Source organism: Helicoverpa zea, chromosome 5 (assembly GCF_022581195.2).
Source record: "Helicoverpa zea isolate HzStark_Cry1AcR chromosome 5, ilHelZeax1.1, whole genome shotgun sequence".
Classification (NCBI taxonomy): Eukaryota; Metazoa; Arthropoda; class Insecta; order Lepidoptera; family Noctuidae; genus Helicoverpa; species Helicoverpa zea.
Window position 1 is genome coordinate 13,621,619 of NC_061456.1, and position 72,089 is coordinate 13,693,707.

Below are 72,089 nucleotides of genomic sequence, written 5' to 3' on the forward strand. Positions count from 1 at the left end.
GTACTAGTAACTTGCGTTCAAAAGTTTCAGCACAATATAAAAAATATTACGTGAAGATGTACTTACGAAATGTATTAAGAAGTTAACGGTTGAAACACTGCTGCTACTGAAATAGACATCACATGTTTTCATTGAACGATCAAAATGAATAGGAAGACCCAGCAAAACAAGGCAGATATTCAATCTAAAACAATAAGAACATCCCATCTGCATATGTAAATATTCTTTGCGTATAGTTGGCGCAGGTCGGCTATGATTCGGCAGGCTTCATGCGATTACCACGACACCTGGCGGCGTTCCCATGGAATATATAATTTGGCCAGTGATGCAGCACGGATTGCCCGGGCCCGTTTAATTGTATTCGCCGAAACACCCGGATTTATTATTGACATACTTATAGATATATGTGTCGTTGGAAAATAATGGAATTCCGATTTTAAAGTGGAGGTTTGATTTGCATTGTTTTGGGCGGTTTTTCGAAGGACTCCAGGTGTTGTGTTTCGAGGTTGAAAATATTTAAATTGTTTGATGTTGATTTTTGGGCATAACTGTCTAGTCTGTAACGATAGCAACTTTTCTATAGCTCAATCAGATATAGATTAGTGCTAACAATGTAGAAAAATTGAGCTCATCTTCTCAAACTGGGAAGGACTCATTTTTAAAAGACCTGCTCTGAACACGCAGTTTCTTCCTATAAAGCAAAACAAAACTTAAAAATAATTTCAGTCACAATTTTTTTTCTGCAAGAATGAAAATAGGTTCGCATTGCCCCAAAAAGTATACTGTCATAACATAACTAAAGACATACATTACTCCATTACTTGGCCGTTTCATTTCACGCATGGACTTGCACTAAAGACAGCAGTGCTGGCTGCTGCAGCCACTTCACTGCGAGGTCACTGGTTTAGTGCACTCCATTATTCACGCCACTTGCAGCCGATAAAAAATCGCGAAAGAAAGGGGGTTAAAATATAAAAAAATGCGTTTTCTGTTGTTTTTTTGGAAAAGGCTATAGTTTAATTTGAAGTCTTTAGGTTTACGTTATTAATTTGTTCTTATAATAGTACTTCTAGTAACTGACATCATGATTGCAAATATATATTTAAATATATGATGCAGGCCTTGTATGCATGCTGTTGGAATCGAGTTATAGCTATTTATTTATTTATTGGCATATCAACAGCATTACAAACAATATACAGTTAAAAGCATCGAAATCGAATTGAAACGCTACCTAGTCGAGAATCAAACAATAAAAATATACAATAATTGCTTTTACACAAAAAATATTAGAAAAGCAAAAATATTATAATCATCCTTCAGTCCTTATCCCAATTTTATTTGATGTCGGAGCAGCATGGTTTTTCCGAAGTAAAAATATCCTAGCTTTCCAAATAAAATAAGGGCCCGCATACATGTCACCTCTATGTACTACTAACCATAGGTGTACACAGTATTTATATGTAGATATATGTACATACATACACAGTACATGATAGTGTGTACGGGTGGTTATTTTGGTTCATTTCACGCATCGCGACGCACACAAATCGACGCGAACAATGCAGCGTGTATATGTTTACCGACCTTAAATATCTAGCTATTTACCGACGCAATTAGGTACAAACTGATCGTTTTCATAATGATATTATGGAAAATATGATTTAAGTATTATTTCTTAGACAGAAATTGTTTCGTTTCATAATAGTACTCAGGCTTTTTTTCATAAAGTTTTATTAACGCCTACAACTTGATAAAAATATTGGCTCAAAATTGAAAATGCTGTGATTTAATTGAAGTATCTATTACATATTTAAATGCAAATAATAATAGATCAGTTCTTATAACTGCCATAAGTATATTTCAAGAAAACTGTTCAACTCAAAAGATTTATCCACAAAGAGAGCACATAAAGTAACAAAGATAAAACATTTATATAAAACTTCTTACAGGTAAAATACTTATACATCTTAGCGGGGAAACAGGTGAAGTTTCAGCGCCCAAGTAAAATAAGTAACTTAAGTTGTGTTTAAGTAAGCACACGGCACCCAGTCGGATCACTCGCTCTAAGTAGAATTTACGACGTACTTACATATCTGTAACTTTAAGTTATGTTGAAGAGAAAATGTTCCTGAAAGATTTTTAGAAACTGAAAAATATACAGTTTTTTTATGAATAAGTTTGGTATTATTAACACATCAACATCATTACAATAATTGATAAAATATGTTGACATTTATATACCATAAAGTATGGAAATGACTCGCATCGCTTAAATGCATAACGATACAGTTTATTTGTGCAACGATGCAACATCAATGATTGATTACATTCCGACATTATAACGTGATAATCACCATGAAAATATTCCAATAATTCAATTCAACGCAAATAAAAGTATGAATAAATAAATGCTTAAATAAAAAGCGCTTGCTTCGCGTAATTTGTAAATATATCAGTCTATCATCATGATAAATGATACTAATCGACCATTTAGAATAATGACGGTGTATGAATGAAAGGCTAAGCATGCGACTGTGGGAACATCACCACTACCGCCAATGAAAAAGCTGTTAAAACTTCAAACAATGATAATGTGCCTCATGTATTATTTATGGCACTCCGCATTAATGAACCAAGGTCATTTGAATTCATTTCCTTCGGTAATACAGACGTACGCTTTCACACTCACATTGTTACGTCATACTACTAACGTGTTTCATTTAGGCAAATTATTTTATTTACGTATTTACCGTTATTTAGCGAGCGAGTTTTGAGCGAACCATATCAGTTCCGCTACTCGGTACTAGATGGCGCTGGCAGTAGCAAAGTTGGAGTGAGGAAGTTTGGTGGTCGTTTTTACGCGAAACACGTAAAGCGGTTCGTAGACGTTTTAATAAAAGTTTGTTTCGTGTTTATTTTAGGCCGGCGCTTGTCTGGCGGCCAGACTTACAACAGTTTTAAATTTAAATAATTATAATGCATTCGTTTATTGTGAATGAATCGGCACGGGAGTGTTCGCGAGACGGCTTTATGTTTATTTGGGTGTCGTCGCATATTACGATCGATTATTTTGTCGTAAACTTGTAAATGTTCTGTAAACTGCTCTGAGTTTTCTTTTTAGGTTTAATTCACGCCCCGTAAAATGTTCAAGATCATAATACTTATTTCAATAAGTTCTGAAGTAAGACTTTAACGTGTATATTTGCACTAAGTTACTTTATTTTGCACATTTAGAGATTGAGTAACATCGTTTTACTCAACCTTCTTTTATTTCACTTTCATAGTTTTTTTAGCTTTGGCAAATACTACCTATCTATATATTTGACTCCATAATTCATTCTGATTTTAAATCGCTCGCAATTTATATACTAATGTGCTTTTCAAAATTATAGCCATTAGTGCATATTTAAAAAACATGAATTTCATAAAAAATATTTTCTTGATCAGTTTAATAGTTTCGGAGATATACTCCTACTTTCCAATGTTTTTCCTGAAGCATGATAGCAACTCATGTAGATAGCTTAATTTGGATTAGAAAATATTGTTAATTATTAAGTTATTATTTAATTAGTTAGATCTGTGTTTTCCACATCATGAATTACGGAACTTCAAATACCAGCAAAATAACCTACGTGATTACAAATGGCTCAATTAATATTATAACAGGCTCCATCACCACTCATTAAAATGTTTTGAGTTTGATTCCGTAAAATACCCATTAATTAAATGGATATTTTAACTGGAAAATCCTATGATTAACGTTACACTTAATAATTAAAAAGCAATAAACAAGCTATCCTCCTTATTCATAAAAAAATTGTGTGTTTATTTATTATACTTTTAATTCTTTGGCTGAAGATATAAAGATTAATTTCGGTGTAAAGACAGACACTTACTTTGTATTTTACTTTATCCGAGTAAGAAAAGTTTATTCCTTACAAGAGTGGAGAAAATCGCGGGAAAATAAATCTGAGTTTGCAACTTGCCTATCCATAGGGCAAAATCGTTATCAAATAATATTCATATTGAGTGAATATATAGAGAATTATCCACGAAACTTAATTTAAATGAGAACCTAAATATTACCCTTTACAAAACTGTCAACAAAATGTAGAAACTTAATTTTCTGTCACAAACAGAAACCAACAGTTAGTCGTTTAAAAATAATAATATTTACAACCCTTAGAAAGACAGTGGATTCATATCTTGCATGACAAACGCTATCAGGTACCTACATTCATGTTTCTCGCATTTCCCGTAACGCACACATGCGCACACTCATACACAACACACAAACTCATACACACACACAGAGAAAACTACACGTGTGTGCAATTTTCCATCTCTATACTGTCTGGATTGTCACAGTGTGCGTATGTTCTTTCTCTTTCTCTCGTATAGGTTTGTCTTTGTCACTTGCTATAGTTATGTCGCGTGGTGTTCGTCGGTCCATTATTGTATGTTTAGCGTTTGCTTTTTGTAAATATTTATTGCTCGTATCTGATTTACGTAGTTCTAAATGATTGGTGATAGATACAGCTTTATTTATTGTTATAAATAATTTTGTTTTTATTTTTATGTAAATGTAACTATTACTAATATTTTCGTAGCTAATAAGTTTGTAGTAAGTAGTGCTTAGCTACTGTAAAGTTGCTTACAACTATTTTGGGTCCTTATTTTATCTCAGTAAAGTAAGTTTAAAGCTTTAAAATCAGAGTTATCAATAACAAATTAAACAATTAAATCCACCATTAAATACATTGATAAGCAGCAATTATGGCAACTTCCAGTAGTCAATAGTTGAAACATAAATAACGATCAATCGACCAATAAATATCTTTGTATGATCAGTTAATTGAACATTTATCAATATCACCAATCACTGTTAACTTGTATTCAGTAAAACAATATTAAAATAAGTACTGATAAATTGATTTTCAAGTAATTATCAATTGAACTGTTTTCAGGCTGTTTTATTTTGCCAATATTATTTATGTTCTATGATTGAATAATAATTAAATTGTGTTCTAATTATATGTGTTTTTCCAATAGGATTATCTTAATGTCTTATAGTGTAAGTTATAGCATTTTTTTCTCAACAATTTGCATATTTACAGCCTTAATTTCATAATTAACAGAGACAACAATGAGTCACAAACAATTATGTACAATGATAACCTCATTAGTGTAAACAAGTAAACAGTAGCCCATTCACCAAGATTACTCAACGTAGCAGAATGAGACATAAAACAGTTTAAGGGAATCCATATTAAGCGACACCTTTAAGAAAAAACTAGAAACCATGTTCCCGTGTTGGGTACCAAACGACTTATCTTCAATGACCAATCATACAGAATAGATTCACTTCCATACACTTAGTAGTGCTAAGTCTGGCCTAGGGAGGGGGGAGGGGGGGCAGTGGGCGGCGCCGCGCATGCGTCTCGTTGCCAAGACGACGGCACGTAACAGCTTGCATGTGTGCGTGAGTATACGTACACACTCGTCCTACGTAGCGATAGATCGTATTTAATAATAGCTAAACAAGTAGAATTTCTATATTTGATTTTGTTAGTTCAGTTTTGTAGATCTGTCTTTTGAGGCTGGAGTTTTGCTGGAGTTCCTACGGTAGTTTATGTTCAGTTTATATCTGTATCTAGGTTGTTGTTTCAGCTTATATTTTGGAAGGTTATTGTCCTCTTTTTCCGATCGCTGAATTAATCTTTCTGCCTTATTTCAGATATTTAAGTCGTTTAGTATTAGATGTTGATATCATTCTATTGTTTGTAATAAGTATGCCTATTCCTTTAAGTTATACAGTTTCCAATTAAACCAATACTTACGCCAAAAACATTCTTACATTTGGTAAACATCCTGTGACGTCACGAGCTTTTCATTTTATCGCGAACGCATCATACCCGTACTCCTGTACCGCATTCCACGCACACACCGGCGCGCGGCTGTGTGCGTGCGACGTGACACACGCACACAGGTGCAGCTCGCTTACGCCCCACACTACGTACTATATCTACAACTATGTTTGTACTTCCAACACTCTTTACTTCTACTCGAAAACTCCTTCGAGACCTGAAAAGGAATTTTACAAGGGCGCCTTTTTCTTTTGAAGGCGAACCTTTGGCTGTAAAACGGGGGCTCTTAACCGTTATAAAGGGATGTATTGATAGTTAGCGGTTCCTTTGTAGTTGGCATCTCGCGGGACGCTCCCGTAAACATAAAAAACATATAGTTGGTACATCGTAAGTGCGTACTTTATTTTAAGTGTCTGCTTTGGGCGCGAAGTTTTTGCTTGAATATTTTACGTGTGATAGTCATTAGGCGGAATGTTAGGTATAACGACAGCCTTGACCCAGTCTGCGTCTTTATATTCCGGAAAATCAGGTTGTTATTCAGAATGGAACCACTTCTCAATATTAAGTAGGTGCTATGAATACTTGTTTACTTAACATACGGTGTCTTAGATTATCTGGGTATGCAGATTTTAGAGTGCGAAGGCTATCGGGTCCATAATCTTTATGCTGCGGAAATTGCCAGAATAGTAAAAACTGATAAACTGATCGAATGGCTATGTTAAATGTCTTTAGCATGATTATTAGTTAAAATTCATGATAGACATTTAACATTTAGATTACCTTACAGTTACATAAACATAGCTTTGATTAATTTGATGATAAGGACAGTCTTCTCATCAAATGTGGGAAGAAACAGTATTTTTATTCACATTGTAATATGATACGCAAACCGTTTCATTAACCTGTAATAGCTGTGTTAAGTGATAAGATCCCAATAAAGCGTAATATATTCAATTATTCATATTTAAGAACACCTAAATTGCACATAAAAGAATCCATATGAGTTGAATGATTATGACGTTTCAGTTTTAGCTGTCAACAGAACAAACAATTATGTAAAGAAGGCCAATGCTCACTGTAAGGTTGGTAACCTCTTGAAGGCACGGCAGCTAACATAACAATCGATCTTACTTCCGATACTTACTATTCAGCGAAATAATCGATCCAGGAATCCATTAGAAGCTTCCAAAGTTCATGGCCATCGCCCTTCATGACTCTTACCCATACACTAAGTGACTTAGCCGTTTCAGACGGCCCAGCGTTGCAGACGCGTTGCGCTCAAAAAAATCGATTTAGTTTCCGAAGATTCCTGCAAAAAATCGATTCAGGAACCAAATAAGAGGCACTGAAGGTCACGGCCCCATCGATCCGGCGTAGAAAGTGAGACTGGCTGCCACTACTAACACCGTCCCGTTGGCTATGCAGGCTGAATTAATCGCGCATATATTTGAATACATTTGGAGCGGCGCAGTTCGGGCGCGGTGTCGTCGGCCCCTTAAGTTTTAGCGATTTTGTTTCGGCACTGTACTTGTTGGTGTGGGTAAGTGGAGTTCAGCTGTTGACTGCTCCATCAGCTTTGAGTTGCTAAGTTGGGATGCGGAGGATTGGGGACTGAGGTTTGCAATGGTTGCCCTGCGGTGCATCCTGTTGAATTGGAAATCGAAGTGACTGAAGGTTATGGATAACTTGTGATTTTGTATTGGCAAGCATCGTTGGGTATAAATACTATGACATGAATATGAATTAAGTTTAACACTATACTTTTCCTGAAAATTTAATTTCTTCTTTTTACCCACGTTGGAGTACACAATAAATCAACTACATTATATTTACAGGATTTTATCGTCTACAATATTACTTGCATTCCTTTTTCTTCGATACATAACCCAACATACTTAGAAATAATATGAAGTTTCACAGCTGTTATGTAAAGTATTTCGAGCAGTCTTTGAATATTTAAATCCTGACCTTACCTTTTCGGAATAAGCAGCGTAGGTGCTTACGGACCTTCATAGAAAGATTCTAAGATAAGACTATAGCAGAAAAATGTACTACATATCTACTTATAAAAGCTATAAGTAAATATACACCGTCTTACCACAAAAACTTTTAAACGTCAGTTTATGCCTTGTCTAAAAAAATGACAAATTATGACGTTGACATATGGTTCATTTTGCAGCCATAATTTTATTAGACAAGTGTAAAACAGGGTTTAAAGTTTTTGTAGTAAGGCCCACAATGTTTAACATTTATCTACCATTAACGACGTTTTGTGTTATTTATTACACTGAAGTGATATTAGGATTCATGAAAACATAAACTTTAACATCATTAATTAAACCATTATACATCTGCCAACTGCATATTGTTTGTATATACCAATAGTATATAGTTTATTTTAGTGCGACTCTGCTTTAAATCTTAATCTCAACTGTCATTTTAACCTGAATCTTTAGTAACCGTTACAGGAATTGAGAAAACTATAATAAAGTTTTTGAGTAATCCTGTGATGCACTAGCCAGTTTGCGAAAATCACATAAGACGTAGGTACGTATAGTATGTTCATCATCATCTCAGCCATAGGACGTCCACTGCTGAACATAGGCCTCCCCCTTAGATCTCCACAGATACCGGTTGGAAGCTTCCATAATACATAGTTACTTACTAACTATACAGCTAATTTTGCTTTTCCCAGAAACTGAATCTTATGCACTAAGAACAATGCAAGATATTGAATAAATCTAGTATTCTGACCACATATTCAAATTCTTATGAAACTCTTTCAAACTATTCCTCGTGTCAATAGTTTTAGAAAAAAACAAAAGTGGTCTCAAGGTTACATTTTAGTCACGTTAAACCTCGCCAATTAGATTAGTAAGACTAACTGTATTAGTTATACTGCTGACAGCCGTCCCACTATGTTATAGTTTTGAATTAGCTTGGACTTCACAATTAGTTCGCTTGGCTAAAATATTAGGCCCGTTTTGTGATCTTTCGGGAGTTCAATGAACTTGTTTTTCTTGGATTTTCTTGTGTGTAAAGTTTGTAACATAAACAATTATGATTGTTTGATTCCTTTTGACTAGACATGGGCGCCGCGCCGGCGTCGCCACGCCGCGACACGCCCGCGCGCCGCCGCCGCCGCCGACATTAGCTGCGCGGCGTGAGTTAGGTTAAGACGTGCCATTTTGTTCGCAATTATTTAGGCAATACTCTTCTTCCTCCGAGCCTTTTTCCCAACCATGTTGGGGTCGGTTTCTAGTCTAACCGGATTCAGCTGAGTACCAGTGCTTTACAAGGAGCGACTGCCTATCTGAACGAAATTGACACTTCAGTTTCTTTAAATATCAGTAGTTTTCATCAATTTTGAGTAAACTATCCAAAAAACATAGTGCTGTTGGTCATGGAATCGAAGATGATCCATTAGATCAAGAATGTTGGCAATATCTTGCTTCTGCTATTGGGGATCGACCCATTTCCAAAATGCGGACCTTCCATCATTTTGGAATGAGAAGAAGACAGAATTTCCATGGCTGTCTACATTTGCAAGGGCTCTGCTGTGTATACCCGCTACAAGTACTCCGAGTCATCATCATCTTCCTGCCCTGTTCCCAAGTCATTTGGAGTCGGTGCAACATGTCTTTTTCTTCCATTCCTCTCTGTCAGACATACTTACATCCACTCCCTTCTGCTTCACGTCCTCTTTCAGTCATCAATCAATCCATCTTTTCCTCGGTCTACTTAGCACACTCTTTGTGACATGCGTTTCACACCGTCTCATCGCATGCCCATACCACGACAAACTCTTCAAGGCTTCCTCTGATATACTCATTCCTGACTTTGTCCATTCTGTTAACCCCACACCTCCGTCTCAACATTCTCATCTTTGCTACATGCACTCTATTCTCATCCTTCTTTTTCAATGCCCAACACTCTGATCCATACAGGACGACAGGTCTTATTACGGATTTGTAAATTTTGCCCTTCAGTTTGAGGGGCATCCGGTGGGTCACAAATAGTGCTAGTTACCTGTCGCCACTGCATCCATCCAGAATTGATTTGATGCGTAACATCCCTGTCCACCTCATCGTCACTTTGGACGAGTGAACCAAGGTACCGGAAGTCGGAGCAGACTGGTAGGGGCATGCAGGCTAGGGTTATGGTCATGGGTCTTGATATACCGCCAAAATCGCAATGTAGGTACTCGGTTTTGCTCTTGCTGCTCCAATCTGCTCTGGACCTCTGGCCCACTCTCCCCCACCAGAACAATCATTGGCGAAAAGCATACACCAGGAAACCTCCTCCTGTATGTCCGCTGTAAGGGCGTCCATTAACAACAGGAAGAGGTAAGGACTGAGCGCCGACCCCTGATGTAAGCCAACCCCTACACTGAAACTGGCGGTAGTGCCGGCTGTAGACCGGACTTGTGTACTGCATCTGCCGTACATCGCTCGAATCAACTGCACATGAAGTATGTGCAGTTGATTCGAGCCTGGCATACCTTTCTCCTTAAGGGCCCACCACAAAACCTCACGAGGTACCCAGTCATATGCCTTTTCAAGGTCAACGAACACCTTATGTAAGCTATATGTCGACAGGGTGAAGCCCTGTTGCTACCGGCTACTGCGTTTGATCTGGCAGTGGTCAACACATGGTTCCAGAAGAACTCGGAGCACAGGATCACCTATAAAAGCGGTCCACGTGCCACACAAATTTATTACTTTTTGGTTAGACGCAGTAATTTGAAGAACATAAAAGATTGTAAGGTTATACCGGGTGAAAGTGTAGTCTCGCAACACAGACCCCTTGTTATGGAAGTGGCGTTTACAATAAAGTCAATAAAGGGCAAAGAAAAGTTACCTCCAAACATAAAATGGCACAGGTTGGAAAGGGCCGATTTGGCGGAGCAATTTAGAAATGCGGTGGTAGATTAGATGATTGAAATGGGAGATATGAATGAAAGGAGTATGAGTGTTGGAGGGAAATGGCAATGACTATAAGGATGACAGCAAGAATAATTTTATTAGAATCGAAAGGAATTGCAAATCTATTAACATGTATATCATCCACGCCGCCGGCGTCACGCCGCCGCTGTGTAAAATTCATCAGCGCGCCGCCGCCGCAAAATTCTGGGGCGGCGCCCATGTCTACTTTTGACTCAGATTCATTCTATAGGATTATTCATAAAGTTAGACTGTTTCATCATCATCTTCCTGCCCTTATCCCAATTTTATTTGTGGGCTACGCAGGTTGTTTTCACCTTTCATAGACTTCAGTTAGAATATTCGTATTTTAGCAACTAAAAAGCTGCCATGGTAACTAATTAGTTTTCATGACACATGAAAATGTTGGATGGAGTAACAAGCAATAAAAATAATTTCATGTGTTAACAATTTTGTTTTATTATACAAGATTTTTATCATAGCTTTTTATAAATGTTACCAAGTTATTTGACAAGTCTTAAATGAAAATTCGAGTGATTCGGTAACTTTGGGAGTTTTAGTGTAGTTTAGGTAAAAAAAAAAACATTTATTTTAAGAGAATACGCCTTACTTTACCTTTGACAAATCCAAATTTAAAAGTTTTCCTCCTAAGCCTATCTTCTTCTATTTCCTTACACCGACCTGGAAATCAAAAAAAGATATCGTTTTAATAAAAGCAGCGTTCAGCTGAGCGTGTCCAGCGCGGTTATTGTTAGTCCCGCGGCGTCACTCGCATACGAAATGCCGATGGAAAGTCGAGCGATTGTCACAAGAGGCCTATTACTATGCCGGGCCTGTCGACACTACCAGATGTCCTGTACACACCCGTCTCACATTAGTGAGTGTACATTCTTAGATACACTAGAGGAAAGAAAGGAAAAAATGTTAAAGAGATAGTGGACTTTTATATAATTAATAGCTTAAATGGACAAAAGAGTTGTTTGTTTTCTCATTTCGTAAATTTTAAGGCTAACTCAATTGATTTAGATGGAATTTTGAAGAAATTAATTTTATCTGAAACACAAGACTTGAAACTTCACGTGGTTGCAAAACATACTCGGAACATAGTATACCTATATATACTTTATTATATCTTATAAAGAATATTGTTACATTTAAATACCTTCGCCATGAAAAAGAAATTGACTATAGGTATTAAGGTAAAATGTATCTAGTGAAATTGCACAAAAGCAGTGATTTTCAAAAAGGTCATTAAACATTTTGGACTTAATTTTTAGCAAGTGACAAAACATTTATTTTTTTCGAATTTAGTGAAATTAAATCAAAACCGACACTTCTTCCTTTACTACATGCATCACTCACCGTAGTATGTACGCACAGCGTTACGGGCGGCTATTTTCACAGCCTACTTACGTGCCGAACTGCCGAACTGTTCCGACGGCTATCGATGTTATCTCCTGATATTGCCTTTTTAGCCACCGTTAGCCTCCCACCATTAACCGGTTGCCATCACAAATGCAAGCTTGGGACAATTTTCACCACCTCCTCACAGATAGGAGATAATTTGAGCGTGATCTTGGATCTAGATTTTGCGTAAGTTTCGATTTTCCGTGGAAATCCTGAAAAGAAAAGTTAGTTTGTACAAAAAAGGTCACTGACTCGATTTAAGTCTTTATTTTTTACGTTTTTATATAGCTTTTCTAACAATGGAAGCCAACTCCTTGTGTTTCGAAAATACGCTACAAAGATGTCTCTTTACTCCTTAGATACCTACACAGCTATTTCACGCGGGGCACCTCCGACCTCCAGCCAAAACAATTTTCACCATCCGAACTTTAATTCTTATATTTCAGGAGCCGTGTTGTGTCTGAGGTGAGAACAATACGAGGGGGGGAGTGGTATCACCCCCTCTTCCTCCTCCCCTGTCCCTCGGAGCCGGGACGTCGACCTTGCTATTGCAATGCGCAACACGCGCAGTACTTTTGTCGCTGCCTGAATAAGGTCACGGTATGCCGTCTCCAGGATATATAGGTTAGGTGGAACATATGACTGCCGTTCAAGGATATCCCACCTATTAACTTGGAATAGTAACTCGAGGGATTAATGTTAAGGCTTTACCTCTATTGCAAAATCAAGCAGATCAGTCGAGGAATTTCATAATTTATTTACCAAGATTTGTATCACAAAAATAATAAATAACCTGCCTACGTATTTATTGTCAAGTTTAATCCAGTATTTTGTAAACTCAGTATCGACAAGATCTCGAAAGATATTTTGTGGGTTAATAGATATTCGGCTGTCAATTGGAAGTGATAAATCTTTTATCTTTAATTGCAGTATTTAGTGTGTAGGTGTCAGCAAATAATTCTCTGCGATTCTTGTATAATTTTATTGATATAGCGTATCTGAAATGGTGATTTGTGAACATGAAGTTGGAGATTGAAATGATTTCTGCTTTATGGTGGTAACTAGAGAAATCATGAAACTTTAAAGCCAAACCCACATCTCATTTGGCTTACGTTAACCCCTCGAACATCCAATAAAATGAACCCTGAAAGCCAAAAGCAATTTTCACGAAAAAAAATATTTTCTTTCAGCGAAGTTTCACGGCCATGTAAAAAGCAGCTTTCACCAAACATCTGTGCGTAGTGAGACAAACGCGAGACGCGACCCGAGCCTGTATGAAAGCGTATCTTATGCATTTTACATGAGCTGGGCCAGCCATCGGGCCCCTTACCTTCGCCTTAACACAGAGGCGAGTCACGCACACACGCGCAGCCGCGGCCATTGTCAGCGACACAAAAACACGCACACCAGCCAGGACTCGTTCTAATTAGTTGTTTGTAAACACATGTCACCAGCACTGCGCGTGTGTGGGTGTAGATGCGTGCGAGGCATCGTCCATGAATTATGTAATGCAACTTTGTTGTCGGTGAAAAGGTGACACTAGGATTCGAAGTTCTTTTGGAAAGAATTGACTTTTATAACTGAAAATGGCTACCAAAGATTTTAGAAGTTAGAATTTTTATTATGACACAGCTCGTTTTGACCTTAGAATTTGATACTTCGTCTTTGTAAAGTAAGCAGTACCTTCTAGGGGTACATAAGGAGTACATATGTATGTGCTGGCATTGTCCGAGCGTCACTTAGCAGGGACAAACGATCTGGAGGAGTGCCAGCGACGGGAAATTAAGATTGGTGTCTCCGAACAGAGATATTTCAATGTATAACGTTTGGATGAATGTATCTGTTTGTGGAATTAGACGTTGAAGTGCTTTGATAGTATCAGGAGCCATCAATGATTAGACGATAAAACATTATATGAAAGAGTCACAAATCTCTTTTATATAAATGAAAGTTGTGGTTTAATATTTATAACTCAAACACAGCTGAACCGATTTCGAAAATTGGCGAAGAGGTAGCTTAGAACCGAGAGACAACCATGTTAAGGTAGCTAACTCTGATATTGCACCTGCTTTCAGAAATCATTATGTTCAATTATGTTATTATGTTTTCTGTTTCTTATAAATTGACTAGCTAAGAGCTAAATCATAACAAATATTCAAATACCAATACATGTTACTTATTTAACTCTCCTTACACGTTACCTGCGTCCAAAAATAACTTATATACTGAAATAAATACCTTAAGCAGCTACCTTACACAATACTTGTTATCCTCTCATTGGTATGTATTACCTTTACCCTAGTTTGATTAGAAAACGATTCTCAAATCTTTCAGTAATTAGGTGTTACATAATTAAAAGGTAACTTTACCACGAACATATTTGGGATGGTTTTCGTCAAAACAGCCCGCTTATGTTCCGCATACATTAACTTCCCTAACGGGTATTGTTTTAAGTCCGTAATGAAGTCTTGGAGTGGGCACGGCGTCAAGGACCGTTTGCATATTTTAAACATTTTTGTTTGGGTGCTGGGTGCGAGTTGCGGATATATTTTGACACGCTTAGTGTAGATAAGTATGGTTTTTGAAGGTATAATTGATTCAGGGCTCGGAATTTTTTGAGGGTTTTTCGCAATTTGGATGGGTGTCTTTGCGATCCTTACCAAAATTATAAATGTGAATATAACACTGTTTGTCTGTCTGCCTGTCTAGATTTGATGTTAAAAATGCTGAATCAATTTAAACGAAATTTGGTTCGTAGAAATTGAATTGTAATAAAGTTCTTTAGGAACAATGAACAATAGTTTCACTGCTAATTATGCCAGGACAGTTACAACCTATAGTAAGTTAATTTAAAGAACAATAATAAACTTTTATTTTTAACCACACAAGCGATTTTCCTATTTTTGCATACAGCAACTGCAGCTTTGACCGCCACAAAACAGACAACCCCTATTTATTTCATACATGAATCTCCCATTTAATAATCTAGTCATACTAGTTCCTCGGGGTAGCTGGATGTGCGAGGGGGTGGGGTGTGCGGCTGTCTGCCGGCGGGGGAGAGAGGGGGGGGGTCGGAGTGGGGGTAGGAGGTTCGGTTAATGAACCCGCAGGGATGCAACTCGGCGGACATTTCGCAATAATATTAGTTCAGCGCTGAAATGAAAGCCTCGCGGTGTTTGTATGCCCAAAGATTTTGAATGCGCTGATGCAGTTGTAATTAAAGTTGGGGTCTTTAGTGGTAACATCATACTGTGGAATGATGGCTTTTTGGTTCGTTTGTATGATTGTCTTCATTACACCACGCAACACAAAAAATAATGTAAAAACTTTCAATGTAAAAAAGTTGCACTTGGCTAACTGAAACAACTCTACATACCTATAGGTAAAGAATTTTGAATGTGCTTTGTAACATATGAATTTTATGTAGAAATCGGTTATGTTGGTTCGGTTAACGTTGTCCGACTGGCTTTCAGTTTATTTAAAACGTAATCCAAATCTAAAATAGCACTGCCTAAGTAAATTCTGTGAAGTTATTCCAAACTAGCAATAGGTGAAAAGCAATAATAATGATTATTATTAGAATTCCCTAGAACCAATTGGAACATTTTCCGTTCGGAATTAAAGAAAATCCAATTAACATAAAACGGAGTCAATAAAATCTCTCCTAAATTCCAATATGGCCTATAAATGTGTCTAAGTCGCATAGGAAAAATTGCAGCACAAGCGTAACGCGGCTCACGAATTGTGGAACCTGAAATTCAGTTCTAAAATAGTTTAGATACATTTGGTTTTAACAACCCTTGAAATTAATAACATTATTTTTTATTGATGTGGCTATTTATACTTGTTTTAAATAGTAAGCAATGAAGAATGTAAATATTTAAATTTACCAATCGTTTCAATACTTTTAAGGATTTTAATAACAGTGACTAAGGTATTTTGAACATTATAAAACCGCAGTATTTACATGAAAAGTTATGATTCAATAGTCTTTAATACCTACCTTTTTATTTTTCAACAAAATATTTGTATGTCCTCATCATGTTTTTTGCTGATAATTATAATCAGTGTTTGTTTAGATACATCGTAGGGTTGCCCAATTCGCGATCCCAGTCACCGGCGGGCGCCACGGAGCGCGGTCTGAATCTTAATGCCCATTAATCAGACATTGTGTGTAGCAACCCCGTCAGTCCCAATGTGCGCTAATCGGTACACCGGGTTTGATTCCCGGCTGAGGTAACGAACACTTGTTAGGTTTTGCAGCACTCTTTGCAACAGCAATTAGTAGCTGGGTGAAGTGTGTCTGGGAACTTCTTGGTTACCTGATTTGTAGATTACAAGAAATTCGTGGCAGAAGTTCGTTTACCTGTTGCAATCAGCAGGAGTAGTCTTGATAAGAGTTGCATCTTTTGCATAGCATTTACCAATTGCCAACATTTTGTTCTGCAATGAGCTTTAAGATTAAAGCTCAGAAATCAAAACACTTTCGAGCCCTATTTCCCGCGTGACAAGCAAGCAGCCCGAGTCACCGATTAACAAACGAGGCTAGTTGTCTCCTCTTAAAAACGCTTAAAAATCCCAATAATACCGATTATTCTATTCTCCCAACTATCGGTTAAGATGAGCATACAATGCTGGCTCGGTGACGTTTCAATGGGCGGCCATACTGGAAATTTGTTCAATACTCGACGCCGGTGCATCGACGCGCGCGCAGTTTTGTCAATACTGTCCGCGATTGTACCGTTTAATCAGTTCTGCATTCAACTGTACCGCCTTTGACGAGTAATTGCTTCCACCGATTGAAATGTTATTCCTGAGTATTGCCGAGATTTTTATATGTTTTAATGTGTTACTTGGAATGCAGGCGCTTTTGGGACAAGCGAAAGTAAACGTTGAATGAAACTTTTAATTACGTTACTGCTTAAAAAAACAACCGGTACAAAAAATATCGAACAATTTACTCACGTCCATCGCATCAAAGAAAGTTAAATGAAAATACGTAAAGAGGATACCTACCGTTGAAAACAAACGCTTAAATATACAAGTTGAACAAAAACACTGGAAACACTTCAATCAACAAGGCCCGCAAAAACACAGAACCAGCCAGCAATTAAAATTGAAAATAATATCGAGAACTCGACGGACAATAACGAAGCTAGCCATTAAAATAAGAGGCGGAATAATAAATGAAGCTGTGCTCAAATTAAAAAAAAAGAAGAAAATTCCCGCCACGACGAATGCATAGAATATGGCGTAGGTACGGACCAATCAAAATTCTTCGTCAATTAAGTGGAGATCGTAGCAAAAGGAAAATTGAAGGAAAAACTGAGGGTGGCTTTAGTAGTGCTGCGATGTCATCGATTTATGTCGATAGACTTACTTGCTTGAGTTTTAATCTGTGAAGTTTAGTCTCAGTGATCCGTGATTCGAATGTAATATTTGAACGTGAGGTTGACTTCAGTGAAAAAAGTTAAGTCTACTCACATTTTGTTTCATCTAAGTTGTAAGTTACTACAACTGAAAGTTGAAACTTGCAGAATACGAACATAAGCAAAAGTAATTTATTCACATCGTAGCCACATAAAAATCCCTTATCAAGTAAGTAGGTATGTACTTGAGTTTTCATTAGTCGACATCGGTTGCAAACTTCATAGCACCATCGATATTTTCCCCGCCCTACTCAAGAGATATGAAAGCAATGGAAATAAAGTTTGTTCGCTCCGCATTGTACCGGGCTCGTCGTAAATGGATTTTATCACTATATAAATATCCCCTATCTTTACGTTACGACGCTAAGCTATGTCCCGTCACCGTGGATTTTCCTATAAGTATGTTGATACTACGTGATTTTTACTATAACTTTGTTTTTATGTCGCGTTTGCTCGGGTAATGTGTGGAAAAAGGGTGACATGTATGAGTATTTAATGTACCTATGTGTTTACTTGTAGTATTCTTCCTTATGTGTTGTTACCCATTTATACCTACATTGTATTTAAACTTCTTTCACCTAAGATTATAACAGTAAATATAACAAAACTTAATGATGATTTAACTATTCTATACAGTAATTCTCGTCCCTACTTATACAGACAACAAAATATCTGAAGTTCAAACTATACACAAGACCTTTTTACATGTGTGCGAACTCCAGCCGCTGCCAAAACATAAACAAGAGACTACCGAAGTTTGTTCAACCGAATCCCGCCACCAGGCAACCATCGAACATTATATTCCATTACCCCCAGCGGTCAATAGAAAACCTACACCGGATCTATAAAGGCAAAACCGTTCATATTGCCAGGTCCGGTCACTTTACGACGAGCTCCGAGCCTGAATTATGCGAAAATGGCCCACGGCTCATTTGGTCTAAACGCTGCATCTTTGATGTAAGGGTCTCCCTGCCAAATTGTGTTAATAATACCCCACCAGCATGTCGAAATATTTTTGCCGAAGATTTTTTTCGAAAATTCGTCTCGAATGACCAAATTGAGATAACGGACAGCATGTTTGGTGATGCCACTTATAAAGCTAAGAAATTGGTTAACGTTACGAATAAGCTATTTATGGGCCATGCACCTGCGTATCCTAGTCTTTTATTCCGTCTCTAATTATAAGACATATTTTCAGGAAGTAGAAATGTGCATAGGACGTCGCCAGCATGAGAATGTGAAGAGAAAAAGCCCGAACGAAAAAATAAAACCCAGTTTGTCACGTAACGGACAAATGACAAGAACGATGCCTACATGCAAAGCAGGCATAACATAGCGAGCCCTAAAATATTAGTTCAGCTATATATAGAATAGCTCTCGTAATCAAATATTAAAGTGGAATATCTCGGCCTCAGAAACCATAATTCTGAAGGATAAGCCTGAAATGCCCGTCTAAGATCCTCCCTCAAAATCAAACTAGAGCTTCAATCTGAGCACTCAAGTCATTAAAGTGTCGACGCGTCCTACGGTCCGTAAGTGATAAAAGCCATCCGTGTTTATGATATATTTGAAGGCTTGAGGAGCGCTGCGTTACGGCTTCCACCCCTTTCATGGGCGCAATCCTCTTAGCGGGTCCCGCATAAAAATAAAGCGCACTCCACCTGCCGGCCTCCGTGACCTAACTGCCTTACGTATTTAGGCTGCAGCGGTGCAGCTCTAACAACCTCGTACTAAAACAGAATATCGATTACTTTCGCTACTATAATGTAATCCCCCGCCCACTTTTCGTTTTTTTAGCTCAGGATAATAATATAGTGGTCTCTGTCTAGCGCGCGGGTATCCAGGGCGTCGCGGCGGTCCCCAGGGCCGGGGCGGCGTCCGTCCCCCGCGCGCCCCCACCCCCGCCGTATGTAAATGAACGTCTCATCGGTTATGTGTGCGAAGCCTATAACAACACGCCACCAGCAACACACCGATAACTCGATGTTTGAGGTTTACTGCCCTGACAGCTTTTGTCCTATTTTAAATACGAATTTCAGATTGGATGCGTCCCGACGTCCTTCATAGATCTGCTGGGCCTTTCTTTGATACCTACCCGCTGATGTTGATGTTGTAAACAGCAGTGCCGATGCACGCTTGCACAGTCCTGGTGGAGGAGCAGACATGCAAATGTTCACTAACTGATGACAAAGATAACAAAGCGGGGGCAGTTTGAGCATAAACAATTTTCAAATACGTTCAGTCTGACAGGTCATTTGGTGTTTACGGCAGTTTATGTTTTACGTGCGAGTGTTTAGAGTTTGTTTCAGTGTGCGTGCCGCGGGTACGTGCGGCATTACGTCGTGCCGGTGACGTCACGTGTACGTCGAAAATGACACTTTTACGAGCAATAATTTACATTATTTCGGTGTTAAGCTTCGCGTGCCCGCCGATTGATTTTATGTCGGTCGCATCTCACATTTGCGTTCAGTTAAATCGAATCACTGGCTACACGACCGAGTTATTTTGTAATGGTGGTATCGCGTGAGCTTTTTTGACGTTTTTGTTTGTTATATTTTGTTTTGTTGATTTTTTCAGCGGTGCGGAGGTTAGATTCAGAGGCTCTATCTTAAATCTTGGCGTAATTATCATCGTGTGGGTTGCATTGCATCTTTATGTTAACAAATCCAGCCTTTTTTTAATCGCAACCAAAGCTTCGAACCCAACTTGTTCCGAATCAAAGGACCATTGTTTCAGCGACTTGCAGAACACAATGGTAAAGCCAACATGTTCAAATGACAAGGTATTTCCAATCATATAAATCCCTGAGTGCGGAGCGTGGTGATAAGGGCGGGACACACGCGCGCACCCAATTAAGATCTTCATTAGGCGCCTTCCCCGAAGCTGCGCCCGCGCCGGTGCGGTGTAGCACGCGGTTTTGTTGCCACAATAAAATAAATAGATTAGCGAAGCTTAGCGTTTGAACCAACGTGATTTCTTATGACTGATGTCTCTTCGGAACTGTAGCGTGTGTTCTATTTTTTGGTCCCAAAGTAACCAAAGTTATAATTTTAAATATAATTCGTAGGTTCGTGTGAAACTAAGCCAAGAACTTTTTATTTCGTTTGAACCTTGAAAGTTCACAAGTTTTGCTAAAATTCTTTGTTTGTCAGTTCTCTGAACATAATCATTATTGAGACTAACGTTACAAACTGACAACAATTTCAAGTAAGAAAGTTAGATAATATTCTTACCAACACCTAAAAGTGTATTTCAATCGAATATTTTTACTGGAACATCGCTGAAAGTTTATTTCACTTTGCTATAGAACGAGAACGTCCTGTATATAGCAGACAGTAGCTACAGGGCGTGTGTTAAACTTACTGGATTCCTACAGATATGAGCTCTGTACCTGCCGCCTGTGTAAATCTCCACCTGGTACTGTCGGCGACAGCGGTGGTTCGGGAATTTTGTTAATAGAATTATTAATGAAGAAAATATATTCGGTTTCTTACATAGTTTGAGTAGCAGTACCTGCCTAGAAAAAAATTAGAAGGTAAAAAACATAATATGAATAAAGTATTTAACTAAACGGCTATGGTAAGAAAATGAAATGAAATACATTAAGTAGATGTTTTGGTAACTGAACGATTAATAAAAACAGTATTTTCGATGATACCTTATAATTTTAAAAAGGAACTCTCTGTTTGATACAACATTTGATGAAACATATTTTTCGAATCCCATAACCTACGTACTATTTCTTCTAAAAATCATTTAAAACCCCACAAAGCGAAGCACTTATGCGCCCACCAGTACGTACATCGACTGATTTATCATATTGCAGCGCAGGTTGGAGCGACAATTGTAATGTAAAACCGGGCCCGGATTCCGAACTAACTCCGCAGCTCCGTAGATCCGTAACTCCGTTGTGACGTCACGTGCCTGACGCGAACGTTTGCGTTACGCGCGCTTCTGCGTTTGCGTTACGGGTGATGTATGCGGTAAAGATAACAGAGGTTTAGGTTAGGTAATGAGATTTTGTTGTAATTTGTTTGGGTTGTTGTTTAATGTGATATTGAAAGTGTACTTTTTATTAGGTTATTTTTTGGCTCTTAATCCAATAAGTATGGGTAGTTAAAGATGCTCAGATTTTCCTTTTTATTGCAGGTATATTCTGATCCTCGTTTGTTATAGAAACCACGAAGTTAAATAAAATCTACTGATAGGTACCACACATATGTTTGACACATACCACCACATCAGTAGTTCATCAAAACTAAACAAAAAGAGAGAAAACTTTTACTTCCTCTATTTTTACTTAAGTTACCTTCTATCAAAATTTAAATTCAATGCACCACTAATCTGGATTAATGTTGGCACGTATAAAATAACGGTAAATTATTTTAACAACCAAACCAAAGTTGCAAAAAAACTGCAACTAAAACAAAACATTACCAAAGACTATTCTAATTAATCGTCAAGTCGATCAATCAGCGAAAAATAACGAACCAATTTTTGTGACTAGCCACAATCACGACTGCTAACGTTATAGGAAAATGATCACTATGGGGTTTAGCTTAAGGGTGGTATTGGCGTGGTGGTGAAGTGTCGTGTCGTTACAACGCAGCCGCAGACAGGTATCGCGGCCAACAATGATGTTCCTCAACCAGTCCGATTGCGAAGGGTTTTTTTACCAGTATCCTCTGAGGGTTACGGAGATGTAAGCGGTTTAATGGATACGGCAGTATAAGGGATATGAAGAATTATTGTAGGTTCCTGTTTGAGAAATAAGAAAATCAACTGTTGCTTAGGTGTCTAAATAAAGGCAAAATTCTATATAAATTTCGATGTGTTCATTTTTAACGTTAACAGATTGCAGGGAAAGGTTAAGCTTATGTATACGATAAATTAAAAAAATATTCCACCTTATCAAGTATTATCTCCAGTAATCTCCACCTACTCGGGATAATTAGCTGCCATAAATTAAGTTCCGCTTTCAATCATAAATCATATAATTAACTCTCTTATTAGGCCTAGTAAATACACTGACACGAGTCGCATTAATATGCCAAAACTATAATTTATTAAACTTACCAACTAATTGATTTAGACAGCCACTTATGTGTGGAAAATTTATATATCCCATACGAATGTAGCAAACAAATAATATTCGATTTTATATTACTGTTTTAATATTAATTAGGCTATTACGGCCATTAATTAAATATTTATAGAGTGCGTTATGGACATGATAATTATTAGCAACCTTGAACAATTTAGCAATCTCATTGGAATTCAAATGTCAGGTATGTGAATACTTCCTAAAAAAATCTGGTTTTTCACGAGCCGAAAGGTATTTTGATTGGTGACACTTTTACATCAATTTGAGATAACAAGGATGATATGATCGTCTGGGATGTTTTAATTTTATAAGTAAGATAGTCTGCTTTACTTGTTGAGGGTAAAACATTTTATGAATACTGATGTAGAATGGAATTAAGTTGACCTTACAGGATTGGGACTGGTTCGTGCGGTAGTGCCACATCCAGCGCTAGTGGGTGTATGTATTTGGAAGACAATGAGCGCGGGCCCACACCGCGTCACTCCGTAAAGCTCTTCGCCTTATTTCACTAGCGTTCCTTTTGTTTCGAGGGCATTTCTTTATTTTGTTGTGCGATCTTATTATTTCGCTACCGTTGGCCGCATTGCAACGTTCTTATAGTTTTTGTTCGCATGCTCGGAGCCGTACAGAAGCTTCCAACGGAATGGAGTAATACTACCCAAGACTCCTCGGTATTGTGTATTTGTGTCTCGGTTTTTTTCATTTTTCCTCAATGCCACGTCAAGTTTTTGCTCAGCAGCAGGTTTTATTCTATGTGTGTTATGTAACGTGAGCCATGTGATATGATCTTGAATGTGTATGTAATTATTTCTGCGTTCCAATTTGAGTTGGTATGATTGAAACAGCGGATGTGAGATAATTTGTCATTTTCGTTTGTGTTCTTGTTCATCGTTGGGAACCTTTGGCTTCTGATTTGGTGGAAAGCAAACAGTGGACGATTAAGATGTCAGGTGGCTGGTATCCAATATTTGAGCACCTTGTTTCAACTTCACAGAAAATAACTTGCAGTTCACATTTTCGCATATCTCGATGAATGTTTGCAATTTGCTAGCCCTGCTGAAATTGGATCGAAGAACTACGATTCTTAGTCAGAGTGTAGATCGTGGCACCAACCTTATTTTCTAAAGAAGTTATTTATTTTAGGCTCGACATAAATAAGGAGTAGCACCAAATAAAGTTTAATTACACATTTAGCGCGCTTGTAAACAATACGGGCGGTGTGAGCTACACAAAATGCCAACATGGTAGCAACAAAACGAACGGTCGGAACACTGTCGTCTACTTAAGGCTAACTGAGATCTCCTTTTTAGGGAGGGGGGGTGTGAACACCGCATGTCTGTGGGCTAATTAACTGAAACATGCGCGCGCGCCGGCGCGTTAATCACAGCGCAGTGGCGCCCCCCTCCGCGCCTGCGCCCGCGCAACTACACCGAGTTGCTTTTAGTGTGAGATGTTGGCGTAATCTAAGGAATTTCAATTAATTATATTATTTCGTTAATGAGTTTTGGAAATGTAAGCCGGAGATTTAGTATTGTACGGGAGCGGATAACTTTATTTTATAAAGGCTTTTGTTTTGAAATGTTTTGGTAATGAAAGGGCTTTAATGGTTTATTAGTAATTTAGTGCTGTTTAAAAAGACACACGGGTTTGGAGGAGGATTCTTTACAGAATCTTTTATCTTAATGATTCAAGTTTTTAGAGATAATTATCTAACGGTTGATGCAGACAAGCCGACTCCTTTTCCGGTAGTGAATTCTTTAACTAAGTTTCCTTATACTCTACTACTACTCTACTATTGTACTTATCTAAAAAAGTCTCTGTACCAAAAATGAAACTCGGGCTTAAAACTACGTATTTTCAAAATTATACTTTTTAGGACTTTTTCATATCTGCGCACTTCACAATCTATCCTAGACTGAAACCTTCATGATTTATTGTCAAAACACGTTATAAATCAAAATGCATGTCACTCCAAACCATCGGATCACCGAATAAGGTACCGAAAAACGTCAATACGAAATCCGCAAAATTGCTATTAGTTGCAATTTATATTCAGGCAGGTTCGTCACGAAAAACTTCAATCTAATTTAGTATGAGAAGAAAAATATCGGTTTGTGCCACGAGACTGTTAGTAGCTTTGCTCGTTGTTTTTTCAGTGCATCGAACAATCGGTTGGGAGTTAGGAATTTATTGAGTCCTGAGCAAATAAATAAAAGGGAGTGTATCGTGGTATATGTAGGAGTTGGACCGTGGACCCGTCGAGCCGAGAGGATTGATCTAAGACATCAGCTGTCTGTCGTTGCGTCTCGGACTATGTACAGGAGGCTCCGTTACGAATAAAGGGATTTATTTATTTTATTAAGAGAATGTTGCTAAGCAGAAATCTGTTTTTAGTTTCTGATGGAATAATGAAACTTTCTCAACGCTTATGATGACGATAGCAAGTTCTTTGGAAATCATCTGAAGTACAAAGGACATGATAACAAAACACTATTGTAACACGTTACAACACCACACTTTTAGTTTCACAACATTACAAATATGGTTCGTTGGTGAAATGAACTCATGTTATGGTCATAGTCAAAGTATCGCGACAATAACTGGACATCACCAAAGTAAGTAAGTAGTAAGTTTGCCTGAGCCACCTGAACTTAACCTCGGAGGCGACTTTTAAAGCTTTAAAGAACATAATTTTTCCAAATTAAATTCCTAAGATAATGTGACCCCCTGTATAGAAGCGCGGGATCACGCGAGCCAGTCAGCTTAATGGTATCAGAGGAACATAACTAACACATCCTGTCGTTGTGCCGCGGCTGATGTGACTGCGCGGTTTGATACCACGGCACTGCACATACCCGCAGTACCCACTACTTGCGCTACCGGCCGGCTAGACTAGAGACCATTTACTGTCATAAGAGGTCAACATTCTTGCTATGTGTAGGGGAACTTCTGTTGATGGGTGATATTTTCAAATAGACTCCAAAGACTTGAAAAAATCTAATTGGGATTGTCATAGGTCCTAAAAAATGGTTGGTTTCGTAATACGCTTAAAAGCAATTAGAGTAGCATTACTCTAACAGGCAATGTACATAATATTTGAGGAAGTCTACAAACACAACTTTAGATTTCAACAGTTCTTTTAAGATGCGTAATAAAATTCTCTTGGTTTTATATCAAATTCTACGCTCATTTATTCACCCTTTCGTAATAGTCATTGCAATTGGTACACACTTCTTCCTCATGCCCCATAATAGCATCTTTCTTCGGAGTATTTATAGCAGCATAATGTATCGGCTATTCGAGGAGGTCCCCGGCGGCCACAGGGCATCGCTTAAGGTCAGCGTGCAGGGACAAGAGCAATCAGACGAGCTGATTGGAACAACTTATTTATATTACCACGTGTAGACTTTTGGAGTGGCTGTTAATGGTGATTGAGGAGCTTTTTATAGGTGTTTAGAATATGATGTTGGGACATCTAGGGGTCTATAAGTGGAATTGTTAGTCTCCAGTCCTAGTATCGTTGTTGCTTTTTCTAGTTTGCATAGTTTTGATTCTATTCGATGTATTTTTTATAAATATTAATGGTATGTCTTTGATTGGTTCCTAATAAAAGTGGGATAATGTCTTGAATTTCTTTACCTATTATTTGCATCCCAACCGGGATTTAAATCTGATATCTAAATAATCTGACTGAAATATATGTATAACTGAAATATGAAAGGCTACCAAACCTACACGTTCATCAGCATAAATAACTAAACACAGTCCAATTAACGGCGTGAACCTCACAAATAGTCCCGAACATTGGTCCCAGCGTCTTTGCACCCTATTTCGGCGAAGCGGGTCCAAAGCAAATTGGCACTCATCCAAGTGTTAAGGGCTTGTGACACGCCTTTGCGAGGCAGGACGAAAGGTCATCGGGTAATTAAGAGTCCCTCAAGCAATCAGAATGTGAACGGCCTGTGATTGGTTGCAATTTCGTCTGCCTCGCCAGATCAAAGGCGATGTTGGTGTCACTTGTCAAATGGAATATTTTAGGGATCGACGTTTGATGTTCGGCTCGATCTCGGATGTATTTTTAATTTTGTAACGATTTTTTTGTCAGTCATACATTATGTATGTCGTGTCAAAGGGACGGAGTGTTAATGTGTTCTGTTTTAGAATGTTTTCCGATACATTTTAATGTCGAGATTTTATCTTGACGTTCTACGCCAAAAAACTTCTGCTTTAAATAGGAATTTCAGATTTTATTCAAATTATTAAATCTATTGTTGTTTGTGACAGCAAGTAATTGAATACAGAATTATTCAGGTTTGTATTTATATTTGTGTATGCATTCAAAATAATATAGCAACATCACTGTAAAGCAGTTACTAACATGAATTTAGTAGTATAAATAAACACATTAACTTATTTAACTATGTAGACTTAGGTACGGTATATGTATTTTAGCATCTGAATTTACTAAATCTACAACGTAAATAATCAACTTTACTCAAACCCTACCTTTCAATTCTCAAAATATCTACTAAAGGAATACTCATAATCTTGGATCAGATATATACAGTAGGTATATGTTGAATCAACCTTAGGTCGTACTTCAGATGTTGGTACATAAGGCCAGATATCTCAGGGTGTAAACAACCCTTTTAAATAGTTTACTGTGAGGAGGGCGCGGGGGTGAGGTGCGGTGTAAGAGGGGGAGGTAAGAGGGACGGCCCAGCTAAATATCTTTTAGTATCTGCAAAACGTCTAATTTAGTAGCGAGGCTTTGATGTTGTCTCTTGGATTTCAGGTGGCGTGGAGATGCATTGTGATAATATTGTTTTGAAAAGAAAAAATAGCTGAGTTGTGAAAACCTTCTCTGTATGAGTTTAATGAAAAGAGATTCGTAGATATCAACATCAACCTAAAACTAACATAAAAGACTTTAAGCTGTATTGTAATAGGCAGTCACTGTTGTATACAAGCAGCCTATAGGTAGTAGGTAATCTTATTTACTAAGATAATGCGTTAAAGCCAGGCAAAATAACACACTAGTTTTTTGAATCGAGAATAAAACAACATACCATACATACATACAAGCTGTTGATTTGCGTCCGTGCCATAGTCAAGGACGTAATTATGCTCATGATTCTAGACCCAAATCAACAAAAAAATTGGTACGTAATTTTTTTGAAATTATTTTTTTCGGAATTCCGGCAATGTCATCTAGCCGTATTTAAACTTGCCGCGTGTGTTACTGGCCTTATAACCGTGCTGCTCCCTCACACAAACGCAAACACAAAGCATACGCAACGATTATTTATAAATTTCATTCATAAAATTGGATTACTTCCGAAATACTACGACATTACAATGACAAAAAAGGCAGTGCATATTAGCTATTTGCCGTCTACTGTAATTCCAATCGATTATTTACGTATTTTATGTCCTCCTCCTGAAGTATATCACAAATGCAAATCAACACCTTGTATAGACTTAGGAAAAATACCTATATGTACCTAGTGGTTGTGAAATTTCACCTCAAAGTGCTGTAAGAGCCGACAACATCAATACCCAGTAGAACCAAGCACCCAAATTATATTTTAGTGCTAACAACGACTCCATACATCCCACAATTCTCCCGGTTGTGTAGACACGGTCCCAAGAGAGCGTCCTCTCGCTTACTTATCCATCTCTATCTGATCAACGTCCTCGACAGATTTCAACGTGCCTATACACAACTATACAGATAGGTGTACTATACAGGTGACTTCACTATACAAGTGACGGTACTACATGTTCAATGTTCACACTCAACACTGTGATAGTTAATAGTGACTTCGTGGGGTTTGACGCGGGATTTTGAAGTCGGTTTCTTGATGTTAATGGTATGATAATGATATGTTTATAGTGTAGCTGTAAATGTGATATAAATTAGGTAAAGGGGTAAATGTCATAAATTGCATAATTGCTTAAAACAAAGTCTAAGTTTTCTTTTGGTTAAAATTAGGCTAAAATAGATTTTTATTCAAGACATATTAATTGCCAATCTGCAGAAGGTTAAGTTGCACGGGACTAACTAAACAGCTTAAGATCCTATGTTTGATACGTATAAATTATCAAGATATGTAACTTGATATTTTCAATCAAATTAACTCACTTTTTACTACTTTTTGAGTATTCTACATAAAGTTATACTGGACTTGAATTAGTTGAAGAAGTAAACCACCACATATCACAGTCTTCACCATTACGTATGTAACAGTACGTTGCTGGTAGCGCTAATTATTCCCACTTGTAACCATAAATACAGTAATTAAGTCTGGCGGGTAAGTGTTGCGTATGTTGTGGCGAGCTGGTTAGTCAAGTGTTTGTTACTGGAGTTTAGGAGATGAGGAACAGCATGTTTTCATGTTATATGTCGCTGGGATTTATGGCTTATTGTTAAGATTAACTCTAATTGCAATTTTGTGGATGTGAAAACTGGTTTGCTTGAGCTTTTCAAAGGGGCACTTGCAAAGGAATTTTTTGCAGTTCAAGTTGAAGCTACTGAACTGATTCCTAGATATTTTTACTGACTTTCCAAAAAGAAGAAGGATGTCAGTTCGTCAGAATCTGAGTTTGTCGGATTTTTTTAATGAAGATAGGTATATTACCTATTGAAACTTAAGACTACATCATTATTCTTGAGAGTTTTCCTCCCAAGTTCTTCTTTCACGAATCACGTTGTACTGTGGCAACTGTGAAATAGCTGGCATTTAATACAGAACATAGTTATGATAGTCGTAGAAATAGTGATGTTATGTGAGTAAACATTAATTGTTTTGCCACCGTTACTAACGTTTAGTTTGTTTGTGTGCACTGTTGTTTTTAGACAGAGCGTTTGTGTTGAAATATAACGCTGTTTTTGATCTATGTGGGACAAGTTTTCAGTTTAAATTATTGTTATTATTGCTTAAAATCATCCACGTAGGCTGTTTAGGCTGAAGCATTATATTTATTTGCACTCAGAAATAATTTTGTGTATATTAGTTACACAATCAAAAAATGTACATACCCAATTACCAATCTGGAAGTCGAACCCAAATCACGCAAAGTAGGACGACCTGTCAGCCAATGAGACAAATCAAATCAAATCATTTATTTCATGTAGGCCTTTACAAGCACTTATGCACGTCAAAATTATAAATAAGTTTGATTCTAGTTGTCCATTCCAAAAGTAGCTTCCTATGGAGAAGAACGGGCAAGAAACTCCATGGTTACTCTTTTTAAAAACATAATAGGTGTTACAACTTGTATGTATTGATACATACGATAATACGACAGTTTTAATACCTAGGTATTTGTTTTTAATTCTGAAATTTCAATTCAGGAATATTCGTTATTTATTAGTTTCAGAAACGCGATTTTATGAAGTACATACAGTCAACACTCAACACTCACGCTCAATCCTATGTAGACTGAGCAGAGAGACTCTCGACAGTCACCACTGGTTGGCAGACAGGGGTTGCTGCTGAGTACCAAAGGAGGTACTGCTTGAAGGGTGACGTTTTACGGCGTAATGGAGCGATTGAAGTTGTCTTTGTAAAGCACTTAAGTATGGTTGTACCACTACCTTTAAGAAACTCTATTGTCTTATAAAGCATTGGGCGAAAACTAAACGAAAAGGTGTAACAAAATAACATTGGCAACTGTTGCCAAGTTCTAAGTTCTGTGAGTTATATTTTAAAACTTCCCAGTACCTTATAATAAACCTGACAAGTTGTTGTTTTGTAATAACAAACAATGATAATCTATAGGTCCATCGACTTAGTTCACGAACTGTAGCAGTTTCTCTCTTAATATTATTTATGTCTGCGATTCGTAACTTCTTTCAACTCGTAGACTATGAAAATTATCGTTGTTCTAAAACAATGTCTCTGTTCCGACCGCGACCCAAACTTCCCTCTACACTGAGATTAAGAATTATTACCTCTTATCTGAGGCTGAGTCGACAACTCGTCGGCTATTCGCGCGCACTGCCTCGCACCCGATATCTCTGAGAAATTATTTCGACAAACTTTACCTAACGGTTGAACACCCCGCCACAACCCATTACATACCACACCAAACTCATCTTTACAAATACGATTATAGAGCTTAATTTACATTGTACATCACGCGGCTTTCGAGACACGTGATTAACGAAAAGCGGGAAACTGGGAAATCATTTGTAAATTTCCGAAAGGGACAGGTGACGTGATATTATGCAAATGGGGAGCGCGTGCGAGCGAGACGCAAGCACTGCTGAAGTTCAGCCGAACAGACGCGTCTCCGGACAGAATTTATTCGCGGATGAAACGATTTATTACAAAAGCGTTGAGTACGTACTCACAATTAATTACACTAAGTTTTGCTTTCATTTTGTGCGTTACTTGGGCGAGTCCGAGGGATTTTCCTTGTCGTGTCGAGATATCGGCGGTTTTTATTACATCCTCGACAAAGGGGATTTCGGAGGTGGATATTTATGACAAGTTTGCAGCGCTTTATTTTTCTTTATTTTTGTTATTTTTTGTGTATGAAATATTTGTAGGATGCTGGATGCTTGTTGAGTCAGGCATTAAGCTAGGTTATCGTCGCGACGTGATCGACTTGAGCTCGATATGTTTCAATATATTGCTGTTTTGTCGGCTCCAATACATAAGGAGGCTGTTTATTTATATTTAGGAGATTAGGTAATTGTGAGCGCCGCTCATGTCGTCTGTTACATGAATCTTGTTCGACATAGTTATGACCTAAGCTTAGCAAATTAACTGTTTGACTGTTTCGAATTATCTTTCGGACTATAACTTGTAGCCTGAAAGATGAATGTGGACTAAGGCAATTTGATAAAAAAGAGGAGTACATAGGATTGTAAGAATTGTTTAGATAGCTTTCCTGTAAAATAATCTGAAGGATGATGATTAAGGAATTTACTGAACTATGGGTAGCGGCTGGTAGATAACACATTTGGTTCAGTAGTTATGTAGCTATGGCTTTGCATGTCACGGATTCGATTCCCGAAGTTAGTCAGGATATTTGGTACCTGGTCAAGTTCTTATGGTCTAGATAGTTGAAAACCTAAACAAAATAGCCTATAATATCATCGGTCATTACCCCGGCAAGGCGATATCGTGCGCCGACATCCGGTTCCGGCGTGCGGCGCCACGGTCCACTTCCGGTGTCCTCGGGCAGCGTGACGTCAGTGCCGGTGCGCGTGTTACGCACTTCCGCCGCAAGTAGCTGTAAATAACAGGCTCGGTTTCAGGAATTTGCTGAAGGATAGGCTTTCTAAGAATGTCAGTGATACGGACGTAGCTTGGTGGTACTGTATGGGCTCAAACAACTTAGTGTGCCAAATTTAAAATGGTATCATTTATATATGAAGCGTTATGTAGAAGTTGGTATACAGGTATGTAAACAATAGAAGAGAAATCTTCAATCTTATTGTTTTCAAGAGGACAATATACTCTGCACTCTGAAATTGCTACTGATTATTTTTCCGACCCAAATATCGACCAATAGAATTGCACCATTCGACGTCACGTGGTACAACCTACATGGTATTATACTGAAAATTTTTTGAATATTTTCTCTGGTCGTTGCTACGTCAAACTGACAGGTTGTGGCCGACATTTGGGACGGAAAAATAATCTCCCGAATACCACACGAGCTTCATAATTATCTGGCATTTCCCTCAAGGTTCCCTGCAAACAAATAAAGTCGTCAAGTTTTTCAGGTGATAACATTATAAGTGATTAATTATGGAAAAACGAAAAAAGAAAACTCAAACACAGACATCCCTTTAGAAACATCAAAACCATACAGTTCAGTAAACTACAATCTCCCTTTGAGCGAAAGATCATTTATTACGATCCGGAGTCGGCAACTAACGTAATACACCTGGTGGAAAAACTGCCGGAATTGGGCCAGCCAGTGCAGTTACCCGAAGTGTCTGTTCGTTTGTTTTGAGAAGTTTTTGGGGATATGTTGGGCTTTTGAAGCTGTTTGATGTTAACCAAAGTTAACCAAACGATAACTGAAAGGATTTGAATCAGGTCTTCGATGAGAATACACTTAAAGAAATAATCTACGCTTTTTAAATTCGTAATTAAAATTGATATAAATTTTCAAGAACGCTGGTTATTTAAGAAAACAGATTTTCCTAAAATTAAGCCATCAATCCCTTTTCTCTCGACTGATTTAAATCCAACAAAGTACGTCGCGTTTTTCTTCATAAAAATGCCTTAGACTAGCGTTCACGCACGAGTTACTCTGAGTTTATCTCACCCGCGGGGGAGATAACACAAGACGCGACGATACGCCATCATTCCGCCATGACATCTGATAAAACATCGAATTACAACCCACTATGCATCCCTCAAACGTCCATGAAAATTAATAGCACATCAATATCCAATAACTTAAGGTTGCGCTACCAATATTTCCCTCACCGCCGCAACCTCAAAGAAACTCTAAAATATGAATACATAAATCATTTGGTTATGAAGCGGGCGCTAGTTGCTGAGGTTTCAGTACACAGATCGCACAAATATCGCTACTACGTAAACGACTGTGCACGGAGAAAGTGTAACGGAGGGTGGGTGCATCCGATGAATATGTATGAGGGAGGGGCGGAGGCCGGGAGCCGCCGGGGGAGGGGGACGTCCGCGTGTAAATGGAAATTTCAAATAAAAATACCTCAAATATTAACATGAGCCCGATTCGTGTTGTTCCGCGTGTTTTTGCGCGGCCGCCCCGGACGGGACACGTATGATAACACGCCCGCAATAAAACCAACGTTTTTAGCGGAGATTCGTTTTTTGAATTATTGTACGCCTGATTCGTTGGGGCGGGATTTTGTAATGAGTTGACGTCGCTGGAGTCGCGTATGTACGCTGTGATTGGTATCATTCATTTTTAGGAATTTGCTTTGAATTAAGAACATCCCAAACTGTTTGCACTTGGTTCAGTAAACGGCAGTCACCATTACCTCTTGAGTTTATCTGATTTTCTGTGAATTTAATATCCCACAATGAGCGAATTATGATTTTTTTTCTATCCTGCATTTTCCTATATTTTCTTTCTTAATCCTTTCAAGGGCTCGAGTGCAGGAGTAGGTCAGGAGTACAGCACAGCGGTTGATACCGCGAGCTCGTATGAATAACGCATTAGATTTGAACTTCACCGAGCGTGGGGCGAACAATGTACGGTAGTAGCAAAGTCTTCGGTGTATGGAAGGTTCATCAGACAGTCACTTGAAGTAGGACTTAATTGATGAAACTTGATGATGATTGAAGATTGATGAATTGTTCATAACATAATGATAATTTTCCTTAGTCAAGAAAAGGTATTTAAACTTCGCCAATCAGTCAGCATTTAAAGCCTATCTCAAACCTGCCCTGAAGTCTAGTATAAAGCAAACCTTAGCTTCATGCTTATGAACATGACCAGTCACTCGATGGGCATCAGGGTCATCTAGATTTTAAGGTACATCATTCCTGATGGAAAACCTAACTGCAGCTTTCTCTACTTGGGTTTTGAAGCCTGGTTCTCTTCAAGAGCACTGTACTTCTTATAGGACAGGTCTACTTAGGTCTATATCCTAAGGTTTAACGTAAGGCATTCTGTGATTTATTTGAAACAGTAACTCTACCAAAAATGCAATCAATTTCCCAAGAAAAGTTTTCCCTTTTCTCCAACTTTGTGTTACCATTATGTCACAGGTAATTGTTAAGCCTTATGCCTCGTCGGAGAATATGTTATTTATTGCAGTAGGTCAGGAGTAAGCAGTGCCGATTCGCGCGCCCTATGAATAAGGCATTAGGTTCGAGTCCGCGATGGTGCACGGGGGACGAATTGCTAAGCCAACGTTTACGTGTATCATCATGTGGGATTGTACATGTTTTTGGTGGAAATATAATATGATGATTTGTTTGGATTTTAGAATCGAAAATTTATTTTGTTAAAGTAATCTCCAACTTAGGTCTTATCTGTAATCTGTATTAGGCAAAGCTCTTATAAGAATTTTTCAAAATAATGAAAGCAATACGTCGTTTACACACTACAAAACGCGAAAACTGTACCTAAAGCTATGTACACTTATTTTTAGACCAATTTTTCTACAAGAATTTTGTATAAAAAGTTTTTTTTTGCCGTGCCTATATCATTAACAATTTCGACAAATAACAAAATTCTAAATTAATTGTGTTTAGCGATATAATCAGATTTCAACACATTCGGATGCCGTGACTTCATTAACCATTTTAGCGGGTACCTACTAATTGTTCTACTTTATTTACATTTACCAAAATACCTCTTTTATGAAAGGCATTACTGACGGTTTAAATATGCGAGAGATTAAATTGTTTCAAAAATAACTCGCTAAGTATGCTGTAAAATAAATTATTTTAATTTGTTTATGTAAATAACTATTATGTTGCCTATTTATTTATTTTCATGTCCTCTTTGAAAAAGAGGAATTGTCAATTTTATATTTTTCCATTGAAACATGAAACTTTTATTAACTTTGTAGGGACAATTTTCTGTCTCCATGACAGTACTTTCTATTTTTCGACAGAAGTATCAAAACCCAAACCCCTTACATATGAATACATAATCAACACGACAATAGGTACCTCTATTTACCACAGACTACACATCAATTATCTACACAGACCTCGCAGCTCCATGCTAGACGCGACACTTTTTTACATGCGAGCGTGTGTTTTATTACCGGAACGGATCTCAAGTACGCCTGTAAGCTATCGACCCTTGTTTCGAGGGCTCTTCTAGATGTTCTTTAGCCGTCGCGGTTTTTTGTCGAAGAATTTTGTGATTAACGATCAGTTGATGGGAACGAGGCTGAGTGAGGAAACGTGTGCTGTTTGAATATGTACTAGGATTATGTTATCTTGATAAAACACTGTTCTTCTTGTCTTGAGTGTCGTGGGTTCATTCAATGTTTTTGCATTGACTGTGAAAGGGACTTAGATGCAACTGGTCTTGCCTCTGAGTCACTTTTTCAACTCACGTGTTCGTTTGGGTTCTGAATAGACACACTCACATTAGTTTGTGAGTGTCAGTGTCTTTATATTTATAACGAAAATAACCATTAGCAAAAAAACTTGTATATTCTCACTCTTTATTCCAAAGATTCTTCTTCTGATACGAGATCGTTAACTGAACAGTAAAAACCGATGTCAAAGGTATACAAGCACCGCGGCGTTTCAGCATTTTCCCTCGAGACTCTCGTATGAAATTACGTATGTATGTTCAACAGAAGAGTTTTAAGTTACCCCACATTTCACCATTTATTGTCAAGGGACTTTTAATTTTGCAATTTGTTGCTCTGACACCCCTGTGGCGGACAGACAGACGGACAGATGGATGCTGTGACGTATGGAGATTTTATATTAAGATAACGTTCTATAGAGTTGTCTATTGTGCTGGGGTGCCAGATTGAGGTGTTGGATGTTCACGGTTCAGAGACTATTGAGTTGGATTTTAATTTGGAATTAGACGATTAAAGATAACGGATAAAAAATGTTTTTTGCGGTTTGAATTCGCACACTTATTTATTTGATGTCATAATCATTTTTAAAGATTTTACTGAATGTCTCTCATGTCTTTTACATAACACGTGTTCTTTGGTAGGTATTATTTTAACCTTAAAATGTAAGGTTTAATTAAGTATAGATTATTCAGGGGCTCGAAAAATGTTGCTCTTTTAACACCAATTCCAATTTCCTTTTACCAAGATCGTATTAACGAAAACGAGGCAAAAGCCATTAACTACACACATAGGTAAACAAGCTTATGCAAATAGCAGCCGATGCACGTTGCAACACAAAGTACGGCGAATTTATCTTTTTATCTACAATTAGGATTTTGTCACCTCCCCTAGAGGGGACGAGGACGAGGGACCATCAAAGGCCGTCCTCATTATGCGACGTTATTGAGTTATCAAACGCCACGGAGGGAGATTAGTTCATACTTCCATACACAAATCCTATCATACAAGCTGACGCCTTTGCAAGCGTCATGACGGTCTACCGCAAAACATTTGTACTGGGAAGACCTTCAAACTTTATTGTGTAACCAAAATTCAACTTTAAACTTGTTGTAATAAAGTTCACTATTAAAATTCTAGTCACCCTATGTGACAATTTCACAGCTGATGGTAACTCAACTTTATAGCAATTTTGATAAAGGTGTGTTTTCTTTGTGGTTGTAATGTGTGAGTGTGTAGTTTCCCCACGGTCCACACATAGAGAGTTAACAAGGAAGTTGCCAGCCTGTTATTTGTCAATGCAAAGGGATAATTTGGGCCCTTAGTTTAAAGCGACCGATAATGAGATGCGTATTCTATTATTTTTCCCTCTTTACTTTGTTATTTGGTTGATAGTTTATTAAGTTGCTTTTTGAAATTGGTTTCTGTTGTGGTTTTGGAGTATTCGTGAACTTTTAGTTATATCGTATCCTGTACGTACTCGTTTATTACAAGTATTTATAATAAGCTATTCACTTTTTAATTTGGGTAAAGTTATTTAGCACTTCTTATTTTTTTCGTATAATTCAGTGTAATACATGCTTTGAGAAAGCTTTTCATCATCTGCCTGGGCTTTTCATTTATTTAGAACTAGCCGTTTTCCCGCGTTCGGAGTTACTGCGGGATAAAATATAGCCTATGTTACTCGCAAATAATATAGCTTTCTAATGGTGAAAGAATATTTAAAATCGGTCCCGTAGTTTTTGAGTTTATCCATTACAACCAAACAAACAAACAAAGTTTTCCTCTTTATAATATTAGTATAGATTATTACTTTCAAAAATTCAAAGTCTCTTTCAATTTCAGCAATGTCAATGCAAATAGGGATAAACTTCATGATTTCTCACAATCAACTTCAAAAACTTCACCAAAACATAATGAACACCTAAAACAAACCCCTATTAATTACCCCACAAAATCAATTAACAATCACAAAAGTACAAACGTAAATCATAAACCGTCAGAAACGCAATTAACACTAGCTGGCAACCCTCCCGCCGCCGCATTGGACGCGGGGCCTCACAGACCCCGTGCAAATTTCAAATTGAGATTCGTTCATATCCTACGTACCTAATACCTACGGAGCCTACGAGGGCGAATGATTCGTTAGGAGTCACTGAAGCGTTCACTCGTGAACAGGGTCGGGTATATGCGTACCTGCTATGTGCACTGATAGTAAATATTTGCATACATATCAACGTGGAGTGTTTTAGGGTTGACGTTGTAAAGATGAATTGTATTGACGTTGTTTTGATGAGTGCGCATTGTGTGCTGTGTTGCTTTTTGTTTGATTTCACAGTTTTGGAGGATTTTATGGTCAGGGTAGGGTGGGGTTGTGGTAAGGGATTTTTATGGTCAAAAAACTTACATTTGTTTAGGTATCTGGAATCTTTTTCTTCAAAACAGACATTATACTTTCCAGTTAGTGATTATAATATTCTCTTCTGTTCTACAATGTGTTGGTTGTATCACGATTGCGTGTCACAGTTCTGCGTAAACAGAAAGTCATAAATAGTGGGGTCGCGAAATATAATATTTCGTCGGATTTTGCGTGATACAGTAACACCCTCCCTACTGAAATCCGATCCGCGAATTCTCTTGGTAATTAACTACCAATTTCATTTCTTGATGCATTTTTAAAAGCGTCCGACGGCTTTTTAATGGTTATTTTATGGTGACGGATCGCTTATTAAGTTTTTATGGCGGCTGCAGTGACAGATGGGATGTAGTTTGACACCAGATTTGAGGGTTCCTTGGTCGGCAGTGAAGTGACGCGGAATGGTAGTCGCTACTGTACAAGTTATAGCATTTTAATGTCGTGTTGAAATGTCCTTTCATTATTGTTTGTTGATTTATCTCGATCCTTTGTAATTATGGACTCTCTAATGCTCCAAATCCTAACAACTCCTTTACTACATTATATAATGACGACTAGAGCACATATGGACTTGTTTATATTATCTCATATAACAACACACAAGCTGACGTAACCTTATTAGCTAATAAGAAAACAGCCAATAATCTCCGATACGTCTATATAACAATAATAAACGACGGCATTAACCCGGCTATTCACATATTACATTATCATTCTCCCCAAGGACAGAGAAAATTAAAACAGATGATCTAGCGGAACAGTCGACGCTGCGCCATAATTAAAAAGATAAGGAATATTTTCCTTTCAGAGCGTTATGGAGGAAAACCCCTTCTATGGTGGAGCCGGGCGAGCCCCGCGCAGGGACCGGTTAACCGGTTAGAGCCCCCCGGAGACCACACACCGAATCGGTTGCGCACAACGCTGATTAAGTAAACTAAGATAACACAGCCAATATAGTGAAACGTCAAAAGTCAACAAGGGCGCTGGATGTAGCGCTAAGTTGATTTGGTCGTATTCTCAAGGGTTGTAAGAGTATTGTTATCTCAGACGGCTACTGTTTGCGATGATTGGATTGGCTCTCCAGATGAGTGCTTCATTGTTTGACTCATTGTTTGTCTTGGACGGGTTATCGGATCGTTTCAACTCACTGTTTTAGATGGACCGTCTCTTTTTGCTATTGATTGTCTGGAAACCTTAGCAAATTCAAAACAAAGTGAATATCTTCATAGAAGAATCTACATAGTCGTATATCAGAAACGAGCACTTTAAAACTATGAGCCTCAGCATTACAATATCCATTCCTTTACACTCCTTAATCCAAAAATGAGTGTGTAAACACGGCTCCGGAATATCGATGTGGGAAGTGCACGTGGAGACGCAGTCAGCAGTACCTGCTCACTTAGTATGCAGCCCGGGTGCCGGCGTATTGATTGCCGCCCGCCCGGCACCACTCGTAGGGCGGCCTTTTCCAAAACAATACGAACAAGTAATGATTTTTTCCCGTACTCAGTTTTGTTTTTGATGTCCAAGACGTGCTGCAGACCGTTTAGATAACTGTACACTTGTTTGGAAATTTTGGGACGATTCGATTCGCCGATTTGATTATTTGATCCGATTTGGAGCTATTGTTTTCTGTATTTGGAGAAAATAATAATAATTTAGATGTTTAAAACATCTTTTCTTTACTTACCAAGTGAAAGGTCGAAGTGAATACGTTTTTATCAAACCATATAATGGAAAACCCGAGTGCAAGTTATTGGTTTCTATGAAATCGGTGATGCAATGTTGTGTTCTATAACAACTCACATTTAGTCGTATATGTGCATTGTTTGAAATCAAAGCTTTCACTAATGGCACATTTACACCTAATACCTAAGTATTTTGTCCAGTTTCAGAGTGAACAAAATATATTAAGATGTAGGCATATGACCTGATGAAATAATAAAACTCAAAATGTCAAACTAAACAAATTGCTTGTAAACATGTAACTTGGCACATTATTTAAAAAGACTGCATTTTGGTACTTACAATACTCGCTGAAGTGTGTAGCGGGAAGAGGATAAGTTATTCAAAGTTGCGCCATGTAAAGCGTCGTTGTAAATTTTCTCAAAGACATTCCTTGATCTGATATTGTGAAGTGAAGGGGTCGCTTTGACCCGAGGCGGAATTTCAAGGGTTATTCGACACTGCATAGTGTAGTGCTAATGTACTACGTGACTGGGGACCTCGCCAAAGTTACAAAGTACCAACTATTTTAAGATTATATCGAGATATAAATTGGCCCCAATTGCTGATGCCAATTGAATCGTGAAACGTTATTAAGTTTTAAATGAATTGCTGGGAAAAGGAAAATTTTAAGTTATATTCGGGACCCATTTTCAAACATTTTGGTATTAATTTTTGTTCACTTTATTCCAGTTTAGTATCTACTAGTACACGACGCTTATTTTTTATCCCAAATCCATAGCATCATTTCGTCTATAGTTACCAACACTGTGAACACCTACACATAATTCACTTTAAAACTCCAAGAGCACAAAACGAATTTTACAACCACTTACATCAAAAACAACACTGAATATTTGAAATTCATCGATGTAAGTTTGATCTGGAAATGGCCTGTCTGATTTATTCACACAGTCGTATAAAGCCGTGAATTGACAATAACGTAATAATGCCGTGTGAACGATTATCTTTCTGCAGTAAATGTATCGTAAAAGACATAAGATTACGCCCACGCTTGTCCTGTGCTTTACATGTTATGTATTGACGTTGTTGCTAGGGTTCGTAGGTATTTCTAGAAATATTTATAAAGCTGAGAACATTATTTTTTATATGATAGAGACTTGGATTCGGGGAAGAAGTAATCTTAACTGATACTGTGACCAAAGTCTACACTAACCTCTTTGGTGAGTGAAAAGTTAATGTTAACCAAAGAGGTTATATAGTGTAGACGTAAACCACATTAACTTTTCTTCTTCTTAAAGTTAATGTAGTTTTTGAGAAAGTAAAGTAAAGTAAATAAAGTTGATAGATGTCGAGTTGTAACTTTCTGTATTAACAACTAACCAAACCTTGAAGTTTATGTCAAACGAAAGTTTTCACAGAAAACATTTTTGGAAACAACGAATTTGATATCGTAGATTTCCTGGAACACAGGTTTTGGATAACTTAAAAATTCTTTCTAATATCAGGTCAGTGTTGCTACAAGCTAAAAAATAAATCGATAGCACATTACCACAATAGGGTGAAAGCCCAGATTAGCGGACCTTATCCCCAATTTTATCTAAATACTGGCTATAATCCCAACGCGTACAATGGTGACAAAAATAATAAATATGGCCGTGGTACCGCCCACCGGCGCTCTAATAGTACCGGTTGTGTGTTTCAATATTTTCGTATTGGGGCCATTAATGAAGGGGCCGAAAAAGCGGAATAAACTAACCCGCCATTGATACGTAGGGTGATTGTGCCGAACGCCGTCCGTCTATAGTGTTTTATGATTTGTGCCATTGTGCACGTGATGAATTGCCTATATTTTGGGGCTTATTCATGGTTTATGGTTCCTGTCTGTCGCAAAACTTGTGACTGTTGCTTCTGTTAGTATCGAACGACAGGGTGGACGCCGTCAAGGATAGTGAAGGATACTTAGGTTACTTAAGCTTACTTAGTGCAACTTTGATGTTACGGTAAGAAACAAGGAAGGTATTTTGTGTGAAATAAATTATCATTTACCTATTTATAATGAACTAGCTTCTGCCAGCGACTTCGTCCGCGTTAGAGTCGGACTTTGTGCAAAGAGAGGAAGAAATAATAAACACCAGCTCCTCCAATTATCTAAATCTATGCGTACTTACTGCTTCTTTAAGTAATAAAATTTAAACTATTAATAATTTGTAATTTGAACGAATATTTAAACACAAAAATAACTAATAGGTACCAACCTATTTTATAAAATAACAACAAAAGAAAGTTAAAAATAAATTATTTAAAACCTAAAAGTCGCGCAATAAGGTTGAACGCTCTGAACGTCTATTCGCATCAATCGCACCAACAGCCAAATATTGTATGAAGCTCGCGCAGCCACCGCGCCGCGAGTCGCGTCGAGCGCGGCGACCGTTGCACAAAAATGATCCTTATAGCGTACGTGATTCAGTATTCGCGCGCGGTGGCTTATTACCGTTTTTCATGTATAACTTTGGTGTTTCTTTACCAATGTAAATCATTCTTTTTTTAATTAATAGATAATACTGTTAACTATGTTTAATTAGTGTGAGTGAGAGTGTTATAAACGAAATAGTAGACAAATATAATCAGAAAGCTCCGAACTGCTAAGCTACCGAGAGTTTTACGTGTTATTGTGAGTGAACCATAAAAGATAGACATATGCTGCCATGGGATATTTTTTACATAATTTTATGAAGAATATTTTCGTCGTACATGGTTTCTGTGTAGCTGTAACCATTAAGGCTGCACACGCGACGGAAGCTTAAAAAATGGAGTAACTTCTCCCGTTTTCCCAACATTTACCTTCACTGCTCTGCTCCTATTGATCGTAGCGTGATGGAAAGTATCCTATAACCTGCCCAGGAGTATGAAGAATATTTGTGCCAAGTTTCATTAAAATCCGTCCAGTAGTTTTTGTTTCCATAACGAACATACAGACAGACAGACAGACAGACAGACAGACAGACAAAAATTTTACTGATTGCATTTTTGGCATCAGTATCGATCACTAATCACCCTCTAATAGTTATTTTGGAAATATATTCAATGTACAGAATTGACCTCTCTACAGATTTATTATAAGTATAGATAATGTAAGCTCATCAGGTGAGAGATACTTAATATGTAGCTTTAATGTTTTTTTTTGTTATCATCCTTGCACTAAAATATTTTTATACGTAAGAGTGTAAGACAAGTCGTCGAAGTCGTGGTGGCCTAGTGGACAAAGAACCAACCTCTCGATTATGAGGGCGCGGGTTCGAATCCAGGTCAGGCAAGTACCAATGCAACTTTTCTAAGTTTGTATGTACTTTCTAAGTATATCTTAGACACCAATGGCTGATAAAAGGAAGGAAAACATCTTGAGGAAACCTGGACTATATAGTCTGAAATCACCAACCCGCATTGAGCAAGCGTGGTGATTAATGCTCAATCCTTCTCCGTGTGAGAGGAGGCCTGTGCCCAGCAGTGGGACGATAAAAAGGCTGTAACTGAGAGTGTAAGAGGTACCGACGTGGTTGCGTGGTTGTCGCCAGTCACTTTGCAAATATCTTTTATAGAGAAGAAAGAAAATATTCAACAAACGGAAAATTAAGAACTAATAATAGCACTACTATCCCACCACACTGAACACAAAATTAAACATTCTAACAAAACGTATCGTTACAATCAGAGGCAAAACAAAAAGCGAGTCACACCTCCCCTCCGCCTAATCTCCTAACAAAGCGTTGTTGGAACATTTTGGCGCGAAAATAATGAAGTGCACGTGTCCTCAGACCCTCGGATCCTGGGACCAGAGCACAATGGACGCGTGTCGATCGCTATCAAAGACCAAGGATCTGGGAGAACAAAACGCTGGATAAAACATTATGCTGAGTTATGGGAGCAGCATTGCGCTCTCATTGCCATTGGAAGTGCATCGTTAATTGAAGGCGTGGTCAGAGAATTGGTGTTGTCAAATTAGTTTATGGGATTGTTTTGGGTTTGTTTACAAGGGGTTTGTCCTAAATATAAATGTGGAAAACCAAATGTTTTCCCGGAAAATACCAAAGAGTTGAAATTCGTGGTAAGCACATACCAAATAGCAAATCAGTGAATGTAATCCTTGGGACTGCAATGATTGCAATACCTTCAGCATAATGTCATGTTTACAAACAGGGCTTAGTTTTGGGTCAATCGTCTAGCAAATAACCCCTTGGTAAAGAATCCAATGGATAGCCTGAAACTTTAATGAAAGAGTGGACGTTATAATTTATGGTACGAGACATTTTTAAGATCCATATGAAAACGACTGTAACTTTAAACGAAAATAAACAAAATCAGATATGCCAGCAGAAGAAAGGAAAGCTCATACGCATAAATAATCTGCTTGAATTATCCATATCTCTGCAAATATACGAGACGCCAGTAATTACAATTGCAAAGGTTGACGCGATGACAATGAGCACTATACCAGTACATAAAGAACTATCACTTATGGCTTTACAATAAGGTGTAAAGTTAAACGGAGACATAAAACAGTCAGCACAAATCACAACTGACAATATAATACATCCTACGCTTAATAAAACAATGAGGGACGATCAAAAGTAAAAACGAAACGAAAAAACCTGAGACACTGCACCCAAACATAAACGATCATGACTTGCATTCGAATCGCGAGCAATAAAATAATAATTATACACATGTGACTTATTAGCTGTACGTATTACAAATCATGTGAAAATAAAACATCGACTTCGTGGAGATTATTGCAATCAACAACTAACCTTAAGTTCTAGGTAAATGAGTACAAAATTGGGTGATGAAGTCTGGATTTATGACGTTTTAAGTTGATGGTCGAGGAAGTACGAACAAAACAACAAAAGATTTAACAATAGAAGTTCGTCGTATCATTTGTTAAACGTCCCTTTTGATGACGAACACTATTATTTTATGAATGATGCTGGGGTGATGGGGAAGTAAATACTGTGTTTTGTTTGATGAATATTACTTTCGGATTGTAGCCAGACCTACCGGCTCGGATAACGAGTCCATGTTTAGCTCTTGAAGATTCAGACAGATTTCAGGAATGTTCTTTTCTTCTTTCATTATGGTGTTTTCCAAAATAAATTAATGAAGCCTCTGGATCAAAATTAGAAAATTTTAATTTAACTTGCATCAAGATTTAACTCTGTTGGTTACATAGAAAACGAGTGAGCTTTCCATACATAAAGTTCACTATTATAATAATGTTACTAAACGCTTACAAAACTGATATGAAAAAACATGAAACAATTGGCGGAATTGCTGAAATAATTTATTAAAGTAGGGCAACATCGTCACACGCCGACCCCATTCATAAAGATTTTTTATTCTAAGTAGCAACACATAAGCCTATACGATAACTGAAGAATTTGCAAAGTATTCTTTATCTTGACGGAATAAGGTTTAGATTTCGGTGTTAATGAAGTTTGTATTAAGTTAGGGTGTCAAAAAGCAATGTCATTTGACTAAGGACACCTTAATGTTGAGTATTTAGTCAGAAGCAGAATGGTTGTATTGTGCGAGAGTAATGTATCGAAAAGTTTTAATTTTGGTTTATGGCTCGAGAGGAATGCACCCTCTTTAGTGTGGCAACCCTTTGCAGTGGCTGGTTGCATTTTTAGTAGAACCGTGGGTAATTTGTCACTTTTAATAAAACGTTGAGAGTGAGTAAATAAGGAAATAAAGAATAGGTAAAAGAACTTTATTTGAAGCGAAGAGTTGAATCAATTTTAATGATGCTTAGTCACCGTTCTCTGGGGGTAATAAAATAGTTTAAAATATCGGTTTTATAATCCCGTTATATGCCTAAATTTAGCTATTGTTTTGAGTAATATAATTACCTATATTAATATAGTTTTAGGTAAGTTGATCTTAGATAGAGAGATACCATTTCTTTAGGAACAGTTTCAGCAAGTGTTTAAGTCTTCTCGCGAGAAGTTCTAATATTGACAGGCAATTGTTTCCAACCATACCAATAGAAGTGTCACCTCACTCGCTAAAGACTGACACCCAACAAGATTAGCAGCTCAGCATCGCAGCAATAAAGTCGACACCCTAGCGTTACAGATTAACTGTTCTAATGCCATAAAGAACGCAGCAGCGCAGGCGACGCCGCGGGGCGTCTTTGTGGCGTTTTATTGGCGTCCACAGGGTCCCCGAGGTCTGAATAGTGGCCGACTATTATTGCTCTTACCCTAGCAAGGAGAAATGATATGCCATATTTGCTAATTCCCTCACTGGGGCAAGTCATTTGTACTAATAAGTACTTAAGAATATAGTTTGGGAAAGTGGGCGAAAAATGTTAGTGTCATATTACATAATATTAATCTCAAATAACACTTTGATTTCTGACACTTACGCGAATATCAGACATTTAAATAAAACTACTAATGTAATGTAATGTAGGGTAGCTGTTTGTAACTAATATATCAAGACGACCAACACCTTAGTCTGCCCGTGACCATGGATGCTGTAAAGGATCCGAAACGTCGGGATTAAATAATATTAATATAACGCGATAAAATCCGTAAAAGTAGTTTTATTTAAATCTCAAATAACACTTCCAAAAAAGTAATAATTTTGCAAGATTACCTAGTTGATCTAAGTAATACATAATGAATAGCTAAAAAAACTAATTTTTCATTGAATGTTTTTTAATGCTCCATAACTTAATAATTATGCAGCACTACACACATACGGGTACACTTTAATTTTTTTTTTCAAATTGAAGCATCCATAGTGACAATTTATGCGCATTCAGGTCCATTTCCCTGGAATAAGTGAGAATGCCCTACGGCCATGATACCACTCTGCCAACCCTACCCCGAAGTACACATCACTACCAATTCAAATATTTTTAAGTAGTTTTAAAACACTTCAAGTTTTTATAAGAGCCACTTGTATTTTTTGGCTTTTAACTTGCGAGAGTTGCCACTTTTAACATATTTTTTTTTATACATAAAAAAATCTTTTGTTGAGTAGTAAACAAATTACTATCATTCATAATCAGATAAGAATTTGATATCAACCGTCATCAAAAATTCAATCATAATGCGCGCGACTACGTCTTTTGGAACTCATACCGCTATTTCGAACATCTCCACAAGAAGCAGAGTGGCGCAGTGGAAGCGTGCTGGGCCCATAACCCAGAGGTCCGTGGATCGAAACCACGCTCTGCTAGAATTCTTTTTGCATTTCCATATATTTTTTTCTTACTATTTTGTATATTTAACTACAGTATGGTTGACTTGTTATGTTGTTTTTACATCTATTACGGCGCTGTGAAGCGGTATCACAAAGTTTGGTTTAAAAACAAAGGGACAAACACAAACAGCGGCGGACTGCGAGCGCGTTTGTTTTATCATGGGATATTGATAATTTATAGCACGTGCTCTTCCTCCGCTCGTACCGACAATGTTTTTTTAATTGTTCGCCTGCGGTGCTGCTTTCTGTTGCCCTTTTATATTTTAAAAAACAAGGTAAATAACATAGTTTTTCCGGCGGTTAGTGGAGTGTGAGCACAATGTTTTTGTACTGAAACACGGACAGTTGTATTTGTGTACAGCGCCATCTGTTGGCGTGAATAACAAGTTATTTAATTTTAGATTAACCTTGAGTTATTTTCAGATCTATTTTGAACAGCGTATGATGGATTGTTATTTTTCGCGTTAAGTCCGGTAATGACCGACACTTATTAATTTTGAACCCAAATAAAAATAGACACAGCGTTTCTTATGATTAATGAACTGTTAATGTTTTGATATTTATGCACATTACGGTTTTTGATATATCAGAAACCATAATGTATTTAGTTAAGTATGTGTAATTTAAATTCTAAACTCTCCTTAAATAATTGAATGAAAACGACTGAAAGGTGTACCTATGTCGTACTTATAACCACAGCTATACTTAATCTCAATATGACGACCTCGATGGCGCAATGGTCAGGTCACCATGCCGGACTGCCGAACCTGAGGTCCTGGGTTCGATTCCCGGTTCGGTCGACAGGTGTGTGATGAGCATGTTTGTTGGCCGTGGTCTGGGTGTTACAATATGTATTTATCAATATGTATATAATGTAGCTATATGTAGTTTATCCAGTTGTGTTGGCACCCATAACACAAGTTAATTAATAACTTACCATGGGGCTAACCGACCGTGTGTGAAAAATGTGTCCAGACATTATTTATAATATGTACCTAAGTATCAATCTACTAAATAAGTTGAACATAACGTGAGCGAACAAGACAAGCCGATGACTGACGCGGCACCCTCGCAACGTCATTACACTACCCTCCGTCGCATTATTATGTAGATTCCAATTTAAAACCACTTGTTATCTAGTTAGCTACGAAAAATACCTAACTACAGCCCCCAAATTAGCCGCCGGCAGCCTACTCTCACGTAACTAATCAATACCAATTGACAAACGAACCGTTCGACTGTCAAATTCTAGTTTTGACAGTAACAAAAGACTTTGCAAAGTTAATTCTGCAGCTGGGAAAATGAGGTTTGGGAATAGAATGTTCGTAATTTTTGGGGTGTGAGCGGTAAAGTTATGGTGGTAAACGTATAGCCGTAGGTGCGTAATAGGGGTCTTGTTATGGTAATCGTGCCCCGAGGCTGAGAAGCTGTGAGGGTTCTGCAGGATTCAATATTGGAGTGGTCATCGATTGGAGACCTAACGAACATCGGTTGGGAATGTTCTTGAGTTTCGCGTCATGGCTGTCGAGTGTCACGTCCCAATTCGTCACAATAGGCAATTCGATTGTCAGTTAAATTCTGCAAATGCTGTACTTGTATTGTGTGCATTGTTTTCAATCTAAAATGGCGTGCCAGTCGATGGGCATTTTTAGTTTAGCTATTAGTACTTATCGTACATTCTTAGTTTAAAGAAAAAGTTATTTAAGCTGATGACTCTGCCATTGCGCCTGACAGCCATTACATTTGGCATTAATTCAACTTATTATACCGCTATCACAGAAACTACTTAGCTTCTTAGATATTTCTTACACCGGGTGGTCTGCCACACCACAAAGTTTTTCAAAGATCCAAAACATAATTCCCGACAATAAATAATTTATAAATCTCTTGTTTAATTCTCTTACACAGTGCATTTCACCACGTCTCTCACATTGCTGTTTAATTAACAGACACGCTGCAATTTATTGCATTCATATGCTCGAACAGGTAGGTCACTGCTAAATGATTGCCAATAAATTTCACTCAAACCAAAATTAAAGAAAGTCAGTTGAATAATTGCTCAATTATTGTTGTTTGATGGTTATTAATGTCTTTACAATTTTGAATATACTGAAGTACTGGTATTAATTGGTTCTAGACGTCTAAATAATAAAAGGTCTGTTTATTTGTCAGTCGAGTCTAAATCTCGTCTCTGGAACGCATAAGATTGCAAACTATCTTGATCCGAACTATCTGAAATCTTGAAGATTAAGATACTTTGGTGCTGCTTCCTCAAATAACTCGATTCTTTTTCCACCTTTGATGATGAAATGGGGCGATCATAGTTTTGTATGCGCTATTAAACGTTAGTTTTACTTAATTTGAAAAGTAAAGAAAATAAACCCAGTTCAAAGCGTCAAGCTTTCAAGCGACATAGGCTCAGATTAGACAGACCAATAGAGAACTAAGATTGAAAAGGTTGATGATATTGTTATACGCAACAGTTTTAGACTATTTACCCATCATATCGCCCACTGTGTACTTAGGTACTTCTTCTAGCAAAATCGTTTAAAAATCCAAAGATAAGTACGATATTAGGATATAATATTGATATCGGAACGCGAACTGGGACGACGTCGTATCACGTACTCCATGACGCATACCGAATGCCATTCCCGCGACGTGATGAGGTCATTCTCTATGAGTTATCGCCTCCCGCTAAACACACATACCTCCGCTTTATTAAAATACCGCATCAAATCTAAATACTACCATTTCATGGTGTATAACCACCATCTCCACAGAGAAAGTGTGTCGGAGGCAGATTAAAACTCATCTACTTTGAATAACTAATTTGTCATTATAATAAAATTACTTCGTGACAGACTTATGATATGAAAACCAGAAGTTTTCTCATTCCATGTCAATCGCGCAGTAAGGCACAGTTCGATATCAAAGTTAACAACAACAATTATTTACTTACGATATGGAAATGGAACATGCACGCGATTGCTCCGTCCCCCTCCAACGTTATCTTCTGTCTCTTTCACATTTTGACAGATCGAAATATCAAGTGACACGTCACTTGTTACTTATCGTATGCTGTCATAACGACCGGGCAGAAGCGAACCAATCGTTGTCCTGCATCTACGCGCGCTTTTTGACAGATCAAATGTCACAGATTAAAAACTATAACACGTTCGCGCCTTTTTTGACAGTTCAGGTCACAGATTATCATAATAACAAATACACGTGTTAAGAAGGAGGTTTTATACAGCGATTATGTATTTTTAAACGTTTTATTTGCGAGAAACGTTAGAGAAGCAGCGAGTTCGCTGAAAGACGTGGCCGCACTGGCTGAATGTCGGCTTACTCTCGCTCGTTCAACTAAATTTTCAATTCAAACAGGGTCTTTATAAGGGTAGTGACGCTGTACAAAATTTACATATCGACGTAATAAACCAAGCGGGTGTCTGATTTAAATTCGGGACGTGGTATAAATGGAGCTTTTTGTTGTGTCGGAAAATCTTTAATTGTGACGTTGTTTGTGTAGCGAAAAAATATTACACGCTATTTGTACCGCGTGCTTCCTATTACTGTTTAATTATACGGTAAAAAGGTGATGTTTAACATTTTAACATTGTTGCAGTAATTTACTAAGACATTCTTGAATTGATACGTAAGATAACATCTTAAACTTCACACTAGAGAAGATACTTATTCGAATGGTAATTGAAAAGGCTTTTTCTATTTGTGTACACGTAAGAATCCATTACGTGTAATTATTTACATTATTATTTAAGTGACTTGTGAGAGATTGATTAAGCAGCGTTGAGCGGTCACTCAATATTTATTTAAGCGCACAAGTAGCCTCATTACACAAACATGTATGCCGGGGATTAGCATTTCGCTGCTTATTACGCGCCTTGAGACGCGGTCACTTAAACAGCCAGTCGCGGGTTGCAGTATTCAGTTTGATTAATGAATGAATTACTGTTGACCATTTTTTATGACCTGCAATGTTGATATGAAATAAAAGTGAACAACAATGCGTAGTAATCAAGTCTTGTCAGACAATGTAAAATCCTGAAAATATGCATTATGAGTAGGCAACATATTACTCAATTAAAGATCGAATACTGAAACGCCTAATATACTGTTCAAATATCATTTTATCTCTGACATACTTCTGTGAATATCTGCAAAAGAAATACTTTTAAGTGGAACTTGAGTAATGTTTGAGTATTTCGAGGCAAGCATAACTGTGCGTATGTTGCATCTTATGGTATTGTGGCATTAATTAAAAGAAAATATTTTCCGCTTGCAGTATAGCTTGAGGCTTAGCCACTTACAGTTGGCATGCGCGTACGCAGCTCGATCTTAATCACCGTTTTACACGTGTGACTATGAAAAATGATCCGCCGCTTAGTGAAAACTTTGCATATATTATAATTAATAAAACCGTAACTATAATTACTTTTAATTTGATACGTGCAAGTTATATTTTATGCTATCGGCACACTAATTAAATAAGTTATGTAAATCAACTGATTAGTTGTAGTAAATTCTATTAAAATTATTAATAAGACATTCATTTGATATGCTACTGCCTATGCTGATACGAGTTTGATATGCAGTCCCTTAATTATAAAAATATGGAATTTGAGTACATATTTTGGAAACTTTCTCAAGTTTTCCAAACCATACCTTGACCTACATTGCCATCTATGCCTTCCTTTTTTGTTGTTGTTTTTGAAATGTCGATATTCCACATTCAAATATTTTCATTTTTTTCTATTCTTCGTTTCTGTGACAAATTAAGTCATCAACACTCTTCAACACCCAACAGCAAACTAGTGTTGTCCAACAACGTAGAACAGTGGGCATTACGCATACAACATTAGCATGTCTGATGGCTTAATGAATAACGATTGATAATTTACGTATCACTATGCATCAGTCAGTTCTGTGTGATTAGCAGCCATTACTGACAATACCTTATTATTATTTTAATTATTTATTCATAATTCATCGTTTATATTGAAAGTGATAGCTTGTTTGTTTTATTGTTTTGTTAAGTGGTTGTTTCATTTGTTTTATCGATTTTGTCTAGATCACGTGACTGTGACTGTTCTCACAATATTTTGTGGATTGTCAATTTGGTTGAAATTTTCTATGGAACATGGCCTGGTAGACTTCTTTCGTTCTTTTCTAAACAGTATGAACCCACTAAAAGTTCTGTAGGTACAAGACCTATCTTAACTTAAGCGAGACCTTTTGAATGAGTTTATGGCAGTCGAGTAGTTTAAATACTACTAAAAGATTAAAACTAGATTAGGAAAGGCGTAAGTTTTAATTTCTGAAGAGAAAACTTCAGAACTTTAAACGGCTATCGAAACATAAATCTACAGGTACAGTCTTGCAGAATAAAGTAAACACAACAACTTACTATAGAGTAAAAATTATGTGAAAGATAGACACTTAAATCAGGTGTTGCCACAGAAAATGCCGTAAATTACATGCATTTATTTTGTTTTAGTAGTTGCATGTGTTCGCAGTTTCACTTATTTGCATATTAGCCCACATCTTGTGGCGTACAATAGAATTCCTATGTCGTTATAAAGTATCTGGATATTGTTTACTGTTAACATTAAACTGTGCCTGCAAAACATCGCTCTCACGAACTTTTACCTTTTATGGTGCAACTGCTACTTTTAGGTGTTTGCTTTGCAATTTAGAATAGCATAAGAGAGGTCAGGACGTGTGGATACCTTCGTTCCTAAATACCACTTGGTTCTAACTTTGAATTTTTATGTTATTGCCTTGAACAACTTTGAGACGCATCTAAGTTGTGATGTCTGAAGCAGACGTTTACATCGCCTTCGAAATTCAAAACATTCAAAATTTAAAATTGAGACACGAATTACGGGAGACAACCGGCGATGATCGGAGGCCTGCGTTCGTGGCCACTATCGATTTTTCCGTCCGCCCCCAACTTTGTTGACAAAGGCTGGTTCTTAAGCCAAATGAGATGCACCCCAAAGAATATTATGGGCAGACATCGCTCCACTATCGCTAGATATATTGTTGTGAGCGTAGATATCTCGGCGGGCTCATATCGTCTCTTTATTGATCTTTTAACCGTTCCGTGTACGGCTGTACCTCCGGTTTATTAAAATGTTGTGTTTGCTCATTCAGCGGTGGCTAATATTTGTTGATTGCTGCTGATGCCACTGGTTTGGAAAACTTTGCTCTTGAATTGCCAGGTCAACTTTGAACTAAGTTAATAAACCCCTACATACTCAACTCAAAGTTCACATAAGCTTTGTTTTTACTGACTGTATGTCTAGGTTCATGGCCATTAATGTATCATATGTCTGTCACCGTCCATACCTGACGAAGATTCGTGAAAATATAATCCCACCCAAAACAAAAATGTGAAAGACTGCCAAGTTCGATAATATGGGAATGCTTCGCCTATAAAAGAAGTGAGATCTGAATAAGTACCAAGTTCCATACACATACCTCAGTTAAAAATAGTTACTTTTTAATGATGTTACTTGGCAAGTTTTCATACACCTTGTTATAAACCTACTAAACGCAATGAATCAAGTATTTAATTTTCTATTAAAACTTGCCAAGTAATCATCATTAAAAAGTAACTATTTTTAACTGAGGTATGTGTATGGAACTTGGTACTTATTCAGATCTCACTTCTTTTATAGGCGAAGCATTCCCATATTATCGAACTTGGCAGTCTTTCACATTTTTGTTTTGGGTGGGATTTCATTTATTTTTGTAAGGTTGTTTATTTTATTTTTTTCTTATGATGAAGTTAGTTAAAGAAATGTCTCATTTATACTATCTTTTAGATTTTTTAATATGCACTATGTTTCTTACAAAGAAATGAACTAGATTAACTATGTCTAGATTTACCAACTGACTGACAAGACATGTTATCATATATTATGTTCGTGGATCAAAGTTACACATTCGTTATTTTCGAAAGTGATTCACACTTGGCCGTTTTCAGATTTTTACTTTACTTTGACTAAATACAAACCTTTGTACCATTCGAAGATATATTATATAAATATAGATAAATTTAGTTCGTTTTAGTTCCTTAGGTGTATAAATTTACACCGGGTATAAAACACCTTCATTATTTTGAAACCGACTCACACTTGGCCATTTTCAGATTTTTCCCTTTACCTTGACATAAAGACCTACCTCCATGCCAAATTTCAAGTCAATACGACCATTGGAAGTGGTCTAGGTTTTTGATGAGTGAGTCAGTGAATAAGTGAATCAGTGTATAGTAAAAATAGCGATTTTCTGACGTCAATATCTCAAGACCTACAATAGGTATATTAATGAAATTTTGTATTTTAGATAAGTGAGGGGGTCTCAACAGATACTAGAAATTTGATATGCGTAAATAAAATAGATTTTGAGTTACAGGGGGGTCGAATTTGGCCCGAAATGGTTCGTGTAATATAACCCACGGCCGGTGTGTCGCCTTTTTTGCTCGAACTTGGCGGACACACTGCCGTGTGTCTAGATAAATATAGATAAATTTAGTTCGTTTTAGTTCCTTAGGGGTATAAATTTACACCGGGTATAAAACACCTTCATTATTTTGAAACCGACTCACACTTGGCCATTTTCAGATTTTTCCCTTTACCTTGACATAAAGACCTACCTCCATGCCAAATTTCAAGTCAATACGACCATTGGAAGTGGTCTAGGTTTTTGATGAGTGAGTCAGTGAATAAGTGAATCAGTGTATAGTAAAAATAGCGATTTTCTGACGTCAATATCTCAAGACCTACAATAGGTATATTAATGAAATTTTGTATTTTAGATAAGTGAGGGGGTCTCAACAGATACTAGAAATTTGATATGCGTAAATAAAATAGATTTTGAGTTACAGGGGGGTCGAATTTGGCCCGAAATGGTTCGTGTAATATAACCCACGGCCGGTGTGTCGCCTTTTTTGCTCGAACTTGGCGGACACACTGCCGTGTGTCTAGATGTTAGAAGGAGGATTGTTACTGCTTATTAAATAATTTACCATTCCGATCAACAAGTTCTTCGAGCCACCAGCCGAAATGTTCCAGCGCACCGTCGCACTGTATGAATACTAATGTGTTTATCACCTACGATATTTTAACTCAGTGCCACATTGAGCAGGTCAATTACCCTATCAAGTGCCATAACGCCCATAACCAATCGGATTCCCACAACTAAATCTGTCTGTTTATCATTATTTATTTACGTGTTGACGAATACATTGGCACAATCCCCCGTATGCAAAACACGAGCCATGCAGATTCTCACAGTGCAATAACAAAGGGTAGTAATGCTCTTAACGCGGACGCCATTAATATTTCAAAATAAACTAGATAAAAAAGAAAAGCTGTAGAGTAATCAGTGGGAGAACTTGAGGATTACGGCCGCTGTGCCGGTATTCGGTGTGTGTGTGTTGGTATTCTAACGCGATAGGCAAGACCAGAAGAATGTCTTGTATTCAAATGGAGCAGAATGTTAGAGTACATGTAGTGCATAGTTAATGGATTTATCCAAAGCTTTTTTATCGTTTTTTTTTCGCCTACAATATTTAAGACGTGACGGTAAAATGCAGTGAATACTAGAAATAGTGTGCATAGATATTTAAGTTTCACAAAAGCATAACAAAATATTGTCCGTTTGTGACAGGTCTTTATATTTAGAAGTAAGTTCAGAGTCCCTCGGAAACAATCTTTCTCGTTCCCACATCCTTTCCCTGGGAACATAAACCATCACTAAAATGGTCACACCGAATCGAAACCAAAAAATTAATGAAATCGCATACACAAGTCGTTGGCCGGCCGATTAAAATCTATTAGTGTGCGAGGGGAGGGCACATTATTATTCACATCACGCTCGAATCATATACGCAAATGTGTAATCTTTTTATCGACGCGGCGGGCAGACGCGGCCGTGAGCGGACAATGACTATCGATGCTCGATACTGAGCTACGCGCATCACTACACTCTGTTTTATCGACTTGCTTTTAGTTATAAATTCACATGAAACTGCAGTCATTAAAATGATGTTGATTGCATAAAACGATTTTTCCATGACGCCAATTTTGTCGAAGTTGGTCAAGAAACTGGAACATAAATGCTGTCAAAGTATTGATATTGACAGTTTTCGTAAAATTAGCTATTTATTTTAATACTAGCTTCTGCCAGCAACTTCGTCCGCGTTAAATTCGGACTTCGTGCAAAGAGGGGAAGACATAATAATCACCAGCCTATCCAATTGTCTTAATCTATGCGTACCTAGCCAATTACTACTTAGCATTAACCACTATAGCTGCACACGCGACGGAAGCTTAAAAAATTGAGTAAATACTCCCGTTTTCCCAACATTTCCCACCACTACTCTGCTTCTATTGATCGTAGCGTGATGAATAGTATCCTAACCTGCCCAGAAGTATGAAGAATATTTATGCCAAGTTTCATTAAAATCCGTCGAGTAGTTTTTGTTTCCATAACGAACATACAGACAAACAGACAGACAGAAAGACAGAAAGACAGACAGACAGACAAAAATTTTACTGATTACATTTTTGGCATCAGTATCGATCACTAATCACCCCCTGATAGTTTTTTTGGAAATATATTCAATGTACAGAATTGACCTCTCTACAGATTTATTATAAGTATAGACAAGTATAGATTACTACGGATTATACTAATCTGATACTACTGACTCGATTGCTTTTACAAAATGTTACATAGTATTTTCCGTTGCTTTATACTTCAAATCTCGATCAACATACCTAGTTATAGTAACTATTTGGTACTATCAATTTGTATCCCCCTACTAGCTATCCTTATTTGATTTTCACCCATTACTAGTAATTCCAACACGCTACGACGTTGTCAACTCGGAGCCTCGATCAGAATTACCGAACTTACCGGGTGGGCGATACAAATCCTTGGCCCGGATCCGCCTGTACCTACCTACCTACCTACCTAGTTATACATACCTAGAGATATAACACATAACCACTGTTATGATATAGACAGGAATTTAGTTAAAGACGTTTACATTCCGTGAATGTTGGCGGAGTGGTTTTTAGAGCGCACGATTTTCAATTACATATTCATAAATTTCAGAAAAGACGTAATAATTTTATTATACGTACATTATGTAGTATATATTTTGGAATCAAACCCCGTACATTGTGCATCTTTTGTGAGTTGGTATATCGAAGATACTATTAATAAGTAGAGTAACTACGAAGACCATGACGTGAACAACGAGTATTCGTTTTCATTCAAAAAGATAAACAAATAGCGAAAAGCGTATGGTTTATTTCGACATATAGTTATAGAACAAGATGTATCAGTCAACTATCGCATCGAAATCGTATTTGAAAATCGTCATTACACGGAGAAAATCCCAGCAGAGCACACATTACATCGGCGGCCTCTCCAGTCCTGAAGCCATAGCGCTTGATAACGCACTTCTTCCAGTCTGCTCCGATTTCCGGTACCTCGGTTCGCTTATTCAGGGCGATGGCGAAATAGATCGGACAGTTACGCACAGAATTAACGCAGGATGGATGAAATGGCGGCAGGTAACGGGAACAACTTGTGACCCTCGTATTCCCCTTAAACTTAAGGGGAAAATTTACAAGAGTATGGTCAGACCTGCTGTCTTGTATGGATCAGAGTGCTGGCCCACAAAAGCGACGAATGAAAGACAATTGCATGCGGCAGAGATGAGAATGTTAAGAGGTATGTGTGGAGTTACGCGAATGGATAGAGTGAGGAATGAGTATATAAGAGGAAGTTTGAAAGTGGCGCCGGTATCAGAAAAACTGCGTGGAAACCGGCTGTCGTGGTATGGGCATGTGATGCGGAGGAATGAGAGTCATGTTGTGAGGAAGGTGATGAGTATGAACGTGGACGGATATAGTGGAAGAGGAAGACCAAAAAAACGATGGATGGATTGTGTGAAAGTAGATATGGTAAGAAAGAATGTTACTTGTGAGATGACGGGAGATAGAGGAGTATGGAAGAAGAAAACATGCTGCGCCGACCCCAAATGAAATTGGGATAAGGGCAGGAGGATGATGATGATGATGAGCAACCGACATCAACACGACTGTTTGGAATCGTGTCGTGAACCGTAAATATCTCGGAACTTGTTCGCGGGTTTCAAACAGAATAACTTAGAACTGAAAACTCGATTAGTTTCAGCGACTCGATGCGTGTATGTACCGGTACATATTGGACATATACCGTCTTATATACTTACCTGATCACGATCATTCTATAGACTTAGTTTGTAATTTGGTTTAAATTATTAATTTGTAATATGACATCGATGGCATTAACAACAAAAAGGTTCAGTAATAAAAATATTACGCGATTTTCGTATGATTATTATGAAAGCCACTATATGTATATTACTTGAATATTGACTATTGTGAGACTGAATGAAAAACATAACTGTAAGTAAAGTAAGACATAGCTCATAAAACTTCACGCTTGTTGACCGAAAAGGTAAACAGTTTTTCGCTAACAATTCTACCACATTTTACGAGTTATTTGACTTATTCTCAGGAACTAGGCTATGAAGTCATCAGCTTAAGGTACTTCTTATACTATCAGCATCAATACATATGCCAACGAACATAATAGTCTAAACTACACAAGGAAAATCAAAACTGCTGAAAAAACCCCAACTTACCTAAATAAAATGGCGGCCACCCCCATCCATTGTAAGGTTGACAACTCTTTTGGAGTGAAGTCTTACATCAAAAGACACATTATCTGATGTACGGACGGAAGGCCATATGGGGGGTGGTCAGTGTTCGCCGGACGGCCGGGCCGGCCCGCGTCCGGCCCGTGTCCGGCGGAACCCGGCGGCTGGCGGCTCCTTCCTTCCCTTGTTAGCCGTCTTTAATTTATGTACTACGGTAGGAAGTCGGATCGTCCTGCTTTGATTTCTGAATTAACGTTTTTGTTGCGTTACGGGAAAATTGCGTGGGTAAGTAGGAAAATAGGTGCTAATTACAGTCATTATTTAAAACAAATCGAAATACGTATTATAAAAAACAGAATCATTTTTAGGTAATTTATATTTTCTGACGCATATTATAGTTTCATAATTCATTTTATTTTACAGGGAAAGATGGTAGAGTGGGTATGGGACATATACACGAACTATAGAAGCCTTTGCCTAGTAGTGAGACAGCATGGGACAATTAAGTAAAGTAAATAAAAATACGTATATAAAGATTTTTTAACTTATTTACTAATGATGATTATTATTTCATAATCAATGTTAGTTAAGTATACAGTTTGCGTAATAGTTTGAATGCAGCGACATTGAAAGTTCTAGTTTTGTATAAAAAGCGAGCATTTATAAGCAGTTAGGCTTCCACGTGTAAGTCTCACCTTGACTGTTACTCGTATATTTTAGCAGTTTGAGTATTTCATTTTAATTCAAACAAAAATTTTAGTTTCATAGTTTATAAATGACTACCTCCAAGGATCTAGCTCGCGAAAACGTTGCTATTTTGTGTTGAATTAATGCATTTGAGGTTAAATTATAATATTTTATAAAGTAAAAAAATATTTTCAGAAAATAACGAAATATCCCAGTGACGTAAAAGATTTTTTGCGAATTTTTATCTGTTCTTTGTTAGCCACGGGATAAAAAGTTATTGTTTAGCACTAATCCCACAGTTTACACAAAACTTGTCATCACAATTAATATGTCTATTAACAGTTTTTTGCATTACATACGACCTTACAAAAATAATATTTCATAAATAGGTATAAATTATTTTTTGTTCCTCTGACGGGTTTCGGTCCATGAATTTTAATGTGCGCTGAAACTGTTTTATTTATATCCTCAATTATGTGAATCTTGAAGGAATCTGATAGGAAGATAAGTTTTTTAGTTCTTGTAAAAAAACAATAACATATTGTTTATATGTGTTGGTCATAAATTAAACCTTTGGTCGTCATGGTCTCGCGCCGCGGTGGCCCTCAAAGGGTCTTGTTTGTCTGTAGTTGTACCTACTGATAAAAATAATTAGGATTTGCATCGTAAAAATGCTGATAGAAATCTTTTTCAAATAAGATTTTACGATTGAAAAATCAACAAAAAGTTAATTGTCTATAAATAACGCAAAACAATAGTCTTTTTAAATCTCGCAAAAAATACAGATATACTGTTCTTAGGTAAGGTTATGCAATCATTAGGTCATACTATATCGACAATATTAAGAACGGATGATGCAAATGTTGCAATCAGAGCACACTTCAGAAGGCATCAGCAGCAATAGTTTACAGCCTATAAGCTGTTCCTAAAGAATTTTCCTTTTCCACATACAATTATTTTCTTTTACGGGCCTCCACACATAGGTACCTCAATAAGAAAGTTCATAGATGCCCCATCGCCGCCCCTCACAGGGGCACGGTCAAGTGTTACGACAATATAGATTGATAACACGCCCCGGACTTACTCGCTTCCTTATCTCCTCCTCTTACGTCATGACTGTCCTTTTATTTGCACTTTTCAAGCTTTTATGGTGTTCTTCTTGAAGGGATTAAGTGTTTTTAGGATGCAATTTAGATTTAGAAGATCTTTTCATGATTTTAACTTTTCGATTCAGCAATGGCCTAAATTAATACTGCATCAATAGCAATGTCCTCAGTGAACCTCGCTTTTGTGCATCATCTTACTATACTATGTTGCAAATGTGTATCTGTGTGCAATAGAGGTGATGTACCTACCTATTTGTTAAATCCAAGAAACCGACTAACCTGCTACAAAAAATTACAGTAGTTTTGCCATATAAGAATTAAACATCTCGTACATACACGTCTTTCAAAAGTCTATCACATAAATTCAAATTCATCATCCTCATTACACACAACCTTCCCACAATCTCACACTCAGTCTTCCGATCGTATTAAGTTCATCTCATCGGCTCATAAAGATTTGCTCCCCTCAGCAAACAGGAGTGCTGGTCAAACAGTCACACCGTTTAGATTGATCAACTCGAACCATTGACATGAACTAACATTGCGTCTTATCGATATAAAGTAGCTGTTTATTAAACGTTAGATGACTATGATGTGTGTTGAGTTTGCTTCAAATGTGTGGGGAGGTGACAAAGCTTGTGTGTGGGTGAATCGAAAGATTACTTATTAAGATGATTTTGAAGTTGGTTGTGGTCAAGTACATAGTTTGCTTTCTGTATAAAAATAGATATTAATATACATACGTATAGGGAAAAACTCATGTGTACAGAAAAGTTGTGAGTATATTTAAACAAATGACATGGCCTAATTAGTATGCAAAGTTATATTTCCTTTTAAAAAATCTATGACATATGCAGGAACGTGCAACAGATAAGACAGGACTAACTAAACATTACAAAGACACTATAAGAACAAGGTAATCCGCTAATCCACCTTATCATCACACCGAACAAAAGAATATCGAAGGTCAGCCAAATAAAAACTGTTTGAACCCAGGGTCCCCCATTAACGCTAGGGCGGGGATCAGCTAGTGTTGTACCAGCAACCGTATCAGCCGACACATCGCCGGCTGAAGCCGTTTACTGCCGTTTAAGTGCCTCCACTTACGTCCCTTAGATTTTCCCAACGGGTGAGTTTCATTTGGTAACGAAGATTCTGTGATGTCTGGAATAGAAAGAAATCAGGAAATTCTGTGGATTATATACTCTTGTAACTTATATAAAAAGTGTATTAGTTTTGTGATTAATACATTAAATAACTGGTCTAACTGAAGCTAGGATTGTGATGTAAAGCGGTGTATTATGAGTTGACCACGTAAACGTACCTGTCCAAAGCCCAATAAGCAAAAAATAAAGCTGAAGCCCAATAATAAAAGTATCATGATATCCATGATATCCGAATATATTCATACCCCTTTTTGGATGAACCAGCAAGAACCCCACCCAACGTTTGTGAAGTGCGCTTGAGCCACATCTAGTACCAGCTAAATCTTTGCCTTCATCCCAATGAGGGATTCCAGTGTCCACTAGAAAACTTACTAGTAAGAACTCTCGAAGCTCACACGACGCAATGGGCGCTTTATGAACCATCGGCAGACGGCACTTGACGAGCCTTTTATTTGGAGCCACGCAATTACGTGATGCTGCTGAATCAGCTTTCAAGGAAACTGAGGAAAGTGCTGGCGGTTTGATATATAATGTGTTTTAGGAGGTAATCTAAAGAACTGGCTGTATCTTTGTCATCATCATCCTACGAGCCTTTTTCCAATCATGTTGGGGTCGGCTTCCAGTCTAACCGGATTCAGCTGAGTACCAGTGCTTTACAAGAAGCGACTACCTATCTGACCTCCTCAACCCAGTTACCCGGGCAACCCGATACCCCTTGGTTAGACTGGTGTCAGACTTACTGGCTTCTGACTACCCGTAACGACTGCCAAGGATGTTCAATGACAGCCGGGACCTACAGTTTAACGTGCCATCCGAAAAACAGTCAGTGGTGTCTAAGATATACTTAGAAAGTACATACAAACTTAGAAAAGTTGCATTGGTACTTGCCTGACCTGGGAACGAACCCGCGCCCTCGTACTTGAGAGGTTGGTCCTTTACCCACTAGGCCACCACGGTTTTTAGACTTTTGGCTGTATCTTTGTGATACTACTAATATTATAAATTTGAGTTTTTTTTTAACATGCTTATCACGCGAACTACTTTTTCGTGTCGAGTGAGCTGCAGGTTTAAATCACCTCACAAGACCTGAGATTTGAGAAAACTTTGAAAAGGGCCATGAACCAATTTGAAAAAATATTTCAGTGTTAGATGGACCATTTATCGAGGAAGGCTATGCAACCTTTTGTCCGGTTAAAGAGCTTGGTAATAAAATGTATATGCAATAATGAAAAATAGGTATGGAAAGGTAATCAGAAATTGAATACCTACAAATATGATAACAATGATTTGGTTAAATTAAAAATTATGTCATTAAAAATCAATTATCAATCAATTAAACCTTTCCAATATGATGAATACTTATTAAAAAAAACACTTCACACTAGAGCGACACAGCTAACGCACTGGCTGCGTGCGCGCACGTTACGCAGCGCGCACAAATTAGTCCGAGTAATTACGTTACACGGGTACATTCGTATGATTGAGGAAATAGCTTTTGAGGTATAATTGTCACCTCTTTGGTCATCGTCATGGTGGTGGTCAAAATAAAAGGTAAGTATGGTTAATGCTTACTTAATTCAATTTTATTTTAATAGGTGATAATATAAAGGTTTATTTTATTTCTACTTTTTGATATTTTTTGTTGGTGGGAAATATTGTTCTAGCGTTTAGTAGGAGCGTACCCAAAACTGCTTCTGGAACCTGCAGTACTTTAGAGTTGGTGTGAGCTTTATTTTACTAGTCTTACTAGCAATTAAAATAAGTTTAATAACACCGAACGATAGGCAATCCAAGTGCATCTTACGACGTTATTTCATCTTATAAAACTGACAGGAAATGGGCCAACTGCAGGTGGCTAATTTAATGATCCAGTTAATGTGTTGGTAAGTTTGACTCAGAGATCATCAAAGTATGTACTATCATGTTGGTGAATCATCTGAAAGTAGACATGCAGACATAGACAGAGCAAGAGTAAACACAAACAAAAGCGTTTGACGACGTCTACGATAATTTAGGCATTGCACAGCACGTCCGTATTAAGATGCAATAAATCGCAGGCAAGTTGTTGCGTATGCATCGATACTAGTGGGCGCGCACGACTCTGCGCGACCACATTAAACGCGCGAACAATCGCGCCACACTCACAGAGGTGCCGATAACTTATAAAACCATACACGAGAGACCAACTAAAAAGACCTACTTTTGTTTTCCCTTTACGCGGCACATTTTGTCATTATTCGTGGCACGTGGTCGCGAATATATAATGTTTTATTATTAGAGGTTACGACTTCACGCCTTTAGCGGCGCACTCCGACTGATAATACTTTCATTTGTTCCGAGAAGCAGTTATCTGCGTTGGCCCCGTGTGCGCAGTTTCGTTTGTCCGCAACTTTACGGACGATAAACGCAGCATTGAAATAGTCGCGTACACGTCGCTGTCGCAAGCCTCTTTACTGCCTACATACGTGTCTGCTAATTGCTCGCTTATATTACTAGTGCAAGCCTTACGCTAGCCTAGTATTTGACTACGAAAATCTAGTACCTATATACATAGGTTAGGCTTTAGGGCCAGTACTTCCTTACAATAAAGCCATGTATACTCTAGCTTAAGCTTTATGTTTTTTTCCATAACTCAATAAGGTCGATCTTAGTCTTCTGTTTACATTCATACTGTATACGAGACAATTTGTCACGTAGTCCCATGTAAATAATGAACCCAAAAATCAATCAAAAGCAAATGATTCCCAACAATAGCCCTAACGAAACGACAAATGTTGTTAAATTAAAGTTTAAAACGTTTAATTTGGGCATTACACGCGGTTTTCGATGGAGAAGATTAGCATCAATCAGCCGGCGTCGATCGTTTGTTGGGCGCAAGCGGAGCGAGGCGCAAATCATAGTGCTGGCGCGTCACACTGACACCCACATCCCGGAGCTGACCGACCCTCGCACTGACACACGCAGATGGGACTGTAGGCAGATTACTATTACTGCTTCTATGAGCCGACTGAGACAAAGATAGCAGAGCAGTTAAGAAGACGGTAGAACTGACAGAAAGGGTTGCTTACAAAATATATACTGATACAGGTAAATAATCGTAAAAATACATTCCATTATGTTTCTAATAATTGCATTTAAGAAGCCCTATTTCAGCTAGATTAGGCAACGATGTTGAGTGTGATGACGAAGTTAGGAAAAGATTCCTCTCGATGCCACATTATTTTGTGCCCTGCCTCTATGAGTATGACTTGTCATTTCTGCGCATATTAATCAGTGGTTGTCGGAGCAAGTCAGCGTGCTGTGGGAGACGTCGACAATGCACAGGAAGTGTCGACCAAACCGAATCACACGCGGACATGCCACTAATTTTATATTTATACCTCGTCTATTGTTCCAGCCGCAGGCACTTGTATTGTTTGAACATACAGTTTTTGTGGGCACAATAAAATTAAGAAATTATGCTTCACAAACAAACAAGTAATAACAAGTTTCACACAAATTGAAGCCATAAAAAATAATCGTCCCATCGTTGACAGTAAATTCAGTCATCCAATAACGCAATGAAATTCAAATATCGACACCTCTCAATAACATTTATCTAGTCGTAAACAAATTCGATTATACAACATCATCAGAAGATGATAGCACGTCACAGTGCAATATGTCCTGCCCACGTTTGAAAAGCAATTTCTGCACAAAACGAATTGCGTACAAAGGGCCCAACGATAGAAGTGGAGTGTTCTGCGAAGACAGCAGGCGCGCCTTATCGCCGCTGTAAATCAATATATGATTACAAATTTAATGCTACTGTTGGACTATAAATCAGAGATTTTAAATTACGAGGTACAAGCGACGTATCACGACGCGTGAGGCCCCCTAGTGCTGCGCCGTTGTGTCGACACTCGATAAATCCGGATCGCGGACCTCGCGTGTTAGGGATGGACTTATAAATAGAATTCAGCCTGATATAATTGTTTGATATTGATAAATCATTGGCCGCAAACTGGAGTGTTAAATTGAAAATGACTAAAATGTTTCAGATATTTTTTATGAGAATATTTATATTGATTTATTTTATATTCTGCAGTTACAATTTATTTTACGTATGTCACCACAATTTGCATTTAAAAATATGTATTAATGCCAGCACTTTTTACAGCAACACATGCGATTTTTTTTCTTAACCTAGGCACCTGTTTGACATTATATATTAATACCGATTAAGCTCCTACATGTTTTTACTATCCACAGACCATGAAAAATACTATTTTTAAGATCATGAACCCGTTCATATGCGTAAACTTTAGCGTCAACAACTTCTCATACATATCGATACGCGTTGTCCATCCCTAGCTGTCAGCAGTATTTGCGCGTCACGATGATGTAGTGCACAATATGCAGTGTTCGCGACTGTACCGTTTATGTGTCCACCGTGTTCTACGATACCATATATTCCCGTTTTATTACTACGGCCGATCGGGAAACAGACTCCATTCTCAGCTATAACGTTTTTGGTTTTGCGCAGGTTAGGGATCATTCTGGATTTCGCTTGCTTTGTTTTTTGAAATACATATGTTTATCGCTCAAAAACAGCGTAAGTACTGATTAGTTTAGCAGAGCTTAACATTGACATTTTTACATATGATGCCAAAGCTAAGCTGCATATGTATTGAGGTTCGAACTAAGAGTCTCTGTGCTAAACTTATTTAACTGCTAATCATGGAATTACTTCTCTTTCCTTCCAACTTCCAAGGTTTCAAGAGATTGATATCCCATGAACATCCTCAACGCTTTTGCTAACGACACATGATACGCTAGAGTACCTAGTACACGCCTAGACCATAACATAATGTTTATGGCTATTAACAGTATTAAACAAAGAGCGGCTAAGTGACCCGTAAAATGATTGTTTAAAGGTATTAACCAAGTGGGGTAGGCAGCAATTATGGGCAGTTCATCACGGTTGACAGGCAACCACGGTGGTTAAAGTAATACACTTAGTTCTGACCTCGGGCCTATATGTAATGTGACTTAATTTATATGTGCTACCCCTGCTGGGTTTTAATCATGAAAATAGTCGCTGAAATTATGACGATGACATAAAGGCAAAAAACATCTAATTGTTATAACAAATTGCTGTTTACATGAAACAAAGTGCAAAAAAACGCATTAACTTCGTTGATAAACTTGATGTTTACATAATAATTGATATGCCTTTCGTTTTTTTCGTAGAGTTTTCAACGGCGGCAATGAAATCAAATTAGCTAGAGCTTTTGTCACAACTTTTAAGTTATGTAGAGTAAACCAAACAGCTTGCTTATTATCAGCAACCCACTAAACCATCGATCAAGACATCAAATAAACCTCGCCCAAATATCGCAAAAATGTCATCACAACGTCTCATCCCGATAACAGCCGATAGCAGCCGACAGCACCCGAAGACTGACACAAAGTCGCCGAAGCAATTGGGCGAAAGGGATTCCTTGCAGAATATTAATTTGTTTGTGTTATAAGAATATGCACTTTGATTGAACACTCTTACTTCGTGTGTTGGGTGCTCGTTAAATCGTCGATAAAACGATACTTCTGAAGATTAATTTTGATATTGAAAATGTCTGTGGTATTTCGTCTGGTTGAGTGATAGAAATGATTAAGTAGGTAGTGTTACTGAAACGGCATAATTATTTTCTAATAGGTTTCTAATAAGTTCACATGATATGTTCATATAAAATCCTGCGATTAGGTTTAAAGAATCTTTATTCTCAATAATAACATACATGTCACTTACTTGAGAACATAACAACATAGGTAGGTAAGGTTAGGTTCGACAACATCTGGACAAAACACGACAATAAACAAGTCCCATCCAACACATTCATTTTTCGGATATTTGATTTATACTTAAGTAAATATTTGTTGTAAAGAGATAGAATATTTGTTGTAAGTAAAGATTTACAAGTAATATTTGTTGATTACAAAAAAGTATGTCAGTCGTTTTAAGTGTATCAATATGCTGAGTGAAGATAATCGCGTGTCTGGTTCAATTTATACTGAATTTGTATAGAGTGATATTTAATAGTCGGCTGCACCTAGGTAATGAGTTTCTATATCTCACACCCATGAAAGGACACAAACAGTTAAATAGCTCTCAGTATTCAATGAAGCCAAAACTTTTAAGTAGGGACAAATTCATCGGTTTAAATCATGTGGCGCCCGAGGCGGCGACAATTTGTCCGCGTCCTGTGCGCCACGGCAACGGCAGTTTATCCACAACCCACTTTCGGCGCGAATCAATCATTGCTTAACACAAAAATCATTGACATTTCCCCAAGACATACGACCTGGACGTACCCCGATGTGTTCATCGCGAGGAGAGAGCACATGAGTTATATCAGATAATCGCTCGAAATTTCTCAGCAGATTGAGAAAAGGTTAAGCTCAAATTAAATTTTGATTTATGAATGCCAATTTTCCCTTCAATAGGGTTTCGGTAACGGTTGCAAGTACTGACGCTCGGAGTCATCGGTAGAATTTATTGATAACTGCACTTTCCGCAACCACTGTCTGGAACGTAGAGCGATCGCTGTGGGTTTAAGTTCAAAGTGATTCATTCTTATTTTGAAAGGTTGTGTTTACGGTGAAAATCGTGATGGTGAGTTTACGCATATTTCACGTGAATGAAATTAAAATTAAATCAGTTTACCAAGAAACAATGAAACAGGTCATGTAAGCTTGAAACAGGATAACATTTGCTGACACACCATTCGAATGTTTGTAACAAAACGTTGTCTTGTACAAAACAAGGGCTGTCAAATAGGAACAATAAGATAAAAGCGAGGAACACGTCGGCGCAGGGGCGCGAGCGGACCACACCACTAATGACTTAGCGAAACCAACCAGCTCCTTCCAAAATTAAACAAGGTAAAAAAGCGAACAAACGATCGATCACCGTACCTCTCAAACAAAACACAGAAAAAACCACGTGAAACGATGTATGGAACAAATTAAAAGCTCAGCGTGAGGCGTCCTGGTCCACGATACACGGCTCAGGGCAAATATTAAAGCTGTCAGTTTTGTGTAATTTGAAGGCTCGTTTTCGACTTATAAGTTATGTTATTGAATGTTTTGGGGGCATGTGCGCGCGCGCCGTGTGAACCGCCTCCACGGTAATGAGCTCGGGTAAACATTTGTGTAAGACCCTTTATTTTATTAGAAATTGAAATAATATCGATGTAATCAGTGCCTTTAACGACATCCGATGACCCCTATAAATACCTTTAAGTAGCTATTCAAGCTGGCGACGATATTCAATCCGTACATAAGTATTTGTTCAACATACCATCTACAAACCTTACGCAATAAAAATACCATCGGAATGAGCTGTCATATCCCAAATGCCATGCATTACGATAAAAACTGTTAAGGTTGCTAATAAAACGTTGGATATAATGGTGGATGCACCGACAACTCCATTACTAGATACGGCGCTAATAACAGACGCGGCGACGGCGGCTGCTCATTTCGCCAAATTGGACTCAATTACCGAAGAGTTTTGAGATAGTCGCAGATGGAGTGATAATGCGGCGTCAGGTGGGAGTGTGCTGGTCTGCTGGTGCTCGAACACTTTTTCTATACAAAGGCAATAAAAAGGCGCGAGTCACGCACTAAATGCCTCCCCGGGTCGACTCACGAGGCGTCGGCCAAAAGAAACAAACAGAATTGTTAGAAGCGCACAATCATGCATCCACAAAATTATTTTCGCTTCGTAACACGTGTCAGATTTCAATTTTACTAACGTCGAAATTAACAGTGGGCGTAAACAGATTATTGATATTGTAGACGATAAAAAAGTAATCGATGATCGCATAGAGGGCTCTCTTATTGTTAGGAAAAAAGCTGCCATTGTTAGGTGTTTAGAGGAATGTTTTTTTGACTTCGATTAAATGGACGCTAGTTTTGACAAAAAAAATTAACTTCATCAATCAGTGACGGTGTTATTGGGTACAATAGTGATTCTCGCAATCGCCACGTGTAATCTGCCGGTTCCACGAATATGCTACAATTTTTCACTTTTTTAAATGAGATCAATTTAGTGACTTTTCAAATTGTACGATTATGTTTACGTGCGATTCTATCAGGTAAAAATTGGTACCTATTGAATTTAGACATATTATTCTGAAGATTTTTAGATCTGATATGTTTCGTTTTTGTTGACCTAGGCCCCCGTAACAGCCACTTGTAGCTATGGGTCATTTGTCAATTCCGTGGTATTGGATTATCAAATCCTTCTTTACCAATGACCATGTTCAATGGTCAATATCACATAAAGAATTGGATTTCTATTACCTTTAAGTCCAACAAAAATAACTGTAAAGTACAATATTAGAGTCCCATTTTTCACAATCCATCAACAAATAAACAAAAAAAAAGCAATAAATATTTAATAACAAACGTGGATGCAAGATGAATGCGCAGCAGTTGCATACAAGACGTGCGTGCCGACGTACGGACAACAATGTTCTGCCAAACGTTATTAATTTTAATTAAAGCCTTCGTTAACTTTGATTAATTGACGCGACTCACCACTACAGCGAATAATATAAACAAGTTATAATGTACGTACATACATTTCGAAATATTTTTACCCTCGCTTTGTTAAAACCTTCTACTATGATACTACTTTAAGATTAATCTTAGTTTATCTTTTCGTGCTAAAGTTTTGATTAACATTCTTTCAAAGCGATTTGCTTGAGTAATGACAAGGTGCGGTCGTCAATTGCCATTAATAACAGTAATTACACAATCACAGGTATTTGCATGCTTATCTATTTAATAGACAAGTCTTACCTGTAAGGTTCATATACAGGTTTCTTTTTTCTTGTCATCGGTAACAAGTGCGTAGATATTCTGTTTCAAAAAAGCACTAAAGTATTCATGCCTTTTAGTTTGCTTAATTCAATTTTGTTTTTGCGGTTAAAGTGAAGGCGTCACATTTTTACCAGAATCCGACATTCTGGTAAAAACAAATCCTATTAAATATTTGCTCAACGACAATACTCTATTTAAACGCGAAATTGCAACGTTTTTTCACCACAATTGTTCCCCTTCCGTAATAATGCTCTAATCATAGGTTTGACACCCCGATACCTTCATCCATACATTGCGTAACTGGTGATATTATTGGCAATACAACCATTGCTACTTCAGTTACTCTTTTGTTACCAGTAGTGTTTACATTAACGGCAATGTATTGAGATTTTTGCGATATTGTATTGAAAGCAAGGAATGCCTCAGGGCGGAGACCAGAAAGGCCAGTGTTGAAAGCCGAGGCAGCTAATACGAGGATTGTGGGGTAGGCAGGGGTAATTACAGCAAATGTGCCACGTTTTGTGTTGAATATACGCCTTGGTTTTCTCGACCGTGTTCGCGCTATTTCGAGATATGTTTAGTTAGGAATAGACGTTATAGATTTTATTTTAATTTTAAACCGAAGAAGCAAGTATTAGAGTACCGAATGTAGTAATCGCAGTAAGTTGAAGAGCCTTTACACTTTTCTTATTTGACCCTATGCACCATCCAACGAAGTATGTACGTCAATTACAAAGATTAAAATTAATTGGCTGCAAACTGAACAACTTTAACTTTACTTTGAATCTCCAGACGTCTCTACAATATTTAATAGACTACGAACACCATCAAAAAAACATCCACACTCATCAACAGACACTTCCTCTCTTCAATTATAATTCATACAAATTAATCTCCATCATTGCAGCATCATCCTACCTGCATGTCATAACAATTGACAATTTTTTGTTCGGCCCACTGGCAGGATGCGCGCCTACACGAGACAAAGGTATTAGCATACCGCACGGGGCGCGGGGTGTGGCTGTATTAATCACGTCGCGCTCGTGCCTTGCGTCTGCGCATGATCAAGGATTTGTTTTAAGTATTGAAGTGTTGGGGAGAGGTTAGTGCCTTAAGGAATTGGTCCTCTGTGAGGATGATGCTGATGTTTTAGATGACATTGGAAGAGGTAGTTACTATTAAAATCACATCAGGTAATTGATTGTAACATATCGAATGATGTACTTTATGATAATAAGACATTCGAATAGCCGTAATACGAGTACCCATAATACACATAATACCTAATAGTACAAGCAGAAGTAAAAGTTAATGTCATGTAAGAGAAGTTGTCTATAGACACAATATTACAATCAAACACTGGAGAAGCTATTCTTT

The 72,089-nt window shown here is 37.7% G+C and overlaps 1 long non-coding RNA gene and 1 other non-coding gene across 3 annotated transcripts; one reads left to right on the forward strand and one right to left on the reverse strand.

Annotated features, from left to right (window-relative positions):
- Positions 1-11,252: 11,252 nt before the first annotated feature.
- Positions 11,253-50,426, reverse strand: LOC124630372. 2 transcript variants are annotated; one of them, XR_006984418.1, is made up of 4 exons: positions 50,102-50,426; positions 31,874-31,999; positions 12,176-12,432; positions 11,253-11,494 (listed from the first exon to the last, which is right to left on the reverse strand). It is a non-coding gene; the product is annotated as an uncharacterized LOC124630372 (long non-coding RNA). The 2 variants fall into 2 exon arrangements; XR_006984417.1 differs by having other exon boundaries at positions 11,253-12,432.
- On the forward strand, positions 47,044-47,115 carry Trnam-cau. Its single transcript has one exon. It is a non-coding gene; the product is annotated as a tRNA-Met (tRNA).
- Positions 50,427-72,089: the final 21,663 nt, after the last annotated feature.